We start from the raw sequence: 68,753 nt of genomic DNA, 5'->3' as shown, positions 1-68,753 counted from the left end.
TCTTGCCAGAGACCATAAGACATTCCAGTGGCTCCCACAGTTAAGAACAAATGGAATGGGGCTTCAGGATGTATGGGGCCCAGAGCCTGATAGGTGTGTATCTCCCCTATAAGTTGCCTGAGGGCTTCCTCATGGGCAGGAGCCCATTCCCAGGCAGCACTTTTCTTTAACAAATTGTACAACGGTCTGGCTACAATGGCAAAGCCAGGTACATGTTTTCTCCAAAACCCCAGGGTTCCCAAAATCTGTCTCAACTGATCTTTACTTTCAGGGGAGGGTGCCTGATTTAGCTCTTGCACAGTGTCATTAGGCACAGACCTCCTACCTCCCATCCATACAGTACCTAAGAATTTTATCTCTTGGGAGGGACCTTGGCATTTCTCAGCTGGTAACTCTAAATTAAGGGCTTCTAGTGCTCCTTTGATTTGATTCATAGCCTCCTGTACCTCTTCTGAGGTTTTCCCACCTATTAAGATGTCATCAATGTATTGCACAGTTTGTACATTGGGTGGCAGTATAAGGTCATCTAGGACCTTTGCCAGTGCCCCATGGCAAATAGTGGGTGAGTGCTTAAACCCTTGTGGCATTCGGGTAAAAGTGTATTGTACACCTCTCCAAGTAAAAGCAAATCTTTCCTGGTCAGCTGGTTGCAAAGGGACCATGAAGAACATGTCCTTTACATCTAATACTGCTAGCCAGGGTTTATCCCAGGTTTGTATGGTGTTTACAATATCTGTTATGCTAGGGACTGCTGCAGTTAATGGTCCAGTGTTACTGTTTAGCTTCCTATAGTCTATAGTGAGTCTCCATTTGCCATTTGGTTTCTTGATGGGCCACACAGGAGAATTAAAGTGAGAGTGGGTACGAATTAAAATTCCTCGCTGTTCCAAATCTTTGATCAGGTCAGTAACAGGGCTTATGGCCTCAGCTGGGACATTATACTGCTTTATGTTTGTTACCGTTGAGGGCGGGAGAGCAGGCGCACTGCTAAGTAAGTTTACAGAATAGTGGGGAGGGCTTTCCTCTTCCAGGTGGGTGGCATGAGGAACAGAACTGACTCCAAAAGCCCATCTTTCCCCATTAATCCTTCCCTCCTTTCCTCTTAAAACGTCCATGCCCAGTATGTTGGCGTTGCCCAAAATCACCTCCTATTTTCGGGGCTGATGGTGGGGTTGCAATGGGATGTCCAGTTTTATCTTAACTAATGGGTAAGTTATGGTACTGCCATTTACTCCTGTAACAAGTACCTGCTTTCGGCCAGTAGGTGGCGGGCCCTGAAAACTTTCTCGCTTAATCATGGACATTTGAGCCCCTGTGTCCATTAAGAAAGGAACAATGTGTTTGTCATTTACAGTTACATGTATCCGGGGGTCTTTTGCTGTTGTTTTCTCCTCTTTGGATTTAAGCTGGTTTATTAGGAGAGGAGATTGACCCCCGCAAGCTAGTTTCCCTGCTCTGGTAACTCTTGCAGTTGCTGCCGCAATGGTGTGTACAGGGTGTCTGCAGGTGGGGGAGGAGGTGAGAGCTGCGGAGGTGCACTGGGAGTAGCATTAGTTTTCTCCCAGTCAGCTCTTTTAAAGGTGGTTAATAACTTTAGCCGCTCTGTGGGCAGTCCATTTATCACATCTCTGGGATAACCTAACGCCAGACATTGTCTCCACAACTTGGCTCTAAGCTCCTTTTCCTCCTGGGTTGGCTCTCGCTTGTTTTTATGTCCCTTAGATGGTGCCCCCTTGTTTCCCTGAAGGGAACGCATCTTAGCTTTGCCTGTCAGTGCTCTGAGGTCTCCGAATTCTCTAAAGTATGACACCAGACGGTTTAGCAGTGCCCGAAAGGTTCTGTTATCTGCTGCAGCTTCTGATCTAAGGGACAGTGCCATAGCCCTATGGTTACTCGGAGCTCCCTTAAGCAGGTGTCTGAGATCATCTACATCTACCTGACCCTCCCATGGACTTTCATAGGCTAAATCTTGAGGGTTTTGGCCAAGCATGCTAATGACAGCCACAGTTAATAGAGCTGTTTTTACCTCATCTATGTTGGTCCAGTGCATTACTGTGGGTTCATCTCGGTCTGCTGGGTAAATTCCTCTTGCCCATCGACAAGCCAGAGACCAAAGTGTTTTAGGGGTGTTCCCCTCTGAATGTTCCAGGAATATTCCTGCACCTAAGTTAAGGCGCTCAGTTTCTTGGGCTGTCAGGCGTATATATCCACCCCCAGTGTCCCAGAGGCGGACCAGCCACTCTATTATACCTTCCTCAGGCTTTTTAGCAAAATCTCCCTGGATTGTTTTTAACTCCATGGGAGTATATTGGGGGTGGTAATTTTGGTAAAGTGTGTTGGAGCTTTACTCCCTTTTCCCTTGTGGAAGTATAACATTGTATAAGTATAACGTTGTATAAGGGGACATGCTGGATACATTGTATATGAGAGGGACATGCCAGAACATGTTACAAAGTATCTGAGGGAGCACACGTAGGGACAGTTAGCTTTTGAATGGAGAAGCAATTAAGATGGAGCCAGCGTGTCTAAGAAGCAGGCATCAGAATGGAAGGTGTGAAGGGCAATTAGTTAAGTTAACTGGAAGCTGTTAAAGGAGATTGTTAAGGGTGGCAGGTAACTGAAGATACGTGACTGGTCTCAGGGATCTCGAAGGGTGGTGACTAAAATCTTTTTCTTCTTTTGTCTGTAACTTCTCTGTAACTTGTCTGTAACTTGTTCTCCAAAAAACTGTATAAATGAAGAGACACAAGCCCCACTCGGGGGGCTCACTTCTGAATGTATTAGCAGAGCGGCTTTGCTAATAAAACAGAGGGGTCTGATAAATTGTGAGTCTGAGTCAAACTTTGACAATTTGGAGGTCCCACCGAGATGGCAAGCGGCTTCGCTGAGGCTGTGTGATCCCTGACTGCCTTGCAGGACGATCGTGGCAGCCGGCGCCTGGACGCTTAGTCCAAGCGATCCTCCACAAGACAGAGAGGTACACAGCAGCAGCGCAGTCTACGCCATCGAACTTGTTGGTTCCCACTCTGGTCGGGTAGGGGTCTTTGGATCCAGCTTCTGGAATCAGACGTCTCAGGTAATTATTATTTTTGTGCTTTAACCGGTTTGAGGACTGTCTTGTCTTTGTGTCTATCCGTCTTCCCTGTGGTGTGTGTGTGAATCTGGGAGCCATCTCTGTCCGGAGACTGGCTGACCAAGGGGTCCCCATCCCCACAGTCTGAATAAGTGGAATCTGCACAGCTGCAGCCGCACCACGCCTTGGGTATAACCCCTGGTGTGAAAGCAAGGGCAGGTGAGGCAGTAGCCTGTGGGCTCCTTTCTGTGTGTTGCACCGGGTACCGCTCTGCCGAGCCCGAATTTCCTTCTTGTGTGAGTGCTCTGTGAAGTCCTCCTGGATGGGTAATCAGAAGTCTAAGGTAGAACAGTTCCCTAAGGGAACTCCGGCTTATTTTATGTATTTTAGGAGGGGTCCGGACTCTTGTAGGTTTCTTTAAAAAATGGTCCAAATTAGCTCTAGAGAACCCCAAATTACAGTGGCCACTGTTAGGTTCTTGGGACAAGGATCGAGTGGACGCTTTAAAAAGCAAACTCGTCCTCCCAAAAACCAAATTGGAGAGAGGAGAAGTAGACTGCTTCATGCAGTGGTGGGAAGAGGCAAATCGTAGATGGACTGAGTCAAAACTCACCTCTCTTAAAAATTCTAGCAAAAAACTAAAAGTTCAATTGGATGCAGTCTCTCCCACCACTAGTCCGAGCGCTCCCCTTTGCCCGGTCCTGTGCAATGATCCGGATCAAACCCGACCCCCACCATACTCCTGCGCAAATAAGAAATCAGAAAAAGAAAAATCTTCAGTGACTACAGATAATGAAAGTGAAGAAGATACCCTCATTGGCCTCGCAGCTCTGCAAAATATTATGAAGAAGAAATCCAAAGCAGACTGCAAAGATTCTCTTGACATCTCTTCTTGGAAAAGAGAACCTGATGGGAGGCTAATGAGAGACTCTGATCAAACTGTTGTGGCACCCTTACGAGTCCTTAAGATGGGAGAAAGTGAGTCCATATGGGATTATAAGCCCTGGACTCGTACGGAACTTTTATCTATAGTTAAAGGTTTTCCCAAACCACAGGAAAACTCTGTCAAATTTGCTGAGGAGTTTCTGTTAATCTGTGAAACCTATGAACCCTCTGAGACAGATCTCCTCCAACTGTGTAAATTGTTAGCTCCTGCCAGTTATTATGAAGAATGGTTGGCTGCCGCAGACTGGCCAGCTGAGGCACGCCACTCAACCATAAAAAGTACTGGCCCAGATTCGGCATACAGAGACCGGTGTATGGCTCTTTGGAAGCGCCTGCATCAAGCCATTCCCAAAGTGTGGTCTCCTAAAACAAACTGGACAGCAATACGTTGCTGTAAGCAAGGGCAAGGAGAAAGCCCAGGCGACTATAGGTCCCGGCTAACTGATATTTTCCTACAACATTCAGGAATACAAGAGCCCGATGTAAATGGGCAGGGGGCCTTGGCACATGCATTTGTTGATGGTCTTCTCCCTGCCACAGGCAGCATGTTAAAACGAATAAGTGTGGGATGGGAGACTGAAACCATGGACAAATTGCTGGCAGTAGCAGAGCATTGCCACCGCACTTTAAAAGGAAAGGAGGAACAGTCCTCCCAAAAGTTAATGACTCTGCAGATACAGCATTATTCAGGACTAAGCAGACCACACCGGGGGCAGGGACGGGGTTGCGGAAGGGGGCGGGGGACTGGATTAACTGGGGTTTGTAACTACTGTAAACAGCCTGGACACTGGAAAAAAAGAGTGTCCAAGACGACCTAATAATTGTATGGGAAATCAAGTGAACCCCCCGCTGGTTCCTCCAGCTGATCCCCAACCCTATTTTTCACCCCAACAATGATGGGATGCTGGGGAACCTCAGAAAGTTTTAGCGCCCTTATTACCTCTGTCCCCTACTGGAGAATGTGTCCTGACTGTAAATGATTCTCTCTCCCTTTCCTTGTTGATACTGGAGCTTCTCTTTCTACAGTCCGCACCACTGACTTGCCTGTGGTTCCCCGATCTGGAAAATCTGTGTCTGCTGTTGGCATTACAGGGATCCCTACCTCTTTTCCCCTCTCAAAACCTTTGTCTGTTCAGGTCGGTCCCCTCTCTGAGGAACACGCATTCCTCCTCTCTGATTCCACCCCTGCAAACCTTCTGGGACGGGACTTGCTATGCAAACTTGGCTGTTCTATTTACTGCTCCCCAGATGGTGTCTATCTCCAAATCCCTCAGTCTTACTTATGTGATTCTGTAGCCTCCCTGCTGTCTGAAACTTCCCTCTCCACTCCGGTCCCTTGCTGTCCCTTAACTCCGTCCCTAGAGCACCTAATCTCTCAGGTTCCTTCCTCCCTATGGCCATCTCACCCATCTGAAGTGGGCCGATTAAATACTGACCCAGTTCGGATTACTGTAGACAATTCCAAACCTCTGCCTCGCCTGTCTCAGTATCCTTTGAATCCTGAGGCAGAGGCTGGGATTGCTCCAGTTATATCTGCATTAAAAGAACAAGGAATTATTGTCCCTTGTTCCAGCCCCTGTAACACCCCTATCCTCCCAGTTCAAAAGGCTGATGGCAAATCATGGCGATTTGTTCAAGACCTTCGAGCTATTAACCGTATTGTCACACCTTCTTTTCCAGTGGTTCCTAAGCCCGCTACAATACTAGTGTCTATTCCTCCAAATGCTACCCACTTTACTGTTGTAGATTTGTGCTCCACTTTCTTCTCTGTCCCAGTTCACTCTGAATCCCAGTATCTCTTTGCCTTCTCCTACAAGGGTCAGCAATATACATGGACTACCCTTCCCCAGGGGTATACAGAGAGTCCATCCTATTTTTCTCAAGCCCTAGCCAGGGATCTCGCTGATCTGGTTTTCCCATCAGGATCCACACTGATCCAATATGTGGACGACTTACTCCTGTGCTCCCCCTCTCTGTCTGCCTCAGAAACTGATTCACTAACACTTCTCACAGCTTTAGCGAACAAGGGTCATAAGGCTTCTCGCACAAAATTGCAGCTCTGCCAAACCTCTGTCACATACCTAGGCTTCCTTCTCTGCCAGGGCTCCCGTACTCTCTCTCCAGCCCGGGTACAAGCCATCCTTAGCTTTCCCCAGCCTTGCTCTCCACGCCAGGTCAGAAAGTTCTTAGGCATGACAGGGTTCTGTAGGCAACGGATTCCCCAATATGCTTCTCTGGCTAAACCGCTCCAAGAACTCACTCGATCCTCTGTACCTAACCCCATGCCATGGCCACTCGAAGCAAATGCTGCTTTCATCTCCCTCAAGCAGAATTTAGCCTCTGCCCCTGCCTTAGGGCTACCTAACTATGACAAACCTTTTACCCTTTTCTGTCACGAACAATCTGCTTGTGCCCTTGGGGTTCTTACTCAGGAGCACGGTGACAGAAATCGCCCGGTGGCTTATTTCTCTGCAACCTTGGACCCTGTAGCCCAGGGTTTACCCCCTTGCCTACGCGCTGTAGCTGCTGCAGCGCGCCTGGTCGAGATGTCTGAGTCCCTTGTCCTCCGCTCTCCTCTCACTCTCATGGTTCCCCATTCTGTGGAAACTCTCCTTCTGCAACGCAACACTGCTCACCTCTCCTCTGCTCGCCTCACTAGGTATGAACTTTTGCTGCTTTCAGCCTCACATATCACTATTAAGCACTGCTCCCGGTTAAACCCTGCTACCCTCCTTCCTTTACCTAGTGATGGTGAACCCCATGACTGCCTTGCAACTGTCTCTGCTATCACTGTCCCGCGCCCCGACCTTTCAGATGTACCTCTCCCTAACTCTGACTTGGTATTATTCACTGATGGGTCCTGTTATAGAAATGACCAAGGCCACCTTCTTGCAGGGTACGCTGTGGTCTCTCTCTCTGAGACCATAGAAGCTGCGCCCTTACCCTCTGTGACCTCTGCCCAGGTGGCTGAACTGATTGCCCTAACCCGTGCCTGCTTTCTAGCCGAGGGACTCTCTGCCACTATTTTTACTGATTCTCGGTATGCCTTTGGGGTTGTGCATGACTTTGGCACCCTCTGGCAGGCTCGAGGTTTTCTTACCTCTACTGGTACCCCTATCAAGAATGGCCCCTACATTGCCGCCCTCTTGTATGCAGTTTTACTACCGTCTGCCTTGGCAATTGTTAAGTGTACTGGCCACTCAGCGGCAGACACCGAGGTGGCAAAAGGTAATGCACTTGCTGATGCTGCTGCAAAACATGCCGCCACTATAAAACCTTCACCAGAAGCGTTTCTTGGTCCCCTCTCTGTCTCTGTAATGCCACCGTCCCTGTCTCATCTCGCTCAGCTCCAGGATTCTGCCCCAGAAACAGAGAAAGACTCCTGGAGTGCTTTGGGTTGCTCTTTGCATTCTGATTCCCTTTGGCGATCGCCCACCGGTACCTTTGTAGCCCCCCTCTCACTCTACCCGTCTCTAGCCGCCCTGCTACATGGTGTTTGGCATGTCGGCAAGGAGGGGATGGTCTCTGCTATGAGTAAGGTGGGGTGGTGGGCTCCCCATTTCAGCTCCTTTGCAACCCGCCACTGTGCCGCTTGTGTTACTTGTCAAAGCCACAATGTAGGCAAATCTGTAAAAGTAACACAAGGGTTCCGGGGTTTGCCTCAAGCACCTTTCCTACACTGGCAACTTGATTTTGTACAAATGCCAAAGTGTCAGAAATATGAATTCATTTTAGTTATAATATGTCTATTTTCGGGTTGGATTGAAGCCTTTCCCTGTCGCAAAGCTGATTCATTGTCTGTTGCAAAATGTCTGTTAAACCACATTATCCCTACCAAGGGAATTCCTGCCACTTTGTCTAGTGACCAGGGAACACATTTTACTGGAAAAATTGTTCAACATCTAAACCAGGTGTTACATGTCACCCACCTGTTGCACTGCCCTTACCATCCACAGAGTGCAGGGGCAGTTGAAAGGTGAAATGGTGTGCTTAAAAATAAGCTGGCAAAAATCTGTAGTTCCACAGGGTTAAACTGGCCAGCTGCTTTACCACTGGCCCTTATGGAAATTCGGTCATCCCCATCCCAGAGACACAAATTGAGTCCATTTGAAATCATCATGGGACGCCCTATGCGAACAATGGCTACTATTACCCCAGTCCCAGACCTAAACCTAACTCACAGCATGCTCCTCCAGTACTGCAAAGGGTTAATGCAAGCTGTGAGCTCCTTCCATTTGCAGGTGCGAGCAGCCTGGCCGACGGAACCCACCTCTGCTGCCTGTCACACTCTTGAGCCTGGTGATTGGGTCTACCTGCGGCACCACCTTCGGAAGCACACCTTGAAACCCCGGTGGAAGGGTCCATACCAGGTACTGCTCACCACCCAGACAGCAGTGAAATTATCCGGCATCGCTGCATGGATCCACGCCTCACAGTGTAAGCCAGCGCCACCTCCAGGGGACCAAGCACCTCTGCAAGACCACACAGAACCAGCTTCAACCCCAGAAGACAAAGAGGAACAGCCTGCAATACCTTACAATCTGCGCTCTCGTAAGGGTTGCCAGAAGCAGAGGGTAAGCAGACAGCAGGACCCAACAAACAAGAAGCAGTAGTGAGCCTAGCGCCTGCTGCCTGGTGGACGTAAAACCGTGACTGCGGTTCCCTCGAAAGGGGTTGTCGGAACCAGAAAGGGTCCTGCTTCAAACATGTGTCCTTTGAGAAGCTTAATCCTCAGCTACTGTGTCCTGAGGGTCTGGGGAATCCAGAGTGACAGTGACAATTCTTTCATCCAACAACAGGTGCAAATAGCCCAGATCCTGAATATTTCTAATTGCTGGGTCTGCAGCCACATCCCAGCTCACTCACAAGCTAGTATCCCCACCATGGCAATCCCTTTGAATTCCTCAGAGCTTGCTGGAGAACCCTATCCACTTAAAAGGACATGGAAGGAAAATGACACTTGGGGGCTGGGAAAAACATATGTTCCTAAACTTATAAGTGTGGTGAAAGGAAAGGGCCACTAGTGCTGGGTGTGTAATGGGACAGGGCTGAATCTAGGGAGGAGCAGCTGTCTCCAATACATCGTGTCCCATGGTGTATGGGACTATTCAAACAAGGCTGGAGAATGGCGAACCGGGTATGGAAAGATAAACTTCCTCTCAACCTGGGAAACTGGTTGTTTCAAGGAATCCTGACTATCCTATTTGGAATTCTAATAATCTTTGTGTGTTTTCAATTGATTTCTTGTTGTATCCAAAACTGCACAAGACACACCATCCATCAGGTTACCCCTAACCAGAGTGCTAATCTAATGTTGTTAAATGTCACCAGTGAAAGTAATGAAAAAGAACGATTGATGTATGGAATCCAGTAAGTCGTTGGTCATGGGCGTAGCCTTGACCAAAAGGGGGATTGTGGAAGTATAACATTGTGGAAGTATAACATTGTATAAGGGACACGCTGGATACATTGTATATGAGAGGGCATGCCAGAACATGTTACAAAGTATCTGAGGGAGCACACGTAGGGACAGTTAGCTTTTGAATGGAGAAGCAATTAAGATGGAGCCAGCGTGTCTAAGAAGCAGGCATCAGAATGGAAGGTGTGAAGGGCAATTAGTTAAGTTAACTGGAAGCTGTTAAAGGAGATTGTTAAGGGTGGCAGGTAATTGAAGATACGTGACTGGTCTCGGGGATCTCCAAGGTTGGTGACTAAAATCTTTTTCTTTTTTTGTCTGTAACTTCTCTGTAACTTGTTCTCCAAAAAACTGTATAAATTAAGAGACACAAGCCCCACTCGGGGGGCTCACTTCTAAATGTATTAGCAGAGCGGCTTTGCTAATAAAACAGAGTGGTCTGATAAATTGTGAGTCTGAGTCAAACTTTGACACCCTTTTTACCTCCCTTCTTTGTTTTTGAAGAGGTGGATGAATCATTGTCATCCCCTTCTTCATCCAGCTCTGCCCCACTCAAATTTCCCTCATGTTCTTCTGATTTGTGATGTGTGATAGCTGGTCTTAATTTTACAGAGGGACCTTCCTCCTCAGAGGAGGGGGACTCATCTGCTGAGTCCCAAATGTCTCCGTCCCATTCCTCAGGGTCTAGCCAGAGAGCAGTCTCAACTTTAGCCTGGTTGATTCTGCGTGTTTTAGTCTCCAGCTTTTCCCTTCGTTCTATCCCTTCTTTCTCAATTAAGGGAAGTAATCTCTTCTGAAGATGCTCCATATCCCTATTCAGTGTTCTTACTCGGGTATCTAAATTCTGGCATTCCTTGCGCAGTGTGTCCCTTTCCTGTTGTAGCCTATTAAATTCTATTGCCAGACTATGATAATCCTTACAGGCAGCTTGCCAAATGTTAGTAAGCAGCCATATACAAGCACCTTTTCCTTTCCCTTTCTTCATCTTGCAGGCAGTTCTCCAGTTACAGAAATGCTGCCAGATCTCTGCTGGTTTTCCCCAATATTTCTCCAGCAGTTCTTTGCTCCACAGAGGATTTCCCCATCCCTCTTGGGTCAAACTTTTCTCTAGCTCAGGGAATTCTGTGGTGTTTATCATGACTGGTTTCATTGTGTTACTGTAGTGCAGCCTATATCACAATCCTGCTTCGACTACGCCAAATCTGTTAGCCGATGGCCAAGGATGTTTGGTGAGGTGCCAGCTATGCCCGTTTTATACCATCCGTGACTTTAACTGCTAGGACGCACTGTCCCTTCGCGGCGGGCAGCCCGGGCTAGGCTGACGGATGCCCCAATGTCCTAAACACCCGTGATTTTAACTGCTAGAGCTCAGAGCCCCTTCGCAGTGGGCAGTCAACACTGACTGACAGGTGCCCCAATGGCAGCACTAAGAGCCTTTCCACACCCGTGACTTTAACTGCTAGAGCTCAGAGCCCCTTCGCAGTGGGCAGTCAGGATTGACTGACAGGCGCCCCAAGAGTTTGCCCCGTGGAGGCGGCACAACTCAACGCTAGGCTCTTAGTACTCTCACCTAATGGCCAGGCTTTATAGCCAAAATGGCTGAGGTTCTTTAATTGTGTTGGCTGCTTTACAGTAAACCAGAGAAACAAGTCAGGCTTATGCACAAATGGTTACCAAAATTTACTAAACTAGATTCTAATCATGTGGTTACAAAATTGCTAGTGCCCACTTATTTAAATGTATAGATGTTACACACACAAACAAGTTACAAAACTGAAGCCACGATCCCAAAGAAAGAAAACAAAGTATAGAGCTCTATTTCAAAATACATGTACACTAAAGATAGGAGATCAGGTGTGGGTGCTTCTTACCCTCCTTGCATCTCTCGATTCCAGCGGTGCCAAGCCAGGATCGGTCACTCAATTCCGCGGAAAGACGAATAAGGGACAAGGCTTAGGGACCCCTTTAGCTGCAGAAGCCTTGGGAGGCTGTCACTTATCTGACCAGCAGATAGATAGTGAAAAGCACTCAAAAATCATGGTGCTGTAGGTCCCATACTTATACCTCTGTACTCCTTTATTCTCTTTCTCCTTTCTTATGCCAAATTCGGGCTGGTCTGTCTGGGCGACGCCAGCTCTCACAAGAGTAGTTTACACTTGCAAGGGAGAGAAACAATAAGTTTCGACTACTGGACATTCTTTTATTAGGGTAAATATTTTCCCACCTAGGATGTGGGTGTGTGTGCATCACGTTATTTAGTAGGGGCTAAGAGCCATGTCTGTCACAGCTTCTCTGTCTGCTGTGAGCCTAATCGTTGTATATGTTCCCAGAGGCACCTTGTAGCAGCACACCTGTGCTTTCTCACAGCTTCAAAGGCTGTGCTGGAATTTATGTTAAGTGCCCTGTTGTTTTGGCTCCCTTGTGTTCCCAGCAATGCTGGTCTGAGAGGGGGCTGGCTGGCTGGCTACATAGGGCCGACATGAAGTTGGACCCCGATCTGTGAGGACCTCCTTGGGGAACCCCACTCTGCTGAAAATGGACAGCAGTGCATATGCCACGGTGTCAGCGTCGATAGAAGTCAAGGCCACTGCTTCTGGGTATCGCGTGGCAAAATCTACCACCACCAAAATATATTTCTTCCCCGAACGCGTTGCCTTGCTGAAGGGGCCCACTATGTCTATAGCCACTTTCTGGAAAGGCTCCTCTATGATGGGCAGTGGCCTCAGGGCAGCTTTCCCCTTGTCCCGGCTCTTCCCCACCCTCTGGCAGGGATCGCAGGACAGGCAATACAGACGGACAGCTGCAAAGATCCCTGGCCAGAAAAAGTTCTGTAACAACCTTCTCTTGGTGCGGTGGATCCCCTGGTGTCCTGCGAGTGGGACATCATGGGCTAGGTACAGCAACCTGCGCCGGTACTTTTGGGGGACCACCAGTTGCCTCTGGACCTTCCATGGCTCCGCTTTGCATCTGGGAGCCCATTCCCGGTACAGGAATCCCTTTTCCCACAGGAATCTCTCCCTGCAGCCCTCCCCCAGCTGTGGAGCTGGGATGAGACTGGCCAGTTCCCTCAGCTTCTGCAAGGAGGGGTCTCTCTGCTGCTCTGCCTGGAATTCTTCCGCTCGGGCAGGAGCGGATGCTACTTCCCCATCCCTGCCTGGCTCCAGCACCCCTGGCCTGTGAGATCTGGTTTTTGGGGGCCCCCTTTCTCTCAGGGTTGGCCCCTGTGGCTCCTGTGACTTTGGCTGGGCCTGTACCCCTGAATCTGGGAAGCGCACCCCTCGTTTTCTTTGGCTACGGGTCAGGACCAGGGCACGAGGGCGTTCACCTTGCCAGTTCTCCAGGTCAGCCCCCATCAGTACATCCGCTGGCAAATGGCTGTGCACGCCCACCTCCTTGGGGCCTTCATTCTTCCCCCATTTCAGGTGCACCCTCGCCATGGGCACCTTGAAAGGGGTCCCGTCAATTCCATTTTCAGCAGAGTGGGGTTCCCCAAGGAGGTCCTCACAGATCAGGGGTCCAACTTCATGTCGGCCCTACTGCAAAGCTTGTGGGACAAGTGTGGGGTCCGGCACACCTGGGCCACAGCCTACCACCCGCAGACCAATGGGCTGGTGGAGAGGTTCAATGGGACTCTGAAGCAGATGCTGAGAACCTTCATGAATCAATACCCCCATGACTGGGACAAGTACTTACCCCACCTGCTGTTTGCATACAGGGAGGTACCCAAGGAATCCACGGGGTTCTCCCCGTTTGAGCTGCTGTACGGAAGGAGGGTACGGGGACCCTTGGACTTGCTCAGAGAAGAGTGGAAGGGGACGGCCTCTCCTGAAGGGGAGTCAGTGGTACAGTATGTACTGACCTTCCGGGAAAAACTCACCGAGCTCATGGGCCTGGCCAGGGAGAACCTCTCCATGGCTCAAAGGAAGCAAAAGGTCTGGTATGACCGTAACGCCAGGGCCCGAGCCTATGCCACCGGGGACCAAGTGATGGTCCTTGTACCTGTGCGGCGGAACAAGCTGCAAGCGGCCTGGGATGGGCCCTTCAAGGTTGTCAAACAGCTAAATGACGTGAATTATGTGGTGGAACTGTCGAACGGGGCCCACAGCCACCGGGTCTATCGTGTGAACATGATAAAACCTTACTGGGACAGACAAAACTTGGTGCTGGCCGTGTGCAGACACTGGGAGGGGCAGGGGGATGATCCCTTGGTGGATTTGCTCAAAGGGACTGGAGCCGGTTCCTTGCTGGAGTCTATTCCCCTCTCGGACCAGCTGACCCCTGCCCAGCAGACGGAGATCAAGGAGGTGCTGCATTCGCATCAACAGCTGTTCTCGAACAGACCCGGATGCACTGACCTGGCTGTCCACCGAATAGAGACAGGAACCCACGCCCCTATCAAGTGTGTGCCGTTCAGAGCCACAGGGAGGACGGCTCAGAACATAGAGGGGGAGGTTGAAGACATGCTGGCTCTGGGGGTGATCCAACCCTCGTCCAGCCCCTGGGCCTCTCCCGTGGTGTTAGTCCCTAAAAAAGATGGGTCTGTTCGGTTTTGTGTGGACTATCGCAAGCTTAACGCCATCACTGTATCGAACGCCTACCCCATGCCCAGGCCTGATGACGTTTTAGACAAGCTGGGGGGAGCCCGTTACCTCACCACCATAGACCTCACCAAGGGGTACTGGCAAGTGCCATTAAACAAAAATGCCCAGCTCAAGTCGGCTTTCATCACCCCTGTGGGGCTCTACGAGTTCCTGGTCCTGCCCTTTGGCCTCAAGGGGGCACCTGCTACCTTCCAGCGTCTGGTGGACCAGCTACTGAAAGGGATGGAGAGCTTTGCCCTGGCTTACATGGACGACATTTGCATCTTCAGCCAGACATGGGAGGACCATGTGTCCCAACTCAAGCAGGTGCTGGACTGACTCCAGAAGGCCGGTCTGACTATCAAGGCAGGGAAGTGCAAGGTGGGAATGGCTGAGGTGACCTACCTGGGCCACAAGGTGGGCAGCGGCTGCTTAAAGCCAGAGCCAGCGAAAGTGGAGGTTGTCAGAGATTGGCCAACACCCCAGACTAAGAAACAGGTCCAGGCCTTCCTTGGGATGGCGGGGTACTACCGGAGGTTTGTGCCCCACTTTAGCTCTATCGCAGCCCCCCTCACGGAGCTGTGTAAAAAGCGAAAGCCTGACAAGGTGGTCTGGACAGAGCAGTGCCAAGAGGCCCTCTGCGCGCTGAAGGAGGCTCTGGTCAGGGCCCCAGTGCTGGCAAATCCAGACTTCAGCAAGCCCTTCCTGGTGTTCACCGATGCCTCAGACGTGGGGCTGGGGGCGGTGCTAATGCAAGTGAATGACAAAGGGGAGAAACACCCCATCATGTACCTGAGTAAGAAGCTGCTGCCCCGGGAGCAGAACTACGCAGCCATAGAGAAGGAATGTCTGGCCATGGTGTGGGCGCTGGGGAAGCTGCAGCCGTACCTGTTTGGACGGCGTTTCACCGTGTACACCGATCACTCACCCCTGACCTGGCTGCATCACATGAAAGGGGCCAATGCCAAGCTCCTGCGGTGGAGTCTGCTCCTGCAGGACTACGACATGGAGGTGGTCCATGTGAAGGGGAACACCACCACCATAGCCGATGCCCTGTCACGCAGGGAGGGCCCCGAACTTCCCCAGGTCACTGGCTAAGTGACCCCGCTCAGTTCGGTCTGGAAGGGGGGAGAGATGTGATGGAGTGGGGGGAGTGCATGTGTGAGTCAGGCTGGATGTGAGAGGCAAGCAGCAGCTCCCAGTGGCTAAGGATGACCCTGGGGCTACAACTGGCAGGTAACACCTCTGCCTGAACAAAGAGAAGGGAGGAGCTGAGAGGGGGTTTTGAATCGGGGGGCGGCAGTGAGAGGCTAGGAAAAGGGAGAGCTGGAAGGCAGCCAGCCTGAGGAGGGGGAAGCTACACCCCAGAGGGGCACCCCTCAGGGTCTTCTTCCCAGGACAGGTTGGAATGACTGTCTCTGGCTGCTGTACTGTCGCTTCTGTGAGAAACTGGGCTTCTGTTGCCTAATAAACCTTGTGTGTGTACCTGCTGAGTGAGAGTCACTCCTGCCAGCAGACGGGGTGCAGTGCAGGGGGACCCCTGAACCCCATCACAACAAGGAACTGCCTATAGGCCTCTGCTCCCTGGAGGAACCCATGAGCCTGCCTGTCCTTAGGTCACAACCTCTCCCGGGGTTAAGCCCTGGGCTCCCCCCTTCTGGATCTGCACATCTATGAGCCCTCAGCACACCTGTCTCGCTACCCCCCCATCTGACTGCTTCCTACGCCCTGCGCCATGGGGGGAGGTGATCCCACTCCTCACACCAGCTGTCACGGAGTTGTGGGCTCTGGAACAGCTCTGACTGTGGCCAGCCGGGACGCTCAGTGTGGTCCCCAGAGCAAGACGCTGCTGCAGCTTCAGCCTCCCAAGGTCTGATCCGGCGGCAGACAGCTGTGCGTGGCCACCCAGGCAGGGTGCCTGAGGGCACCAGGAGCCCTGTCCCCCACACCACAGCCAGCCAGGACTCTCCGCTGGTGTGAGAAAGGGCAGATTTATTGGGCAACAGGGACACAGCGCAGAACAGAGTTTAGTAGTGCTACAAAAGGAGCGTTCAGTGAAGCCCATTGGGGGGGGACATCCAGCCCCCACAGCCAGCAGAGAATGACCCACTTCCAGCCTGTTACCCCTCCCCAGCCTTTGTCTTGCTGGAACCAAGAATCACTTAGTGGGGCTCAGCTGACACACCGGCTGGCTAGGGTGGAGCAGCCCCTGCGAGCCCCCCAGGCTAGCCGCTAGTTACACGTGGCTAGTGGGCCGCTGAGTGGGGGTAGCTGGGTTGAGAAATAAACACATTTTCAAACTAATGCAGCTTGTTCTCTGCAGACCTGGCTGACACTAATGCAGCTCACAGGGAAACTGAGGCACACACAGTATCCATGCAGAACTGACTCACACAAGGGAAAAGCCCCCCTTGTCACTTTTCCCATACTCCTGCCCCATGGGGGGTGGGTCTGCCCCATGCAGGGGCTTTGAATCTGATCAGGAACAGAGACCAGGGAAAGAGCCCCCCCGCCCCCCATCAAGGCAGGGATACAGGGGAGTGTTTGTTTAAGGCCACAGGTGATTCCAGGCAAAAAGGGAATGGGGCTGGACTGGCTCAGGGGCAGGGAAAGGGCCTTTCCCACCAGGGCCCACCAGCTCCAGTGCAGGGGGATGGCAGGTCAAATGACAGATGGGGCCCGTCCCCTGCTAGTGGTGTGGGAACCAGTCTGACCCTGGGGCAGGGAAGGGGGTTGGGCATTTCTGCTCCAGAGGGCAGGGAAAGGGTGCACATTTCCACCCTGGGGAGCCAGGGCATTTCCCTCTGGGGGGCAGGGAGCGGGACCGGCATGCTCAGACCTGGCAGGACAGGTACTACAACCAGCTCTCTATCAAACAGCATTTTATTTTCAACACTGAACACTGCGGGGGGGGGGTCCCTGGAGCCCCCCACCCCTTCATTTGGTTCACAGCAGCGGGCGGGGGCAGATGGGCTGGAGTAGCCCTCCCCCAGTGCACAGGCGGAAAGCAGGGGCAGAGCTCCCCTCCCCGGAGTATAGGGTGGCAGCTCTGCTTCTCTGCCCCAGCACGGGAGTCAGCAGGGGGTCTGGAGCTGCACCCCCAGCTCGGAGCTGGCGCCTGGGGGTCCTTTGGAGCACAGGAGTCTGTCGAGAGCAGTGCTGCAATGTGGGAGCCGGAGCCCTGAAGGTGAGGGGCTGGGGCAGGGGGGCGGGAGCCACCCCTTCTCCTCAGGCCAGACAGCAGCAAACGCCTCCCCAGCACAAACCACTCCAAACCCGGCTCTCAGGATCGGGCCCCTCCCATCCTCCCCCAGAGAAAGGCGCCCTAGGGCCCTGGCCTGGCTAGGCCCGTGGCGGCCCCGCGCCCCCGGTGGGTGGCGTCCGCTCCAGCTGGCGGTGCTTGCGGGGCGAGGGCGGCGCGGCGGGCGGGGCAGGCTCCGGGGGCAGCAGGATCTCGCGGATGACGCAGGTGCAGAGCGCGGTCGCCTGCCGGGTCTCGCGGCACAGCTGGGAGAGGCTCAGAAAGCCGTGCGGCAAGTCTGGCACGATGCGGAGCGTCACTGGCCGGCCCAGCTCCCGCAGCCGCCGGGCAAACATCACCGAGTCGTCCAGCATGGGGTCCAGGGCGCAGGCCTGCCATGGGGCAGGGTGGGGCCGTGGTCAGCGGGGGGAGCCAGCAGCCCTCCCCGCGGGCACCGCCCCGCCCAGGTCCCCCCCTCCCTGGGGCCGCCAGCTGTACAGACCGGCCGCCCCCAGCTCTCACCACAATGTGGACCGGCGGCAGCCCGCGCAGCATGCTGTCCGGAGCCAGCAGCGGCGACATGAAGGGGTTCTTCACCACGGGTGAGGTCTCCAGCGCGAGGCTGGCCGGGGGCTGGTCTGAGCGCAGCGGCTCGAAGCCGTCCGGATACTGCAGCTCTTCGGCCCCCGCCGGATCCGCCTCCGGCGGCCGCCCACTCAGGAAGAAGCGGGGAGGGCTGCCCTGGGGGGCGGGGGCCATGGGGGCCGACACCCCAAAGGAGAGGTCCTGGCACGTCTGGCTCTTTCGAGAGCTCCTGGATTTCACCGCTGAGTTATTATCCAGTGCTGCCTCCGAGACGCTCTTCCGCACAGCCTCTGCGAGCCAGGGAGAGGGGAGAGCCTGGGGGCCTCCAACCACCCACACTTCCCCCAAGCACCCTCCCTGCCCCCTGCCGGCACCCCCCGACTCACCCTCCCCTGCCAGCACCCCCTAACTCGCCCTCCCCTGCCCCCTGCCAGGACCCCCCGACTCACCCTCCCCTGCCCCCTGCTGGGACACCCCAACTCGCCGTCCCCTGCCCCCTGCCAGGACGTCCCCAACTCGCCCTCCCCTGCCCCCTGCTGGGACCCCCCAACTCGCCCTCCCCTGCCGCCTGCCAGAACCCCTCTAACTCGCCCTCACCTGCCCCCTGCCGGGACGTCCACAACTCGCCCTCACCTGCCCCTTGCCGGGACCTTACTTGCCTTCAAGCTGGTGCAGCGGCTGTGCCATGCAGGGTTCTCTTCTGTGTGTGGCTAAGTCACCCCATCTCAGCCCGCCCTGCCCCACACCTGCCCACTCTGCCCCAGTCCTTGCTCTAATCTGCTGTGCCCTGGCCCTGCCCTGCACCTTGACCCAATCTTCTGTGCCCCACACCCACCTGCCGCACCGTCCAACATCCGCCCTGCCCACACTTCCACGCCGTGCCGTGCCAACCTTCACCAGGGCCCCAGGCCACCCTGCCCCACACCCGCAAGCCGTGCTGTGCCATGCCAGGCTGCACCTGTGCCCATTCTGCCACGCCCCACACTGATGTGCCGTGCCGTGCAGTGCCACGCTGCCCATGGCTGCCCTGGGCGCGAGCTTAAGGAAGCTCCCCAGCCCCTGGCTGGCCCATGCAGTTAGAGGCTGGTGGGGCAGTCCTACCAGTGGGCAGGTTAGTGAGGAGGGCAGCCCCAGCTCCCAGGAGACGTGCCAGGGGCAGCAGCAGCTGGATGGCAGAGGGGCTGGGCTGGCGCCAGGCACGCCCTGTGGAAACAAGGGGCAGGTAAGAGGCGGTGGGGGCACAGTGGGGGGCGGCGCTGCCTGGCTCTTACCTGTGCCGGCCCCATTGCTGCGCCCAGGGCTGTCCAGCAGCGCCCCGAGCCAGGCCGAGGCGCTGTGCCGCAACTCCCGAAACAGCAGCGCTGTGTCCCGCCGCATCATGTTCACCGGGCTCAGCTTCTCCAGCCCCGGGGGCTCTCCCTCCGCCCCCTCCGTGCCTGGGCAGGGACAGAGAGCACCGGGATCCCCTCTGAACCGCCCCCCGCCCCGGCCACTCACCCTCCACCAACCTCCGTGCTCATTGCCCCATCAGCTCCCTCCTGCTGCCGGCCCATCTCCCATCCTTGGTGCACCCCTGTACTGCGCGTTGCGCCATCTTCCATTCTGCCCCCCAGGAGTCCACCCCATCCCTGGCGCCCCTCCCACACCCCGGCAGCCCGCCCTGCCCCTACCGGAATAGGCGCTCAGGCACTTGCAGAGGACACTGAGGGGTAGCAGGGGGTCCAGCAGGGTGAGCAGGCGGGAGGGTGAGGCTGCGGCCTGCACCAGGGTGACAGGATAAGCCGCCATGATGCCATGGGGAAGCTGGACCCCGAAGGCGGCCGCCCGCATGGACACGGTGAGGCAGAGGTTCCCGCCGGCGCTGTCCCCGGCCAGGCAGACCCTCTGCGCGGTGGAGCCTGCAAGAGGAAGGGTGAGCAGGGGCTGGGGGCTCTGCTGGGAACATCGGACAACACACCGGGGCCCACAGCCCTACTCACACCCAACACGTTGTGTCCTGCACCCACCCCAGCTGGCACACAGGGCGGGGGCTCCCACGGGCCTGGGCCCCAGCAGGGGGTGGGGCGCTCCTATTCTGTGCACCCAGCAGGAGTGCCCCCGTCCCATCCCCCCAGCAGAGGGGTCCAGGGGTGCCCCGTCCCATCCCCCCAGCAGAGGGCTCCAGGGGTGCCCCTGCCCCACTGGTGGGGCCCCATCTCACCCAGCAGGTGGCAGTGGCGCAGGGCCCAGCAGTAGGCGTAGAAGCACTCCTCCAGGGCACGGGGGAAGGGGGCCTCGGGTGCCAGGGCGTAGTCGACAGAAAGCACGGGGGCGCCCAGCTCCTGCGCCCAGCCCCGCAGGTAGGGCTCATGGGACTTGGATGTCTGCGCCACGAAGCCGCCCCCATGGAAGTGCACCAGCAGCAGCGGTGAGGGAGGCGCGGGTGGGGCCCTGCGCCATAGCTCCAGCCCCACGGGGCCCTCAGCCTGGGCCAGCATGTTCAGGGCCTCGCTGTCCTGGGAAGAAACGGAGTACCTGCTACCCCTTGCCATCCCCCCACGCGTGCCCTGCCTGGGAACACTCTCAACAGCTCCCCCCTGCCGTCCCCCCACGCATGCCCTGCCTGGGAACGCTCTCAACAGCTCCCCCCTGCCGTCCCCCCACGGGTGCCCTGCCTGGGAACGCTCTCAACAGCTCCCCCCTGCCGTCCCCCCACGCGTGCCCTGCCTGGGAACACTCTCAACAGCTCCCCCCTGCCGTCCCCCCACGCGTGCCCTGCCTGGGAACGCTCTCAACAGCTCCCCCCTGCCGTCCCCCCACGCGTGCCCTGCCTGGGAACGCTCTCAACAGCTCCCCCCTGCCGTCCCCCCACGGGTGCCCTGCCTGGGAACGCTCTCAACAGCTCCCCCCTGCCGTCCCCCCACATACCTCCTGGCCCCATTCCGCACCCCACCATGTCTGGGACCCCCCCACCTCATCTCCCACCCAGCTCTGCCCCTTCCCCACGCCCCAGCCCCACACCCGCCTGCCCCATCCCTCACCTGCCCCTCCCGCAGCTCGTGGGAGATAAGCCGCATATGGATGGGGGCAGGGCCGGTGTGCGCCACGGGCGGGGTGATGGTGATGCTCAGCGAGGGGTCGGCAGCCAGCGGCAGCTCGAAGGGCTCGGGTGGCACCCTCAGTGCCCGGCTGACCCGCACTTGTGTGGACGTCATGCTGGCCACGGACTGTGGGGGAGAGGGGGTGTGAGGGGCTGTGCCACCCTCCCCCCCCAGCCCCAGCATGCCGGGCACAGCTGCCACCACCCACCCCACCCCCGCCACTCACCGCTCCCTGCCCCCGCCCGGCCCCCATCCCCACAGCACCCTGCCCCCGACACCACCCCCGCCACTCACCGCTCCCTGCCCACGCCCGGCCCCCATCCCCACAGCACCCTGCCCCCGACGCCACCCCCGCCACTCACCGCTCCCTGCCCCCGCCTGGCCCCCATCCCCACAGCACCCTGCCCCCGACACCACCCCCGCCACTCACCGCCAGCAGCTCTGTCTCCGTCAGGTTCCAGAAGCTCTTCCAGAAATGCACGTCCAGGTTCTGTGTTATCCTCTCGAACTCGGCTCCCCGCAGCTCGGGGTCGATGGCGAACTTCCCCGAGGTGAAGAGCGAGCTGGCCGCCATCCCTGGGGCGGGGCGGGACCGCACTGGTGGGGTGCTGCCCTCCTGCCCTGGGGGCTCCCACAGCCCCCCGCCCTACTGTGCTCCCTCGTGCTGCCCTTGGCTCTATGGGGCTCCCACAGCCCCTGCCTTACAGCCCGGCCCCCCCAGTTTCTTCCCTCCCGCTGCACCTCGGCCCTGTGGGGTCCCCAGCGCCTCCTCCATTCCCTACACAATGAGGCACCACAGGCTCCAGAGGCTGGGCAGGTGCAGAGCCAGGAGCTCGGGGTCGTAGGGCCAGGAGGAGCTGGGGGTCAGCCAGTCCATGGGCAGGTGAGTGTGCTGGAGGCTGCAGTGCATCATGGGAACAGCATCCAGGCACCCCTCCCCCACCCAGAAACTGCAGGGCATTGGGGGAGCAGCGTGAACACACACACCCCCCCCAGGGCTGCAGGGCACTGTGCGAGCAGCGTGCGTGCACACACACACACACACACACACACACACCGGGGGTGCAGGGCACTGTGGGAGCAGCGTGCGTGCACACACACACACACACACACACACACACACACACACACAGAGGGCTCCAGGGCACTGTGGGAGCAGCGTACGCGCGCGCACACGCACACACCCACCCACCAGGGGTGCAGGGCACTGCAGGAGCAGCATGAAAACACGCACACACACACACACACACACAGGGTTGCAGGGCACTGCGGGAGCAGCGTGCACTCAGGCACACGCACGCGCACACACACACACACACACACAGAGACAGAGAGGGCTGCAGGGCACTGCGGGAGCAGCGTGCACTCAGGCACACGCACGCGCACACACACACACACACACACACACACAGAGACAGAGAGGGCTGCAGGGCACTGCGGGAGCAGCGTGCACTCAGGCACACACACACACACACACACACACACACACACAGAGGGCTGCAGGGCACTGCGGGAGCAGCGTGCACTCAGGCACACGCACGCATGCACACACACACACACACACACACACAGGGTTGCAGGGCACTGCGGGAGCAGTGTGCACTCAGGCGCGCGCACACACGGTTGCAGGGCACTGCGGGAGCAGCGTGCACTCAGGCACACGCACGCACACACACAGAGCTGCAGGGCACTGCGGGAGCAGCGTGCACTCAGGCACACGCACACCGGGGGTGCAGACAGCAGCAGCGGGCGCCCCACACTCACTGAGGCTGGAGTCGTGGGGGCTGTAGTTCTCGCCGAAGGAGACCAGGCCGATGGCGATGGTCTGCAGGAAGGGCCGGATGGAGGGGGTGAACTGCAGGGCGAAAGGCCAGGGTCATGGCTCTGTCCCCCGCCCAGGAGCCTGCCGGGGGCACCACGCTGGCCACCCCCAGGGGCGTAGTGGGGGGGGGGCGGCGATGGGCCTGGCAGGGCCCTGAGCAACAGGGGGCCACGGATGGGGCCCTCAACCAGGCCAGCAGGGCACAGCCTAGGAGCGGAGGTGCAGAGCGAGGGGCGACAGGGAGCGGGGCCGGCTGCTGCCCTCGGCCCACCCCGCAGCCCTACCTGGAAGCCCAGGCAGCGTCCGTAGAAGCAGCCCTTGTGCAGCGTGCAGTACTCCTGCAGCACCTGCTCCGTCAGGCCGCGCTCCTCGTGGTGGAAGAGGCAGCCGGGCCGGTTGTGGGTGAGCAGGCGCTGGGCCACGTAGAGCAGGGCGCGCAGCTGGCGCAGGGCCGCGCAGTAGGCCTCCAGCTCGGCCACGTTGTGGCCCGTGCGGAAGAAGACGCTGCGGCGGTTGGCGGCCACGTACTGGCTCTTGTGCAGCACGTGGGCCAGGCAGCAGCAGGCCGTGTGCGCCAGGCTGCGGTACCCGTTGGCCGGCGTGCTCTCGTCCAGGTCGAAGACGTGGTACACGCTGGAGAAGTGCCGCAGCACCGGCTCCAGGCAGCGGGCGTGCTCCCGGATGGCCGTGAAGGCCGCCACGAACCGGCGCCCCGTCTCCGAGGTGCTCTGCTGGAAGAAGGCCACATTGTCCTCGGCCAGCGCGTGCAGGGCCTGGAACAGGGGCGGGGAGTCCATGGCGGGGGGCCTGTGGGGAGCGACGGCACAGGGGAGGGTTAGCTGGCCGGGATGGGGGGAGGCTGCTGGAGGGGCCCCCATCAGGACAGATGGGGTTAGCTGCGGGGGGCACCCCCGGTCACCTCTCCCACTGCCCCAGCTGCAGAGCCCCCGCCCGGTCCCAGTGTTCCCCGTACGCCGGGCACTGGGCCTCCCTCACCTTGGGCAGTGCAGACACCCGCCTCGCAGCCCAGAGAAACGTCTGCACGGGGCTGGAAAACAGGAGAGGCAACGTTGCCCAGTACCCCCCTGCACAGCCCCCTCAGGCAGGCAGGCAGGCAGGGCCCGACGTCCCCCCATGGAGCTCGGCGGTGACCCCCCCAACATCCCCCCGCGGCAGCCGGCTTTGACCCTCCCCAACATGCCCCTGCGTCGTCCAGCTGTGACCCCGCCCAATGTCCCCCCCCCCCACCACGGCACTCGGCTGTGACCCCGCCCGACGTTCCCCCCGTGGCACCCAGCTCTGACCCCCATCCCGACATCCCACCCGCGCCCGGCTGTGACCCCGCCTGACGTACCCCCCGCGCCCCACACGCCGTCCCCCCTGCGGCACCCAGCTCTGACCCCCACCCCGATATCCCACCCGCGCCCGGCTGTGACCCCGCCCAACATCCCCCCCGTGCCCGGCTGCGACCTCCCACGATGTCCCCCCCACAGCACCCGGCTCTGACCCCCACCCCGACACTCCACCCTGTGATGGAGTGGGGGATACCTGTGTGTGTGTGTGAGTGGCTCACAGAGGGTGTGGGGCTCCTGCTGAGGGTAACCCTGACAACCAGGTAACACCTTTGTACTGCAGACAAAGGAGGAGGTGGAGCCTGAGGGGTTTGAATTGGAACTGGGAGTTGGAAGCAGTTAGTCTGGGCTGAGGGAGAAAGAGAAAAAGGAGGGGGCCAGGCCCGGGCTCTGGGGGCCCCTCGGGGCCTCCTCTCCCCAACATGGATGGGACTGGCTGTCTCTGCCTGCTGCACTGACTCCTCTGTACGATGCTGTGTCCTGTCGGCTAATAAACCCGCTGTTCTCCTGCTGAGTGAAAGACTCTCCTGCCTGCGGACAGGGTGCAGAGCTTGGGGGACCCCAGAACCCCATCACACACCCACACCACCCGGCTCTGACCCCCACCCCGACATCTCCCCCATGGTGCCCGGCTGTGACCCTGCCCGACATCCCCCCGTGGCACCCAGCTGTGACCCCCCCCCCAACGTTCCTTCCCACGCCTGGCTGTGACCCTGCCCAACACTCCCCCCAACAGCACCCGGCTCTGACCCCCGCCCGACATCCCCCCACGGTGCCCGCCCGTGACCCACGCCCGACATCCCCCCCATGGTGCCCGGCTATGACCGCACCCGGCTACGACCCTACCTGACGTCCCCCCAGCGGTGCCCGGCTGTGACCCGCACCCCAACATCCCAGCCGCTCCACCCAGCTCTGACCCCGACCCCGACATCCCACCCGCGCCCAGCTGTGACCCCGCCTGACGTACCCCCCACGCCCCACACGCCGTCCCCCCTGCGGCACCCAGCTCTGACCCCCACCCCGACATCCCACCCGCGCCCGGCTGTGACCCCGCCCAACATCCCCCCCGTGCCCGGCTGCGACCTCCCACGATGTCCCCCCCACAGCACCCAGCTCTGACCCCCACCCCGACACTCCACCCACACCCCTGGCTCTGACCCCCACCCCGACATCTCCCCCACGGTGCCCGGCTGTGACCTGCCCGACATCCCCCCGTGGCACCCAGCTGTGACCCCCGCCTCCCAACGTTCCTTCCCACGCCTGGCTGTGACCCTGCCCAACACTCCCCCCAACAGCACCCGGCTCTGACCCCCGCCCGACATCCCCCCACGGTGCCCGCCCGTGACCCCCGCCCGACATCCCTCCCATGGTGCCCGGCTATGACCGCACCCGGCTACGAACCTACCTGACGTCCCCCCAGCGGTGCCCGGCTCTGACCCCGCCCGACATCCCCCGGCAGTGCCCCAGCTGGGATCACAGCATCCTGCCCCCCCAGGATCCCACCACAGCCAGCCTCTGTGCTCCCCACAACACCCACCTGCCCTGCCCTGCCCCGGCTGTGCTGGTTGGGGCTTTCCACAGCCCTTTATAGCCCAGCTGGGAGCCAGCTCCACCCTGGGGAGGGCCAGAGCCCGCGGGAAGGAGGGGGCGAGCGGCACTGACCACAAGTAGGGGACAGGACTCCCGGATCCTCTCCCTGGCTGTGGAAGCGGAGTGGGGGTCAGTGGTTAGAGCAGGGGCACTCGCCATCCAGGCAGGCTCACAGCCAGGCCCCCATCTCACCCCCACTGCTGGGAGCCTCCCTGAGTGCCGGGCCCCAGAACCCCCCCAGGAGGGGCTGGAGCTCTGCCAACCATGGCATCGCCCAGGCGGGTCCCTGGGGCCTGGCTCTGCAGCCAGGGAACAGGATCAGCCCCTCCCGCCCGGCCAGGGGGTGTGCTGCCCTTGGGGAGGGGTTCCCCTCGCTGGCTGTGCAGATGCCAGCGCTGATGGGGTTAAGGCATGCGGGGGCTGGGTGGGTGCCAGGCCTGCCCTGCTCAGGCTGGGAAACCTCTTGGGACAGGCTCCAGAATGTACAAAAACAGCTGGGCTGGACTAGGGCAGGGGGCACTAGGGCAGGCAGGGCTGGGGAACCCGGGGGGAGGGGGCCGGGGCAGGCAGGGCCAGGGAGCTGTGGGGAGCCTGGGGGGCTGGGTCCAGAGGCACTGGAGAGGACGGGTGCAGGGGCTGCACAGGGCACAGGGAGGACGGAGGCACAGGGGGTCACTATCTAGTGTCCAGCCCCCATGAGGGGGGGTTCCTGGGCAGTTCCAAGGGGAGACACAAGCTCCCCACAAACACACACACGCTACCCCACAGAGCTGAGATACTCATGGGCCTGGGGAAGAAGCTGGACAGCCCCCCATTCCCCCAGACACCCGTCGCCCCTTCCCTCAGGGGCTGCCCCCCGCCCCACCCCGCTGGCTCCGTCGCCCATTCCCTCAGGGGCTGCCTCCCCCCCCCGCCCCGCCGCCGGCTCCATCGCCCATTCCCTCAGGGGCTGCCTCCCCCCCCCGCCGGCTCCGTCGCCCATTCCCTCAGGGGCTGCCTCCCCCCCCCCCGCCGGCTCCATCGCCCATTCCCTCAGGGGCTGCCTCCCCCCCCCGCCCCGCCCCGCCGCCGGCTCCATCGCCCATTCCCCCAGGCGCCCTCCCCCGCCGCCTGTGTGCTGCCGCCAGTGGCTGCTGGCGGGGTGGGGGAAGAGCGGCTGCCAGCCTTGTGATTCCCAGGGTTGAGGGCTGTGCTGCGCCAGGAGCTGCCAGCGCCAGGGCAGCTGGGTGCACACAGGGCTCATTGTGCCATGCACCCAGGAACAGCCCCACCCCACAGCCCTGCTCTGCGGGGGGAGGGGAACGGGGGTGTCCTGGCTGCCCCCCAAAGGATCCCAGCTGGGGGTGGGGCCGGCCGAGAAATGACACAGTGACAGGTGCCTGTGCGACCACAGAGCAAAGATCACTGGGGTTCTCCCCCGGCCCGGCCCCGCCCAGCGCAGCAACCAGAGACCCCTCCCCATCCACCATCCACGAGGGGAACCCACCCCCTGGCATCACTCAGTGTGCTGTGCCCCCCCACCGGCTCCCTCCGGCATCACCCCGCTCCCCCCCACCCTGCTCCCCCCGGCGTCACCCGGCATGCTGTGCCCCCCCGGCTCCGCCCTGACGCCGCCCGGCGCGCCGTGCCCCACGTAGACGAGAAGCTGGCAGAGGCGGGTGCACCGCCCATGCAGTACCACAAGGAAGACTTTTGGCCCAGCTAAAGAGTGTCAAAGATTTGACAAGGCCCTGTTGTTCCAGCTGCCCAGACGCTCCGCCAGGCCCCTTCAGACGCAGGCGGTTTGGCTGGGGGAGCACGCGGCAGACAGCAGCCCCGGCCGCTGGCAGTGCTCAGGAGGGCAGTGAGACTCCTGGTGCCCAGAGCACTCCCGAAACCAACCTCAGTGACCTCCGATCACGGGCCCAGCGCAAAGCATTGCTCAGACGACGTCTCTGTTAACCACGTGGCTGGTGCCTGCAGACCCGTCTGCCCACAGCGCTCGGACCGACCTTCTCGCAGCAGTGCGGAGCGTTCCCAGCACTGAGCAGAGACGCGGGCTGCTCCTGGGTGATTTCATCTGTTGCTATTGCTGATCAGTGTTGGAACAAGCAAATGAGTCAACTGACTCTCTGGCAGCACGACGAGATACCAAACGAGGACATGGCCCTTCAAGAGCAGGACAGGAATAACGGCAACAGAGTCTCCTGCTGCTAGTTGAGCCCACGGACAGATGCCACGGGGCTGGGCCGAGCTGGCCAGAGGCACACCGCAAGCAAAGACGAGCTCAAGGCAGGAGGTTGTTTGGCTGAACGAGTCTTATGCAAAGGCTGTTGCCCAATGCATCTTACAGCAGCCAGGATGGCACAAGACAACTTGCACAGAGGGAACGTTGCAAGAAGTCACAAGGTCACACCTCATTTACCGGCCGGCCAACGAGAAGGGACTTGGCCCCTTCTTTGCTAGGAGCCTGGGTTGCTTTGGCTGGCCCAGGTCAGCCTAGCTATGGAGTGGGATGGACTGTGCCATGTGGCAGGGAATGGAGGGAATACCCAGAAGCTGCAGAAAAAGATTTGAAAACCTGGTGCCACTGCACACAGAGTAACAAATGAGGCTCTCGTGGCCTCCGGGGGAGGTGCTGACAATCTCCTGCAACATTTAACACTGTGCCTCAGCGCTCAGCAGGCTTTTGGAACTCAGGTCAGGAAGCCGGGAATGTTCTGCAGGAGAAAACCCCCCACTCTACTGCTCTTCGAGAAACATACCGTAGTGCTGGGGCATCTGGCTTCACAGGATGAGCTGGGGGAGGTCTGAGGCATGTTAAGAGGTAGAGGCATCACCCAGAAGAGCTGTGCAAGCCCAGGAGGTGAACGTCTGACATCCTGATGACAGCCCAGCCGGTAAAGCCAACCCATAAGGAACTGCAGCCAATCACCCGGGGAAAGGTCAATGCTGGAAGAGCTGTGTGGGAACACAACAGCCAGTTCAGCTGGGGCTCTGCTAGACGACAATGCTGTCACCCTGAACGGTGGCGCTACAACTTGCACGTGGACACTGTATAATCACACAGTCCCGTTGGCTGTACCTGGGGCTGTGGGGGGCAGCATCACCCCTGCAAGCAGCACACGGCATGTTCTGCAGGACGCTGGGAGAAAGCGACTAGCGCTCATCTGTGAGGAGGGCGAGAATGAGTTCTCCAGCGACTGACGGGAGGTGGAACGTCCACGCAGGCGGCAGGTCCCACGTCACAGACAAAAGGGACTGCTCCTTCCTAACGAACCAGGAAGGTTTCCAATCTGCACTGCAGACACCAGCAAACAGGAGCAAGAGGAAGAAGCTGGAGTGACATTGGATGGGGAGATCTCATACGGAAAGAAATCCAGTGCAACCGGGCACACTGCAAAGGTTTGAGCCACCCGTCAGAAAGACGGCAGCTGAGCAGATAGAGACCAAACCTTCCAGAGCGTATCACTGACACCAAGGGGGGCCCATCTGTTAAGATCTTGAAAAGAACATACTGACAAAGAGTTTGCCTAGTACCTGAATACGCCTCCCTGGTCCAGTCTCCTTCCTCTCCCAGGGATCCTGCCAATATAGGCCATAATGCACACAACAGCTGGGGCTATAAGATCCTCTACAAGAGCAGTCAATGACTGAGCATCTGACGTTCAGACTCTGGAGAGTCCCAGAAAAGACCAGCTCCTTTAGTAAGGAAATTGGCTCCTTTCCACCTGAATGTCTTCACTGTGCATGGACTGGAAACCCAAGAGCAGGCTGAAACGGTCATCCCATTTCAAAGGTGTGAGAAGCTGCCAAGGAAACAGCAGCATTCAGTGATGGCAGGAGAGGACCAGGCCCGAAGCAGCCTGTGTGCTCAGTAAATTTCCCCATGACCTGACTTACGTCAGCGAGTGTTCCTCTCATTTGGAACCCTGCTCAAAGGGCACTTGGACTTGGCCACACCAAGGAAATCGCAGTCAAAGCCACCCCAGAGCACGTCACTAGTGATATGAACTGGTAAGCATGAGGCTTACTGGTACACTCACCAGTTAACTGGTTAACTGGCCCTTGCTGGTGAACTCCAGTGGCAGCCAGCTGTGCCAGGCCAGAGCAACTCCAGCTGTAGAGCGGTTGTTGCGCCAGGCAGTAGGGCCCACAGCCAGGATGGGGCTGGGCAATAGGTCTGGAGTTAAAATGGTTAACTGGTTATAGCCATTTGAACATCCCTACCAGCCACGAGGCGAAGGGAGACATGTCCCCAACAGCTCATCATATGTTTCCTTATGGGGGTTGTGGTGCCTCCTGCAGGGGCTGACAGCGCCTTTGGTCAGGGAAGAACAGCTCTGACTATGTGGCCGATGTGACCTCTCCTTTGACGTTAGCTGATTCAAATAGGGCCACACAGATCCCTGTCGCAACCACTGCTCCATACTTGTAACAGATCTCACACACAAACGTTTTACTGACAAAAGTACAGCGGAGACTGTGATGGGGTTCTGGGGTCCCCCAAGCTCTGCACCCTGTCTGCAGGCAGGAGAGTCTTTCACTTAGCAGGAGAACAGCAGGTTTATTAGCCGACAGGACACAGCATCGTACAGAGGAGTCAGTGCAGCAGGCAGAGACAGCCAGTCCAATCCATGTTGGGGAGAGGAGGCCCTGAGGGGCCCCCAGAGCTGGGGCCTGGCCCCCTCCTTCGTCTCTCTCTCTCTCCCAGCCCAGACTAACTGCTTCCAACTCCCAGTTCCAATTCAAACCCCTCAGGCTCCACCTCCTCCTTTGTCTGCAGTACAAAGGTGTTACCTGGTTGTCAGGGTTACCCTCAGCAGGAGCCTCACACCCTCTGTGAGCCACACACACCCACCCACCCACACACACACAGAGGTATCCCCCACTCCATCACAGAGACAAAGCCTTAGGGTCCCCCCAAGACAGACAGATGGGAAAGCTGGAAAGAGAGGAGGAAAGCAGCTGTGAAACATGTCACCCTCTGAGGCAGCCAGCTGAACTAACTCATTCTCAAGAAACCGGGCCCTGCACTGGGGAAGCTGAGCAGGAAAACAAACCCCGAGCCCAGCTCCCGCCAACACCTAAGGACTCTTGTGTGTTCTTCATTTACCCAGCGATGGCTGGTTACACTGAGCTCCACCTTCCCCACAGCGCGTCCCCGAGCCGTGCCCTCCGCAGGGCTGGGATGCAGGACGCGTGGGAATGACACGGTCAGACGGGCTCACGGGGGCGAAAGTCAGGCAGGAGTGGAGCAGAGAAGGGGACTGAGCCTGAGTCACGTGGGTGCCAGGCCGGGACCCCGGTCACCAGCCACCCCGTCACTCAACGACAGGAGCCCCCTGAGAAACTCCAGGCGCTTGGCGAGACGTTGGGGCAGAACCGAGGACGCCGGAGGCACCGGGGCAGGAGCTGTGGGTGGCTCCGGGCGGGACGGGGAGTCACAGCCTGGCCCCGCGGCGCACGCCGGGGAAGCGGAGCGGTCGGTCAGTCCCCGCGCACCTGGGACCGTCTCGGGCACCTCCTGGGCCCAGTCAGCGCCAGGCGGCGCCAGCGCAGGGCCGCTCCGAACGCCGGCCCCAGTGACCGGCCGCGCCGGCGAGCGCCGCAGGAATCCCACCGGGAAGGGCGCGGGGACGGCACCGGGCTGGGTCCCGCTCCCAACGCTCCCGCCGGCCCCGCCAGCCGAGCCCAGCACCGGGCAGGATCGGGCCCCCCCGTCCCGCGCTCCCACCTGTGCTCCGGCCCCTCCGCCCGGCGCCCGGCTCCGGCTTCCGGCTCCTACCGGCCCGGATCGGGCACGTGACACGAGGCAGCCAATAAGCGGCGGCGACTCGCGTGTTGCCGGGGTAACCGGCTCGAACCCTCCCCTCGCCCTGCCTGGGAGCCGCGACCTCTGACCCCTCCCTCGCGCGGTGACCTCTGACCCCAGGGCGTGACCCTGACACTTCCCGGGGCCGTGACCTGGGATTCTAGGTCATAACCTCTGACCTCGTCGGGGTCACCCCGGCCCGGCACATCACTAGGCTCCAGAGTTAACCGTGGGGGAGGGGCCCGCCCAGTGTCATTCACCCGCCGGGGCGGACCCCGTGTTGTTACCGCGCGTGGGCAGAGGGGGCCGCGCGCTGGCGCCCGGGGCGGTGCCCGGCAGACGCGTCAGTGGTGGGTCTGAGGCCGGCCGGGGGCACGGCGGGCGCGGGAGCTGCGCACCCACACGAGGCGGGCGCGGCCCCCCCAGCTGGGGGTGGCTGATGGGGTGACGGGTGGAGGCCCCCGGCTGGCTCCCCTCAGACCCCACAGGCCTCGGCGAGGGGCAGCTCCAGGGGCAGCCGCTTTGCCAGGCTCTGCTGCTGGCGTTGGCTCAGGAGCCGGCGGCACCGCTGCTGTCTGCCCCGACCCGGGTGTGACGCCCCCGGAGAGAAGGGGTGGTGGGGTTCGGGGTCCCCCAGGCTCTGCACCGCCCGCAGGCGGGAGTGACGCTCACTCAGCGGGTAGAGCAGCGGGTTTATTAGCCAAGAGGGACACAGCGTCGTACAGAGGAGTCAGCGCAGCCGGCAGAGACAGCCAGTCCCATCCACGCTGGGGAGAGGAGGCCCCGAGAGACCCGCCAGAGCCGGGGTCTTGCCCCCTCCTTGGTCTCTCTCTCTCCCAGCCCAGACTAACTGCTTCCAACTCCCAGTTCCCATTCAAACCCATCAGGCTCCACCTGCCCCTTTGTCTGCAGCCCAGAGGTGTCACCTGGTCTCCTGGTTACCCTCAGCAGGAGCCCCCCACCCTCTGTGAGCCCCCCCACGTATCCCCCACTCCATCACAGAAGGAATGTGGGGTTCCCAGGGCTGTCCCCTGCCCCCCACCAGCCAGATCCACCCCAGAGCCCCAATCTCTGCCCTGCCTCAGCCTTAAACCCCATTCAGTGCAGTTACCAGCCCCCAATCCATCCCACACCCCATTGTCTGCACTAGCCCCCGAACCCAGTCACCCCTCCCCTCAATTCCTGCTCCCAGTCCTGGTCTCACCCCCAGTTCCACAGCTCCGTCCTCGTCCCCCCACCCCAACCCCACCCCCTTCCCTGGGGCCTGTAGCAAGTTCCTATCCCCTCCCCCATTCCCTGACAGTTCAGTGCCCCTCCTCCCGCATTGGCATATCCCAGTTCCCTGCCCTGCCCATGTGGGGTGCAGCCATTGCTGGGCACAGCCCCTGGTGCCTGGCCCCAGCCCCGAGGTGGCGCCGCAGTCCCACCTGGCTTGAGCGGACACAAGTTGTCAGGTGTGATGGCCAGAGGGCAGGGGAGGGGCACATGGTGTGTTGGGGCTCAGGCGTCCCCAGGCTGTGCCCCCACCCGCAGGCAGGAGTGATTCTCGCTCGCCAGGTGGAACAGGGAGTTTATGAGCCGCCAGGGACACAGTGCAGCGCAGGGAGGTCAGTGCAGCCGGCAGAGCCCATCAGCCCCATCCATCCCGGGGAGGGGAGCTCCCCAGCCAGGGCCTTGGTTCGCCCCTTTGTTGCTCTCCCGCAACCCAGGTACCTGCCTGCCAACTCCCCGTTCCACATCCAAGGGGCAAACTCCACCTGCACCTTTGTCTCGTTTCCCGGGGAACAAAGGTGCCTGTCGCCTGGGCGCTCCTGGTAAAGCTGTGCTCTACTGCTGCCTATGCGAGGGAGGGAAGCTACAGGGAACTCCAGGGCACCAGGAAATGCCTGTCAGCTAACCAGGGGAAGAGAACCCCCCACATCACTCCATCACATCCCCCCCAGACCGAGCTGAGCGGGGTCACTCAGCCAGTGACCTGGGGAAGTTCCCCCCTCCAGGTAAAGCACTGGCTGTGACGTCGGCGCTTCCCATTGCCTGGGCCTGCTGCGGGGGTGTCCTGCTGGAGCCACTCCACCTTGTCCAGCTGCTGGACAACATTGGGGGCCAGTGTGGCCCCACCCTCTGTGGTTGAACCAGCCCTTCCCCTTCCCTTGGGCTCTGCCCAGGGCCTCCCTGGCAGGGCCCCTGAGCTCCGCGAGCCTTTCTCAGAAAGCCAGGACATCCTCCACCCCCGACTCTCCATCCAGGCAGCCTCCCCCACATAAGTCTCTCAACAAGTCCAGGGGTCCCCTCCCCCCGTCTGCACCACGGTTCAGTTGGGGGGACCCTGCTGGGCCCTTGGGGCACCTCCCTGGGTGCAAACAGCAGGTGGGACAAGTGCTCCTCCCAGTCCTGCAGGGACCAGTACGTAAAAGCCTCCAGCATCTGCCTCAGTGTCCCACGGAACCTTCCCACCAGCCCATTGGACCGGGAGTGACACCCCCAGGCCCAGGAGAGCCGGATCCCAGGCTGCTCCCGCCAGCACCGGAGCAGGGTGGACATGTATCTCTCCTGACTGGCTCCCCCAGGGGCTGAGCCGCACCCCGGCCAGCCCGGCCCTCAGTGTCTGTGAGGAGGGGTCTGCCTGCACCTCGGCCTGAATTCGGCAGTGGGGACAGGACAGGGACCTGTTCCCCACCACTGTCTGAGCCTGGAGTCCCAGCCCTGCTGAGCCCTGTGCCTGTCGGGTGGGGGCCCTGCGCCCCCTGCCGGGTGCCCTCCCCTGGGTCCGGGCCGCTAACTCCGCACTGGCTCTGGCTACGGGAAGTGACCAGAGCACTGGGGGGTCCTTCTGGCCACTCCTCTGGGTCGCCCCCCATCTGCTCCTCTGCAGGCAAGTTCTGGAGCACCCCCACTTCCTTGGGGCCTCCTTAGCCCCATTTCAGATGCACCCGGGCTGCAGGTACCTTGAATGGGGACCTGTCTGTGCCCCTCCCTCAGGGTCAGCTGGGGGTTGGGCACCAGGCGGTCTGGGCCCACGCGCTCAAGCTGGGCCAGCGTCACCCCCTCCCCCATGTCCCAGAAGCCCATCACCTCCCTGCCCCCACTGCAGGGGCACGAGGCAGTCGCTGTGCAGGGGCAGCCCTGCCCCCACCCGGCACACGGAGACGCCCGCCTCTGGGGCGTCCGGTCTCCCGGAGGTGCTGGCCTGGGGATCCCCCACCCCCCAGCCAAGCTGAGGACGTATTGCCAGCCCCTCCCCCCGGGCAGCTGGCTCCTCTGGCTGCTGGGACCCCACCCAGCTGACCCCACGAGGCCTCTGGCTGCTGGGCCTGTCTGGGACCTTGGGGCACTGGCCTGTCTGTGCCCCTCCTGCCCACGGCGATAACAGCCCAGGTCTCCTTGTGTCCCTCGGGCCGGCTGCTCCACCCAGGCCCTGGCCGGCTCTCAGGGGGTGTGTGGCTGGGCCTGTTTGCTGGGCTCACCCCGTAGGTGCTCCCCTCCATTGCACAGCTGGGAAGGTGTCTCTCCAGGATTCCCTTTCACACCTGGCCCGGCTGTCCGTGAACTCATCCGCCAGCTTCCGCGCACCACATGGGCCCTCTGGCTTCCGGTCCTCGAGCCCCAGCCTCAGGGCAGGTGGTCACGCTCCACAGAACCGCTCCAGGACCATCAGCTTAGCCAGGTCCTCTGCGGTCTGGGCCCCGTCCCGAGCACCCCCTTGCAGTAGTATCACGTCAGGCGGGAGGCCAGTTCTGCACAGGTCTCCTCTGGCCTCTTCTGAGTCCAGACAGCTTGTTCCCCAGGAGCTGTATTGGGAGAACACAGGGCCTGTCTGGGTGCGACGGGGAACTCACCAGAGGGTCCTGGAGGAACCCAGTATGAACCCCACACCCTGGGCGCTGCCAGACCCTCCTTGTGCCCTTCCCCCACTGGCCTCTTGGTGGCGCCATGGGACTGTGAGCTCCAGGTGCCCCAAAGCAGCAGCAGGTTCAGGGGTTTCCCAGGCCGGGGAGGGGGCAGCTGTGCTCCCTAGTGGGGAGCGGCAGGTGGGTATGAACCTGTCTCCCCCTCCCCCTCCCTGTTCCTCTGACCCCAGAGCGGGGGGCACAGAGAGAATTCCGCCCCCCCAGAACTGCCTGGTCCCACTAGAGTGGGGGGTCCGGCCAGGGGGGCACTGCAGGAGGTTGGGGGGGCAGTGGGTGCCCCAGGGGTGCACTTGTGCTGAGCGGTTTGGAGAGCTGGGGGCACCTGAAGTCCTGGGGGGCACCTGGGTGTGTGGCTGGATCTTGTTTGGAGCAGGTGGGGGTGCGCTCCGAGGCAGGGGCAGTGCAGGGGACCTGGAATGGGGGAACCCCACACCCCTCCAGGTCCCTGGGAATGGGAGCTGGGGCCCAGCTGGGGGAGGGGGAGATTCCCCCCACTGCACCCCCCCACTGCCCTGTGCCCACTGTGACTCATCTCGGCAGCGCCCAGCCCCCGCCGGATGTGGCCCATTGCCAAGGTGCTGCCTAGCCGGGGGCAGGGGGTTGTCTCTAGGTGAGCGAGCCCCCCCCAGTGCTGACACACCCCCGCTGAGTGTGACACTGCTGGTGGGCCCCGGGTGCCTTTGCGCTGTGCCAGGCTCAGCAGTTCCCCCCACGGCTCCCAGCACAGAGCCTGCAGGTGCAGCCCTGCTGACAGCGGGGCTGGCAGGGGCCCGCCAGGGGGCTGGCTAGAAGTTGGCCCAGCCCCGCGGGGGTGGAGGGAGGAGGGAAGTGGAGCTGTCTAGTTCCCACCCCACAGACCAGAGTCTCAGTCTCCGGAGCCCAAGCAGCTGGCACAGCCCTGGCACAGACCCCAGGCGTCCGGCCAGACCCCTGCACTCCGCTCTCTCCAAGGCCCCTGCGGGCAGTGACCCCTGGGGGGAAGGGCCATGGGGCTCCTGCCCAGGAGACGTGACCACCCTGTACTTGGCGGCCCAGGACAGGGGCTGCTGCTGGCAGGTGAGAGCAGGGGGCGGGGGAGTGAGTGGGGGCCGTCCTGGTGGGGGTCAGTCCCAGGTGGGCACCCCGGGGCCCCTCAAGGAGTGCGCCCCCCTGGCTGAGCCCAGCTGCCGGCCATGGGTGCGGGGTGGGAGTGGGAGAAACTGAGCTGGAATTGGTCTTTGGTGTGCGGCCAGTCCAGGGACCCCCACAGTACCCAGCCCCCATCCATATCTGCCTGTCCGTCCCTGTGCGAGCCCTCTGTCTGCCTGTCCATCCCCATGCGAGGCCTCTGTCTGCCTGTCTGTCCCGTGTGAGCCCTCTGTCTGCCTGTCCGTCCCGTGCGAGCCCTCTGTCTGCCTGTCTGTCCCGTGCGAGCCCTTCGTCTGCCTGTCCGTCCCGTGTGAGCCCTCTGCCTGCCTGTCTGTCCCGTGTGAGCCCTCTGTCTGCCTGTCCGTCCCGTGCGAGGTCTCTGTCTGCCTGTCTGTCCCTTGTGAGCCCTCGGTCTGCCTGTTTGTCCCCATATGAAACCTCCATCTGCCCCCCCCACCTGCTATACCCATCTCCACACACACGTCTTCTACCTGTCTGTTCCCACACACCCCAGCCCAGCGCTCTCGCTCTCTCTCGCTCTCTCTCGATCCTGATAATTCACCATGTTGTGTCGTTGTGGGCTGCATACGTAGCCCACAAAGTGTTACCTGGGCTGCAGCATGAGAACCCCAGTGCCCCAGGCCCACCCCATCCCACACTCCTTGGCTCAGTGCCCTCCGCACAGAGACCCCTGCACAGAGTGGGGTCGGGCGCAGAACCACAAGCTGTTGTGGGCAGAAGCCAGAAGCTGGTGGCACAACGCATGTGTGAGTTTCTAAGGTCCCACAGTTCTGCCTGTGGCTTGCGAAGCTGCCGGCTACCACGACTTCCCCTCGCAGACCGAACACAAGCTGTTCAGGGCTCGCTTTAGATCTGTGTTTTACTGGAATATTTACCCGACATTGCTTGAGCCCTGCAGGACTGTGAGGGCAGGGTCAGGCAGTGGCTTGGGGTGTGGCGGGCCTGGGGCAGGGAGGTGGGGATGTGGGAGGCTGCAGGAGTCAGAGGTGGGGGCTTGGGAGGGGGCAGGAGTTAGGGCAGAGGACTGAGTGTGTGGGGGGGCCCAAGGCAGGGGGTTAGGAATCAGGACAGGTGGGGGGCTGTGGGCAAGCTGGGGGGTGCAGGACTCAGGGTAGGGGGTGGGGGGCTCAGGATAGGGGTAGTGAGTTCCTGCTCCCGGGGCCAGCTGGAGCTGGGCTGCCCATCACTGGAACTTTACCCAGGAGCAGTGGCCAGGACCATCCAGAGACCTGCCCCCGGTCGGCCACTCTGCTCCCCGTGCAGCCACCCACTGCGGTCACTCCACAGCACAGCCGTCCCTGGTAGCAGGCCCTTCCTTTCTATTGTACGACATGCAATGGCAGCCCAGGCACAGCCCATTGTCCAGGGCAACCAAACCCCGAGCTCCCTTCAAGTTATGAGGAGAGGCAGCTGCGTAGCGAAGCTGGTGGTGCTGGCACTCACTGTCTGGGTGGGGTTCTTAAACAAAGGGATTCACAATCGGACAGAAGGACAGAGATACAAAGTTTCTAAAATATGTCTAATTAGAAATGTTTGCACTGTGAAATAAAGAAATGGTATTTTTCAATTTCCTTAATGCAAGTTCGGCAGTGCAATCTCTTTATCGCAAAAGCTGAGCTCACAGACGCAGAATTATGGACAAAAATTATTTGCATTAAAAATGAAACAAAGTAAAACTTTCGGGTCCAAGTCCACCCAGTCCTACTAGTTGTTCAGCCAGTTGCACAGACGAGTTGGTTTGCATCACAGGAGATAAAGCTGCCCACGCCTCGGTCACAATGTCACCGGAGCGAGAGAGCGGGTGTTCCTGTGGCACCGTTCTAGCCCACATTGCAAGTTCTTTATGTGCCAGATGTGTCCCTCCAAGCACCATTCCAGTGGCCACGTGTCCATGCTGCTAACAGGTTCTGCCTGATCAGGTTCTAAAGCAGAGTGAACGGACGCCCGGTCACCATCCCCATCTGAGCCACACGTCACCAGCAGGAGGTTGATTTTCCATTTTGGTGCGTCGGGTTCTGTAGTCCCCACATCCGTGTAGCTGTTTTTGCCGTCCGGACGCACTTTCCACACCTCGTCCCTCGATTCCGGAGCACACTTCAGACTGGCAAAGTGCCGGGGCTACCGCTCGAAATCTCACATGGGCACCGCTGTATTCTGCCAAATCTGCAATGAAAGTGAACAACTTGTGCTGGGTCATCACCCAAGGCAGCTTTCGCATGGACTGTACGGCAGAATGTGGGGGTACAGAACAGGAGACGTACAATTCTGCCCCATGAAGTTCAGTCCCAACTTAATTAATGTGTTTTTAATGAGCATCATCAGTGTGGAAGCACGTCCTCTGGAGCGACGGCCAAGGCATGGAGGGACCTATGAACCTTTACCGTAACAGAGACAGTAAAGGCAGCTACCAAAGTGCCATGCAAACACCAGTTTTCACTTTCCGGTGACACTGTAAATAAGTAGCAGGAGGCATTAAATCCCAGACCCGCACACATGCGTCTGTCTGAGCAGGTGGCTGAACAGGGAGTAGGACGGGTGGGGTTGTGGGCTCTGGAGTGTTACGTGGCTTTCTCTTTGAGCAAAGCTATGTAGAAAAAAACCCAAACCTACAGGTAAAAGACCCCGTTAAAGTGCTCCTGTGAGGTGAAAGGAAAAATGCCATTTCTTTTGTTCATCCTTTTACAGTGCAAATATTTGTACTCAGAGTGATTGAAAGTGAGCTCTGTGCCCTTTGCATTCTGTGCTGCAACCAGTATGTTAATATATTTGAAAATGTAGAAAAACCTCCAAAATATTTAAGATATTTCAGTTGGTTTTAACAGTGGTTAATCACAATTCATTTCTAAATGATGATTAATTTTTGAGTTAATATAAGACAGAACTGTGATTAATTGGCAGTCCGAGTATCTATCTATCTATCCCCACCCCCCAGGCCCAGCTCGCAGTGGCTCCAGTGGGTGGCTATTGTGCCTGTGGGACAACTCCATTTTACACCCACCAGCTGTGGCCCTGGGTGTTTTCTCACCTGACTTCCCTGCCCATAGCTGTGCCCTCGGCAGCCAGCCCCACCCGCCCCCTCTCTTTCCTGTCCCAGTGGGATGGGAACACCAGCCCCCCACCCCCACCCCATAACCCCACCCTGCACTGGGGGGATCGGCGCTTTGGAAGGGTTCCACATGTACCTCCCTTAGCAGCTCTGGGGACTCCCCCTCTCTCCATGGAGCCATCGGCTGCATCTGCTCCCCATCCCCGTCCTCTGCCCTGCGAATGGGAAGTGACAGCTGGAGCCTGGGGCAGGTGCCTCCCAGCCGGGCCCGAGCTCTGGCAGGCTGGGCCTGGACTGGCCCTGGGTCTGCCTCATGCCCTGCGCGCTCCAGCTCGGTGTGACCAAGTGGCTGGTCTGCCCCAGCCGGGCACTCGCTGGTCGTGTCCCCACCAGGCCTTGCCTGAGCCCCAAGTGCCCTGGGCTCTCTCTGCCCAGCTGAGAATTTCCTCCCTCCGCAGCCTCCGTCCTGGTCTCCTGCTTCCAGCCGGCCCCGGCCCAGACCTCGGGGACCATCGTCCTCACCCCGCCCAGCCCCGCGGTGGGAGGGACCGTCAGCCTGGCCCTTCAGGACCCGCCACAGGACTTTGTGAGCTGCAGCTGGTACCGATCCGCGAGCACCGACCAGAGCACACGGATCCTCGAGTACTTCCCACAAACCCCCGTTCAGAACAACGGCTCGGCCCACACGGGGCGGGAGACCGCGGGCCCGGGCTGCTCCCTGCACATCGCGGGGTTAAGGCTCAGCGACACCGGGAACTACACGGTGTCTATCCAGAGCCCGACTGGCAGTGTCACCTCCACAGCGGTTCTGCGGGTCTTTGGTAAGTGCCTCCCTCAGGAGCTGCCCACCCCACCCCCACCCACACCCCTCCCCCATCCCTGCCCCAGCGATGGGCTCTGGGCGTCTCCCTTGGGAACAGCCCGGCTTGTCGTGGGGGACCTGCCCCAGTCGCAGACGCCGCGTGAGGTACCCCGTCACTCCCTGCCCCCCCGTCTGCCCTGGCAGATGACGCCCTCTCCAGAGATGGGGGGTTCTGGTTCCCCCCATCCCACCACGGCCCCTCCTGGCCCTGGCAGCCCCAGCTGTCACAGAGGGATGGGGTCGAACTGCACCGGTTATGGGGCTTCCAGCACCTCCCCCCGAACCTGCTGGTCCCACCAATGCCTATTCCAAGGCCCTGGGTGACATGAATTCGCTGGGCCTCAGCTCAGGCCCTGGTCCCTGTGGGCAATCCAGCCCCACAGCAGCAGCTGGAGCAATGGGGCTGAGGGCTGGGCCAGAGACCATGCGCTGGTGAGGGGGGCCGTGTGTGAGTTGTGGGCCCACAGGAATCAGGCTGCCTGCAGTATCCCCTTGCCCCCTGGTGTCCCTGGCACCTCCACCCCACCCTGGTATCTCAGTGCCCTCACCCTCCTGCCCTCCCCAGCCTCTCTGGGGCCCCTCAGTCCCCCACTCCGGGTATCTCTGCCCCGGTGTCCCCAGCTGGCCAGCCGGAGGGCGCACTGAGCTGCCAGGGGAGAGGTGTCTCCAGGGCAGAGCTGGGTCGTGCTGCCTGGGGGCACTCGTATTGGTGGAGAGTGGGGAAGTGCCACCCTAACAGCCACCTGTTCACGGAGCCCTGGGGTGTGCGCCTGGTGCTCGGGGGGGGGAAGAGCTGGTGCTGGGGGCAGTAGGGAGGCACCTTCAGGCAGGGGAGAGGGGTCCCTGCTGGACCTGTGGGGGGGAGGGGGCATGGGGTAGAGGCGAGTCTGGGGGACAGAAGGCAATTGGGGGGCAGATTCACCCTTCGCCCTCTGGCTCCATTGGGAGCTGGGCCTCTGCAGGACACCCCCCAGCCCCACTGGTGCGGCCTCACCTGGGACAGGACTGGGGCCACCGGGGCTTGAGATCCTGGTGCTGTTGTCGGCTGCAAAGTCCCTCCCTGCCCAGCGACTCTGCCCCCCCCTTAACCCCCCGACGTAGCAGCACCCCCCCGCTGCCCCCCAGCCCCTGCAGTGTCTATGGGCCACTCGCCCCTCCAGCACACTCTGCTCCCTGTGTCCACAGTGCAGTGCAGTCAGTGCAAAGCTACTCGCACACCCTAGTGCACCCGTGTCCTGTGGCCCACACCGATGTGATTCCCCGCCTCAGTTCCCCTCCCCCTTTGGGATGGGGACGCTCCTGGGCCTGATCCTTGCCAAGTGCCCAGTCCAGCACTGCTGCCAAGTCTCCAGGGGGAGTGTGCAGGAGACTGGGTGGTTCAGGGGGTGGTGGGACGGGGATGTGGGGGCAGGAGCCAGGCCCCCAGTTCCCCATAGACCCAGCACCCGTTGCTGCTGGGAAGCCAGGAGCTGTGCTCACTTTGTGCCTCGGTTTCCCGGGTCACATGGAGCCTGTTTGTATTGTCTCACCTCCCCCCACAGCAACGGGGGGCAGGGGCAGCCCTGTCGCTGCGGGTGATGGAGCTCTGTGGGTGTCTGCCAGGCCCCCCCATCTCTGCTACTCCCCAGGGGCTGTTCCCCGGGAGGCGGCTGCAGGAGGAAGGTGCCTCTGTGCACAGCAGGGAGGGGCGAAGGAGGGGACAGCCCTGGTGCGTCCATGTGGGGATGGTGAGATGGTGCGAGGGCGGCTGGGCTGCTGCTGGCTGGGTCAGCGCTGCCCCCCACAGCCCACTGTCCTGCTGCCCCGTCTGCCCGCAGCGGTGCTGGTGCTCCCCGAGGTGGGGTGCAGCCCCCGCCAGATGCACTTCAGTGAAACCTCATCTGCATGACCTCCCCTGGCACCGGCACCATGAGCCGGGCAGCCCCAGCTGGGTGAGCGCCCGGCACGGGGCCCTCGTACCTGCACTTACACCAGGGCCTGGTGGTGTGAAGCCTCCCACTGGGTCAACACCAGCGATTTCGCCTCTATCCACCTCCTTGGTGAGGCCCCAGCTGTGCCATGGCCTCCTGGCTCCCCCGCTCCGTCGAGCCCCTCACTGGGGCACCTGGTCTCCAGTCTCCTCCGGCCTGGTCTGCTTTCTCCCCGGTAACCCCAGCCACGCCTGCACCGCCAGCACTCTGCCCACTGGGCTGTGGGAGCCTGGTCACTGGGGTTCAATCCCCAGGCCTGCCTCCCATGTCCCGGGTGCCCGTGGGCCCATCCCTGCCCCCTCGGGGCCTCGGTTCCCAACTGTAACGTGGAGAGCGATAGCACCAGGGCAGAACGGCCTTTGCCATTTAAGCCGTGAGCGCTGCAGGGCAGGGCCCATCGCACGGTGTCCGGGCAGCGCCTGGCAGGACGGGGCCCAGACGTCACTCAGGGTCTGTGCAGGGCCCTGCTTGTTACCAGAATCCACCCAACAAATTAACCAGCTAAAGGCAGGGACCAAATTCCTCCCTAGTGTCGGGAGCGTCACTGCAGCTCCAGCGTCCTGGGTAGTTCTCCAGGCACCGGCCGCACAGCCCCAACCGAAGAGCACCTGGCTGGAGGCTGATGGCCCCTCCCTGTCCCCAGTGCAGAGGCTCTGCCGCATGGCCGGGGGGTACCGTGGGACGGATGAGCTGGGAGAGTGTCCTGCAGCAGGGGGTGGAATCCCTGGCCCTGCAGGAAATGCCGGCTGTTTGCACCCCGTTACCCCGGTACAGCTGGTTTGCTGGTGGCAGCGGGGAAAGGGCGGCTGGTGAGGTTGTCTGTCCCCAGCTGCTGTTGTGCTCTGGGGTGGGGCTGGCTGGATTCCTGGCTAGCCCTGCGCTGGGACAGGCTGTGATGGGAAGCCCCAGTGTGAGACACCCTATGGGGAGAGGGTGTCACTGCCACACCACAGCATCGCCAAGCCCCCAGTGCCAGCAGCCCCCACCCCGTAGCCAGCAGCTCCAAGTGCCTGGCCCTGAGCCCTGGTGGGTCTGTTGGGCCAACGATGGCTGAGAACCACCTAGAGCAGCTCCTGCGGCGGCCTTTGGGTGTGCTTCCCGCTGGCCCCGTGTGCGTCACCTGCGAACCCACCTGCCAATCCCCTCCCTCTGCACGTCCCGACCTTCGGCCAGTGCCAGCTGACGTGCTGAGAGTAGCGGGAAGGTGCAGGGAGAGGCCGTCAATGGCTGGTGAATAATTAACACACTCCTGGCATTTCTGGCTGCGCTTCAGGGAGCCGTCATGGGGCCGGCTGACGTCCTGGCCTGGATCTGAGAGGGAGCACTGAGCCCTGCCTTGGCAGCAGGTCCCCTGGGCTATGTCTGCCTTCAATGTCCGGCTGTCCCTTCCCGTCCGCTAGCCGGGGAGCGCTCCCACGCCAGTGTCCCCTCCCACGCGGGGGCTGATGTTCTCAGTGCCCCCCGCAGGCAGCCCCCCGAGCTCTGCCACTCACTCGCGCTGGGGCACTTTCTCCCTCCCCCAGATGTTCTCTGGGGCTCGCCTCGACCCAGAGTGTCACCGCACACCGGTACCACAACCCCACCCTGCAGAGTGGGTGAGCCGCTGGGCACCAGGCCCCTGCCCCCCTCTGCATCGCCGTCAGTCTGTCCAGCCAGCGCCAGCTCCCCTGGGTCTGTCCTGGCGGGGTCCCAGTCAGGGCGGGATCCAGTCCCATCACCACTCCCTCACCCCATGGCTCAGTGCCCTTCCCATGTGCTGGGAGCTCCCGTCTCTGCAGCCTGGGCTGGGCACACCCCGCTGGCTCCGTTCTCCAGGGCCACTCTCCAGTCTGGATCCAGGCCTGGCCTGTACCAACCCCGTCTGTGCTGCCCTCTCTGCCACGGGGCCTGGGGCTCAAGCTCCTGATGTGTTCCCATGTCTCTGGCCCTGGCTGTCTCGAAGCTGTTAGGGGGCGCAGGCAGTGTGGCCTAGTGGTCACAGCAGGGCTGAGGGCTGCCCCCTGGGGACAGGCATAGCTAGGCCGGAGCTGGATATGGCTCAAGATCTGGATGGTGGTTGGTTTCAAGCACAGTGCCCCAAGGCTCGGTTCTGGGGCTGGGGTTGTTCAACAGCTTCATTAATGACCTGGATGAGGGACTGGATAGAACCGTCAGCAAGTTTACAGATGACACTAAGCTGGGGGAGAGGTAGATATGTTGGAGGGTAGAGAGAGAATCCAGAGGGACCTGGATAAATTGGAGGACTGGGCCAAAAGAAATCTGTTGTGGTTCAACAAGGAGAAGTGCAGAGTCCTGCACCTGGGGCGGAAGAATCCCAAACACTGTTACAGGCTGGGGACCGACTGGCTCAGCAGCAGTACGATGGAAAGGGACCTGGGGTTATGGTGGATGAAAGAATGGATATGAATAAACAGGATGCGACCACAGAGCATCAGGGGCTCCGTCACCATCTGTCCAGCCAGTGCCCTGCTCACTCCGGGTCTGTCCTGTCTCCAGCTGGGCTCTCCGTCTGCATGGGACATCCCCGTCACCTGCCACTCTGCGCACCAGCTGCGCTGGTCAGAACTGCTCCTGTGTCCTGGCTCTGACCGTCTCTGGCGCAGGACTGGGGTCTCCAGGTCTCTTCTGCATTCTGGGCTCTGTTCCCCAGGGGTCGCTCCCGTGTCTCTAAGTCGGATCAGGCACCTCTCGACTGCCACCGCCTGCACCGCTCCTGCTCCCAGCACTGGGCTCTCTCTGCCATTACACTGTGTAGCTGCAGCCCTTGGTGCTCTGATCCAGTCCAGCCTCCTGACTGTCTCCTGTCGCTCACTGCAATAAACCAGCAGCCAGTAGCGCTCGCAGACCTTGGAACCAGGCCCTGACCCGTCATGATTTTGGTGTATAAATACCAATGTTCGTTCCAGCCCCTGGTTGGACCCGTGTCTTCGTGGCTGGTACACAGGATCCTGCTGGATTGCAGTTTCCATCTTCTCTCCCCACTCGCATGGACCAGAAATCTGCCCTGTGTTAAATGAAGGTAAAGACTCTTCTGGAAATCACAGGACTCCAGGAGCTGAGGATTTAAGAGAGGGCACCTGGCTTGGCAGGAGTTGGCTGATGCCTTCATCTAAGACCCCATCGTTCCTGCTCTGTGATGGTCTGTGGTGGAAATGGCCTAAGGGCCCTTCCAAAGTGTCCTGTGGGACGGCGGCACCAGGACCCGGCTCAGATTCCACAGGAGGGTGGCCCTGATCCCAGGGGGATGGAGGGGCAGGAACACATGGTAACACCCTCTCTGTTCCCTGCACAGAAGTACTGCCCAGGTGACACCTGGCCATGCCCTGGTGCCCAAGAACGGGGCCCTCACCTTACATGTTGCAGCTCCTCCCACGGGAGCACAGAGCTCTGCCTCGGGGACGGGGTGTATTTCACAGCCAGTCAGTGGCTGGTGTTGTAACCTGACGACCAGACTCTGACGGTGCTGAACATCACCCAGGGCGGTGCTGGCGCCCACCAGTGTGAGGTCACGAATCCATCAGCACCAAACGCAGCCAGCCCAGCAATGTCGTGGTGGCCTGTGCGTAATGGGAGCCCCCTCCTTTGCGGTTCTGCCCTGGCCCTGCAGCGGTTGCCCTAGGCTGGGGCATGGTACCTGTGTATCCTTTGTCCCCCTGGTGCCATCTCGGCCCCTAATTCCCTCCCTCTCCAGGTAGATGGGCCAGATGCTGCCCAGAGACAGCGGACGGGACCCATCGGCCTGTCCCTCGGGTCCCCTCTGCCCCGGCATGTCGCCAATTCCGTCCCAGCTCCCTCCTGGCACAGGTTACTTAATGGCATTGGCACTAATGAGCCCAGCAGCGCCTGGACCGTCACTGCCACCACCTTGGATGAGCTGGGCACATACGAATGCCTGGCGCCCAACCCGAACGCCAGCCTCCCGGCTGATGCCAAGGTGGAGGTGCCAGGAGGCATCTGGGCGCCGTGCCTCAGGCCTGCCCCCGTCTCGGGCACCCTCACCTGGGGCTCTGTCACTGTCTGGCCAGCACTGTGGCCACACCAGATCTGCCCTGTCAGCTTTGGGCTCCCAGTCTGCCTGGGACGTCCTGTCAGCTGTCACTGTGTGCGCCTTCCCCATGGTCAGCACCGTTCCTGCCTCCTGGGCTCTTACTGGCTACGTCTACATGTGAAGCCAACATCGAAATAGCTTATTTTGATGAATAACGTCTACACGTCCTCCAGGGCTGGCACCGTCAATATTCAACTTCGACATTGCGCGGCACCACATCAAAATAGGCGCTGCGAGGGAATGTCTACATGCCAAAGTAGCACACATCGAAATAAGGGTGCCAGGCACAGCTGCAGACAGGGTCACAGGGCGGACTCAACAGCCAGCCGCTCCCTTAAAGGGCCCCTCCCAGACACAGTTGCACTAAACAACACAAGATCCACAGAGCCGACAACTGGTTGCAGACCCTGTGCCTGCAGCATAGATCCCCAGCTGCGGCAGCAGCAGCCAGAAGCCCTGGGCTAAGGGCTGCTGCCCACGGTGACCATAGAGCCCCGCAGGGGCTGGAGAGAGAGCATCTCTCAACCCCCCAGCTGATGGCCGCCATGGAGGACCCGGCAATTTCGACGTTGCGGGACGCGGATCGTCTACACGGTCCCTACTTCGACGTTGAACGTCGAAGTAGGGCGCTATTCCGATCCCCTCATGAGGTTAGCGACTTCGACGTCTCGTCGCCTAACGTCAACGTTAACTTCGAAATAGCGCCCGACGCGTGTAGACGCGACGGGCGCTATTTCGAAGTTAGTGCCGCTACTTCGAAGTAGCGTGCACGTGTAGACACAGCTACTGTGTCCCTCACCTGCAGTGGGGGCAGCAGGCTTGAGCTGGACTCAGTCCTGAGGCTCTGTTCTCCCAGAGACACTCCTGTCTGGCTCTCTGGTGTGGGCCAGACACTTTCTGTCTGCCATTACGGGGGCACCGATCCTGCTCCCTGCACCGGGAACTCTCTCCTGTTTCACTGTCTGTCCAGCCACGTTCCCCTGTGCCTGGTCCTGTCCAGCCTCTAGACCGTCTCCTGGGACTCACTGGACTCACCCAGCTGCCAGAGCAGCCCACAGCTCTCAGAACCAGGCCAGCGCCACCCTGAGATCGCTGTCGAAACCACGATTCATTCCAGCTTCTAACGGGGTCTGTGTTTTGCTGTCTGGACCCAGCCTCTTGTTGGGTTGTGATTTCCCCCGTTCATCTCCTGTCAGGGGTTTTCTTTTCCCCACATTTCCCTTTTTCCCATTTCCTCTTTCACCCCTAGCCAAGAGCTCTGTGCTCCCCTATTCCTGCCACACCCAGATCCCCATTTTCCAGTCCCAGGGGCTCTGTGCTCCCCTATTCCTGCCACGTGTGGTTGGTGAAGTGAGCGGAGTGCTGGGCATTCGGCTGGAAATGGCTTCCCAAGTGTTTGCACCCAGGGCCTGGTGCCTCTGGCTGTTCTCAGGGGCTGCTCAGGGCTTTGGGGCTCCCCCGGGGGTGAGCTGCAAGGCAGTACTCCCACCTTAGTGCTGCAGGAGCCGTGGGGCTCTGGGAGGTGGGACTCCAGCCACAGGCACGCCCCGTGTGTGCCCTGCCAGCTCCGCTTCCTGGCCAGAGGTGCATGTTCCTGATGGGTACCAGGGACTTTGTCCTGCTGTTGGACTCCTGGCCGGGGGGAGGGGAGCTCCACCTGCCCAGCTCCTTCCTTTTGCTTTCTTGTTTGTGGTGATATTTGGTGCCAATTTCCTTGTGCGAATATCGCCCCATCGGCTCCTGGCTCCACCAGCTTCAGCCTGGACCCTGCTGTGCCCCCAGCTCCCTCAGGGACTCCACGACGTGCCAGACCCCTCGGCCCTCTTGTCATGCTGGCATCCACCAGGGACCCGGCCCCTCTGGCTGAGCAGTGGGGCCAGGCTGGGATCTCCGCTGGGAGCGCCGATCTCAGGGCAGTGGGGCAGCAAACAGGGCGGGCTTGGCACCGTGCTCCCTGACGAGAGCTGCCCCACCGGGTAGAATCGTAGACTCATGGAACAATAGAGCTGGAAGAGACCAAAAGAAACCATCAAGTCCAGGCCCCTGCTCTAGGCAGGACCAAACCCATCAGATCAGCCCTGCCAGGGCTTTGTTGAGCCGAGACTCAAACACCTCCAGGGATGGAGACTCCACTACGCCCCTGGGGAGACCATTCCAATGCTTCACCAGCCTCCTAGTGAAGGAGTTTTTCCTAATGTTCAACCTGGACCTTTCCCACTACAACTTGAGACCACTGTTCCATGTTCTGCCATCCATGACCACTGTGAACAGCCTCTCTCCAGCCTCTCTGCAGCCTCCCTTCAGTAAGTTGAAGGCTGTTATCAAGTCCCCCCTCAGTCTTCTCTTCTGCAGACTAAACAGTCCCAATTCCCTCAACCTTTCTTCATAGGTCATATGCTCCAGCCCCCGAATTATTTTGGTCGCCCTCCGCTGGCACCTCTCCAGTGTGTCCACATCCTTCCTATAAATGGAGGCCCACAACTGGACACATACTCCAGGTGCGGCCTCACCATATCTGAGTGAAATGAGTAACTTACCTAGTTCCTTAGCATGATCCTTGTTTTCCCCTGACTAGATGTGGGAGCAGGGAGGACAGCTTGTAACGTCCCGAACACTTACTCTTTCACCTCTAAGTACCACACTCACTTACCATAAAACTACTAGAGCACCAGCATTTACTACTAGTGCATGGTGTGTCCAGGGATACAGGAGTTCTGAACAGCATCATCGTGCAATGACAAACATACTTAGCACTGAGTGATGTGGAAGTCAGAGTAGGTAGCCTGGTTGTTCATGCTCAGGCATCCAAAAAGCTTTTCTGTGTAAGACAGTAGCAAGTGGCCATCCTTCTTGGCTGCACCAGGGCTAGCAGGGAGCCACTGGCTGCCCCAGCTGACAAGCTGAGCGGCGGGAGGGATGTTTTCAACCCTGAGTCCCCCCCGGGGTTGCCCCCGGCCCCCAAAGGCGTGTCCCTTCCCTGGGCAGCGGATGCTTCTCACCCCACCCCGACGGCAGCGCTGCAGAGTGAGCGTCACTGAGGGGCGACCGAGGGCAGAGCTGTGCTCTCCGCTGCTTGGCTCTGCAGCTCTCAGGGTGGCCCGAAAGGGCACATCTGGCCGGTGGGTCTGGGGGGCAGGATCCTTCCCTGACACCCCCCTTTACAGACCTTCCCCGCTCTGGGCTCAGGACCCTTTGCGAAGTGGGGGTGAGGGAGCAGCCAGCAGCCCAGGCTGGGAGTCGCCCGTTCCTCAGCAGTCCCAGCTCTGCAGACAGGTCTGATGTCTTGCTCCCCCATTCACCCCTCGTGTTACGTGACTCCCCCGTCTCCCCACCACCCCAGGGCCTCCATCTGCCTCTCCCCATGAGCTCTGTGTAGGTGTCCAGCAGAGCTGGGCTCCTGGGGGGATGATGCCTCCCGGCGCCCATCAGGCAGCGTCTGCCCAGCACTCTGGTGGCTCAGTCTCAGCTGTGGCCAAGGGAGCCCTGAGCCCTGCATGAGGCAGGAAGGTCAATGCCAGTGTCCTTGGAGGGGCCCCACCTGCCCCACAGCTCCAGACCTCAGGGCCAGCCCCAAGGCAGCCCAGAAATGCAGGTTCCTGGCTGGGGCCGGCTCTGCACTGCAGGGACCCAATGGCTTGGCTGGTTGTGATCCCAGCACCTCTCCCCGGCTGTGTGTGTCAGACTCACTTCCTGCGAAGTGGAAGCTGAAATTCTGCACAACCTCACAGGACGTGGCGGAGGGGTGCTTACTGGTGGCAGCAGGCACCCCTCCCCCACGCGCCTCCCCTTCCCTCCCTTCCCTCCTCCCCTCCCCTGCCCGGTTTTCGTCTCTGATGGAAATGGCCAAAAGAAGCTTCCAGTCTCCCCTGGGATGGCAGCACCAGGACCGTCCCACAGTCCCCCTGGGCAGGTCCCTGGGGGATGCGGAGGCTGGCACACGGTAACGCTCTCTCTGCTCCCGGCATGGAAATGCTGCCCACAGAGGTGCCTGGTGCCTGAGAACAGGACCTTCAGCCTTGTGTGTTACAGCTCCCCCACCCGCCACCCCTGCTCTGGGACAGCAGGGCCTTGTGTCCGGTGAGCAGCTGGGCAGCTGGACCATCCCACCGTCAGATGTCCTAATCGCAGAAGATTACGGTTGGAAGAGACCTCAGGCAATCAGCAAGTTCAACCCCCTGTGCAAAATCATCCCAGCCAGGGCTTAAAATCTTGCAGGTCAGGTGATCCCACTGCTTGCATGGGTGACCCATTGCAGGGTGTGATGGAGTGGGGGGGGGTGCATGTGTGAGTCAGGCTGGATGTCCGAGGCAAGCAGCAGCTCCCAGTGGCTAAGGATGACCCTGGGGCTACAACTGGCAGATAACACCTCTGCCTAAACAAAGAGCAGGGAGGAGCTGAGCTGGGGTTTTGAATCGGGGGCGGCAGTTAGAGGCGAGGAAAAGAGAGAGCTGGAAGGCAGCCAGCCTGAGGAGGGGGAAAGCTACACCCCAGAGGGGCACCCCTCGGGGTCTTCCCCCCAGGACAGGTTGGAAGGACTGTCTCTGGCGGCTATGCTGTTGCTTCTGTGAGAAACTGGACATCTGTTGCCTAATAAACCTGCTGTTGTGCCCGCTGAGTGAGAGTCTCTCCTGCCAGCGGGCGGGGTGCAGTGCAGGGGGACCCCTGAACCCCATCACACAGGGCTTCACCGCCTCTGAGTGAAGGGGCTTTTCTTAATGTCCAGCCTAGACCTCCCCCAGAGCAACTTGAGACCAATGTTCCTTGTTCTGCCCTCTGCCACCACTGGGCACAGCCTGGCCCCGTCCTCTCTGGAACCCCCGTCAGGTAGTGGAAGGCTGCTATTAAAACCACTCCCCACACACACTCTTCTCCTCTGTGGACTAAATGAGCTCAGTCCCCTCAGCCTCTCCTCAGAAGTCTCGTACTCCAGCCCACTTATCTTTTGTGTTGTCTTCCGCTGGCCCCCCTGATGCATCCATGTCCTTTCCGCAGTTCGGGGCCCACAACTGGGTGCAGTACACCAGGTGTGGCCTCACCGGTGCTGCGTAGAGGGAATAATAAGTTCTCTAGATCTGCTGGAAATGCTCCTCCTAATGCACCCCAATACACCGATAGAAATCTAAACTTTGCGTGCCGATTGGCTGAGCGGTAGTCAGAGGGAGGGGCTCTCAGGAAGGCCAGCCCTGTTTAAACCCTGCTGGCAAGTGACCAGGGAGCTTGCAAACAGGGTGGTCGCTAACAGGAGGGAGTTTAGAGGGGGAGCTTAGAGGGAGCTAGTAACTTCTACAGGGGAAAGGGGCGGCAAGGTGGTTACGGTGGCAGCGTTCCCAACTGCTGGCTGGAGCTGAGGGACCCGCCTCCCCCAGGGTGCAGCGTGGGCAGCGGACTGCAAGTGGGCTTGGGGGAGTGTGGGGGGCAGGGGGCAAGACCCAGGGGTGTCAGTGGTGGGCGTGTGGTTTAGGGGCGTGTGGTACGGCTGTGTGGATGGTGGCACCCATGGAGGCTAGTGGTGGCACGCCCGGCTCAGATTGCCTGGGCCTCCAGTCCCAGTCCTGCGATCCCTGAATGCGCGTCCCACAGCAGCTCTGTGGGGCTCCGGGGGCAGCCGCAGCCAGAAAAAGAGTTGGTAGCTTTGGCAGGGACCCAGGGTGCGGCTGGGACGTGAGATCGGCACCTTCCTGGAGGACATGGGGCTGCAGCAGCGCATGGCCGGGTGCAGAGAGGCTGGGGGAGGGGGGACCTGGGGGCGATGAGAGCTGATAGGGGCAGTGTGATGAGGTGGGGGGGACATGGGAGTGGATGGGGGACAAAGGGTGATGGTAGCTGATGGGAGGCAGAGGGGAGGGGAGGAGGTTGTCAGGTCACAGGGAGCTTTGGGGACACGTGGTGCCAGGGAGGTGCAAGAGGTAGTGGAACTGTACCCTCGTTCTCCGCACCCCACTGCCTTGTGGGTTATCCTGGGAAGGAGCAAGACTAAGGGAGAAAACCCTGACAGAAAATCTGGAGGGGAGTCCTAAGGCGGTTCTGTGCCAACTTCTGGCATTGACCCGGCAACTCCTGCAGCTGAGCTGGTACCAGACGTAGAGGTTATCCTCTCCTTTGGACTATATCAGTAAAGCCGAGAGGGGGGCACTGGCATCTGGGCAACCCAGGGTCCCAAAAAGTTGCCCAGGCTCATGCCTGGAGAGGTACTCCAGCATCGCTAATGGCGTTGAACCAACATGGGAGGTAACAGATACTGGTTATAAGCTCTTGCTCGATTGGCGTAGAGAATGAGCGCAAGGGGTTGCCTTCGACGGTGGGAGAGATCATTACATCTCACTGGACAGTCACCGCCCGCCTCAAGCTGGGCAGCCCCCAGCCAATAGGGTACTGTACCACCACAGTTCACCTGCCTCACTGGGTGTGTGAGGCTTAAGGTTCCCAAACCTGACAACTGACTGAAATTTGAGCACCAGGCAAACCAATAAGAAAATCAACAAGAAAAGGAAACCATCAAAGTTTTAAGCTTGCTTGCTGGAATGTGCGGACCATGCTGACCGGTTTGACTGAAGATCTTCAGGACATCAGCGACACCCGAAAGACCACTGTCATCAATGAGGAACTGAAGAGACTCCAAGTTGACATTGCTGCTCTGCAAGAGACGCGACTCACAGATTCAGGATCTCTAAAGGAAAAGGACTACACCTTTTTCTGGCAGGGTAAAGCCCAAGAAGAGCCCAGGGAGCATGGTGTTGGCTTTGCCATCAGAAACACCCTTCTACAAATGGTGGAATTAGTCATGGGTGGATCAGAAAGACTCCTTCAGGTCATACTTCAAACTTGTGCCGGTCCTGTCCACCTGATCAGCGCTTACGCTCCAACCCTGTACGCCGCACCGGAAGCAAAAGACAAGTTCTATGATGTGTTTAGTGCTGCCACAGCGCAAATACCTGCTCGCGAACAACTGTACATTCTGGGTGACTTCAATGCGAGAGTTGGAGCCGATCGTGACTCGTGGCCTTCCTGCTTAGGCTGCTTCGGTGTGGGAAAAATGAATGAAAACGGACAGCATCTTCTTGAACTTTGCACGTACCACAATCTGTGCATCACAAACACATTTTTCCAAACAAAGCCACAGCACAGAGTGTCCTGGAGACACCCACGCTCAAAACACTGGCATCAACTAGACGTGGTCATTGCTAGACGTGATAACCTCAAAAACGTCCTTCTGACACGCAGCTACCATAGTGCTGACTGCGATACAGATCACTCGTTAGTTTGCTCCAAACTCAAGATGATTCCCAAAAAGCTGCACCACTCTAAACCCACTGGAAGGCCCCGCATTGATGCCAGAAAGACGGCAAACTCGGAGAGCCGAAAAGTTCAGAGAGACCCTTGAGGAGAATCTGCGCAGCAGCCCTGGGGGTGCCGATGTGACATCCAGATGGCGGCATCTGAGGGATACAATGTACAACACGGCCTTGTCAGTGTTTGGAAGAAGAGCCAGAAACACGAACGACTGGTTCGAAGCTAACTCCGATGAGATGATTCCAGCCATCGAAAAGAAGCGCGCTGCGCTCCTGGAGTACAAACGTTCGCCAAGCCAGAGTTTCCTGCAAGCGCTCAGAGCAGCCAGAAGAACAGTACAGCAGACGGCCAGGCGCTGTGCCAACAACTACTGTCTCAAGCTATGTGGCAGCATCCAGACCTGTGCCGACTTTGGTAATCTCAGAGGAATGTACGAGGGTATGAAGAAGGCATTAGGAATCACCCAGCACCAGATGGCACCTCTGAAATCCAAATCTGGTGAAGTCATCTCTGACAAGCCAAACAGATGGAGCGCTGGGTTGAGCACTACTCCGAGCTGTACTCACGCGAGAACGTTGTGGTCGACTCAGCCCTCAACACCATCAAGCTCCTACCAGTAATGGACGAACTGAATCAGGAACTAACTGTGGATGAACTGAAGAAAGCCATTGACAACATTGTAGTAGGAAAGGCCCCGGGCCAGGATGGTACCACCAGAGGTAATCAAGTGTGCCACAGACACTCTCCTGGAACCCCTACATGAGCTACTGTGCCTGTGCTGGAGAGAGGGAGAGGTTCTACAGGATATGCACAACGCTAACATCGTAACCTTGTATAAGAACAAAGGAGACAGAAGCGACTGCAACAATTACCGTGGAATCTCCCTCCTAAGCATCACTGGTAAACTGTTTGCTCGCGTCATCCTCGGCAGACTCCAGAAGATTGCTGAGAGGGTGTATCCTGAATCACAGTGCAGATTCCGTGCAGAGAGATCTACCACTGACATGGTCTTCTCTTTGAGGCAACTGCAGGAGAAATGTAGGGAGCAGAGGAAGCCACTCTATATTGCCTTCATCGACCTAACCAAGGCCTTCGACTTGGTCAGCAGGGATGGACTGTTCAAACTGCTCCACAACATAGGATGTCCATCATGGTTACTCAAGCTGATCCGGTCTTTCCACAAAGACATGAGAGGAACCATCCAATATGACGGCGCATTATCAGATGTTTTCAGCATCGGGAGCAGCATCAAACAAGGATGCGTCCTTGCTCCGACATTGTTCGGGATCTTCTTCGCACTCCTCCTGGAGCATGCCTTTGGATCTTCAACAGAGGGCATCTTTTTGCACACAAGATCTGATGGGAGACTGTTTAATCTTGCAAGGCTGAAAGCTAAAATCCAAGGTGTGGGAAGTCCTCATCAGAGATTGGCTGTTCGCAGATGACGCTGCTGTTGTGTCACACACAGAAGACCAGCTTCAGAAACTGCTGGATTGGTTCTCCAAAGCATGCAAGGACTTCGGGCTTTCCATCAGCCTAAAGAAGACAAATGGACTTGTTCAGGACATTGCTGACCCTCCATCAATCAGCACTGACAACTATTCGTTAGCAGTCATCCACGAGTTCGTTTACCTCGGGTCCACCATCACTGACACCCTGTCATTGGAGTCTGAGCTAAATAGGAGTATCAGAAAAGCAGCCACAACTCTGTCCAGACTCAGCGAGAGAGTGTGGAATAACATCAAGTTGTACACACACACCAAAATGCAAGTCTACAGAGCCTGCATCCTCAGCACCCTCCTTTATGGCAGTGAGACTTGGACCCTGTACGCCCGCCAGGAAAAGAGGCTGAACATCTTCCACTTGCACTGTCTCAGGTGCATCCTTGGAATATCATGGAAGGACAGAGTGACCAACACCGCCGTCCTTGAGCAAGCTGGAATCCCAACCATGCACACCCTCCTCAGGCAGTGGCAGCTCTGCTGGCTTGGCCACGTCCACAGGATGAATGATGGAAGGATCCCAAAAGACATCCTGTATGGTGAGCTAGCCTCTGGCAAAAGACCTCCCGGACGCCCCCAGTTGCGCTACAAAGATGTTTGCAAGAGGGAGCTCAGGGAGGTAGACATTGAGCTGGACAGCTGGGAGGAGCTGGCAGACGATCGCAGCAGATGGAGGCAGGAACTACACAAGGGCCTTCGGAAGGGCGAGATGAAGATCAGACAGCTAGCAAAGGAGAAGCGAGCCCACAGAAAGCACAGTAAGGACCTGCCAGACACCCACTACACATGCAACAGATGCAGCAAGGACTGTCACTCTCATGTGGGCCTTCACAGTCACAGTCGACACTGCAAATGATGATCCCAAATGGAATCTTCGAAGGGCGCGATCCATAGACTACGTAGACTGAAGGATGCTACTACTACTACTACTACTACTACTACTACTACTACGCCTTTAGCATTCTTGGCTACCAGGGCACACTGTTGACTCATATCCAGCCTCTCACCCATTGTAATCCCCAGGTCCTTTTCTGCTGTATTGCTACTTTAGCCAGTCGGTCCCTGGCCTGTAACAATACTTGAGATTCTTCCGTCCCAAGTGCAGGACTCTGCACTTGTCCTTGTTGAACCTCATCTGATTTCTTTTGGCCCAATCCTCCAATTTGCCTTGGTCACTCTGGACGCCATCCCTGCCCTCCAGCGTATCTACGCGGCCCCCTAGCTTAGCGTCACTGTGAACTTGCAGAGGATTCAATCCAGCCCCTCATCCAAACCACGAATGAAGAGGTTGTATGAAACCGGCCCTGGCACTGACGCCTGGAAGACTCCACTTGACACCAGCTGTCAGCGCCGTCCAGCCGCTGCTCACTGGCTCTTGAGCTTGACGATCTCGCCAGCTTTCTATCCGCCTCACAGCAACCTCATCAGCACAGAGCACCGCGAGTCTGGTGCCGTGACGGTGGCCTGTGAGTCACTGCAGCCCCCTTGCCCAGCCATGCAGCCCCGGCCCCCAGCACCACCCAGCCATGGAGATGCAGCTCTTTTGGGGTTAACGGGATTCCCTCCCACCAAGCTTGTCCCAGCCCTCAGCTCCCCTCTGACCTGTTGTCCGACCCAGCCCCGAGCTGTCGCTGGCTGTTCAGTGGCTCCGGCACTAGCCGAATGGAGCAGCTTGACTCGGAACCCCACAGCCTCGGTCAGTGGGCACATTGGCGTGCCAGGCTCACCAGCCCATCGCCAGCCTAACGGCTGACACAGAGGTTGAGGTGCTGGGAGAGAAGCCAGATACCGTGCCCGGCCCCTGTCTGCTACCAGCGCACAGGGAGCCTGGGGCTCTGTCACTGTGCAGCTGCTGCCCCAGCCACTCTGGATGTGTCCTGCCTGAAGTGGCAGAGGATGTCCCTGTCACCTGTCACTGACTGTGCACCCTGTTGGCCCCGGCCTGTGCCCTGGGCTCACCCTGTCTCTGGATTCTTTGGGATTGTTCTGCATCCAGCCCTTGGGCTCCGTTCAGGGCCCAGACAACCCCTGGTCTCTGTCCTGCAGAGGCTGCTTCCAGGCAGGCTGCAGCTGGGCTGGACACTGCCTGTCCCTTCCAAGCAGTGCCCCCAGCCCTGCGAGCAGCGAGTTGTATCTGCTCTCTGTTCATCTCCCCCTCCCACCCAGCCAGGGCATCTGCCCCCCATGTCCCACTGCAGCTCAGACTCCTGCCCACGGTCCCCAGCCGCATACTGAGTCAGGGTCCCCCTGAGACCCAGGCACTGCCGGCCCCGGCGCAGCCTCCTGCAGGGCATGGAGCAGATGGCGGGGGCAGCGCGATCTCAGAGCTGCTGGGCCTTTCTCCCTCTGTTGATTTTGTTCTAGGACGTGCCAGCTCCTTCTTGGTGCTTCTGCCCCCACCCAGCCCCCTATGCCCCCACAAGAAGAGAGAGCTTGGCGGGGGATTGGGTGGGGGGGAGGTGCCCTGAGGAAAGAGATCAAAGAGGAGAAAGCCCCCCAGGGAAGGGGTGCAGACCGGAGGGGGGCAATTCCTTGGCCCTGCAACTGGAGTCTGGACACCCCCTGCCTGGTCAGACACTCAGAGGCCATGGGGAGACTCAGGAGCCTGGAGCAGTGAGGCTGGCTAGCAAGGAGATCAGTGGTGGGCTGGGTTCTCCCCGCACCCCACCGGATCCCTGGAGCTAGCAAGAGGCTCTGGCAGGCAGCCCAGGATGGCCCAGTGTGGTGGGCCAGGGATGGGCAGCTCCATCCAGGTCGGAGGAGATGGGAAGGACCAAGCCCAGGGCCAGGCCCACAGGGTGTCTGGCAGCACCAAGCACACTGAGGGGCCATGACCATCAGGCTGGTCCTGAACCGTCCTAGGTCCCTGCTGTTGGACTGGAGCCTGGGAGTCGGAGCAGCTCTGTCCCCTCTGCACCCCAGCCAAGAGCTCCTGACAATCACGGGACTCCGGGAGCCAGAGCCTCAGGGAGGCACCAGGAACTGTGAGGGGGAGGCCAAGGAGAGGCCAAGAAGGCACCTGCTTGTCTCCGCAGCTGAGGGCAAAGGGCAAAGGACTCTTGCTGCCGCACGCAAGGAGAGCCGTGGGACACCGTGTGTGGCCATAACTCTCCTCACAGCCCCACGTCAGCAACGCCAGGACCCTCCCCCAGCCCAGGCGCCATTGACAGAAGGTAACGCTCTCTGTTCCCTGCACAGAAACGCTGCCCCAGCCCACGGTGACGCCCAACCAAACCCTGGCGCTGGAGAAGGAGAACTTCACCCTCACGTGTAACCCCTCCCCTGGCGCCGACACCCTGCTCTGGCTCCACAACAGCACGAGCCTCACGCCCGCCGACCAGCTGGTGCTGTCCCCGGACAACCGGACCCTGACGGTGCTGAATGTCACCCGGGGCGACGCTGGCACCTACCAGTGCGAAGTCAAGAACCCCGTCAGCACCAACAAGAGTGAGCCCAGCACCGTCACGGTGGCCTGTGAGTAACGGCAGCCCCTGGCCCCGCCGGTGTCGCTGAGCGATGGAAATGCAGGCGCCGGGCGGGGGGCAGGGAGGGGGGCTGTTTATCTGGGGATCCCTCACTGGCGCCGTCCTCCCCCGGTCTCCTTTTCCGTGTAGATGGGCCAGACGCGGCCAGCATAGAGCCACCAGGATCTGTCACCCTGCCCCTGGGGTCCCCTCTCACCCTGAGGTGCGTCACCGACTGCGTCCCAGCCCCGAGCTATCGCTGGGCTCTCAACGGCACCGACACTGGCGAGTCCGGGAGCAGCTTGACCCGGAATCCCACGAGCTGGGCTCAGCAGGGCACGTACGAGTGCCGGGCTCACAACTCCGTCACCAACCTCACTGCCCAGGCGACGGTCGACGTGTGGCTGACAGGGCCGGGTGAGTCCCCAGTGATTGAACCTTGTGTTGCCTTCCTGTGGGGTGGCAAAACGCCCCACTGGGGACAAGGTGCAGGGGGAGCCAGGGCATAAGTGTGGCTGGGGCCAGGGTGGGGGATTGGGGGTGGCCAGGGTGTGAGCGGGTCTGCGTCTGTACATGGTCCCTCCCCTTCTGCTCCTCTGTAGGGCCAGGCGCCAGGGACCCTGGAGCGGGGCTGGGCCTGGGGTCCGTCACTCCGATGGCTGGAGCAGGCTCTGCTGTGGCTGGGGCACAGGGGATCCGTCCATGCATTGAACAGCTCCAGAGCTGTCCTTAATCACAGACTCCTTGACTCTACCCGACCTCGGAGACTTCTTTGGCTTCAGCTGGGGCCGGAGCCAGGGCTGTGCACCCCCTCTGCGGCTTCCCGGGGCGGACAGACAGATGGACACACGTTATGCTCTTGGCTGTGGCTGGAGTCAGCCCAGTTCTACCCCCACATCTCCCAACGCAGCGGGGGGTCTGGGCCTGTCGGTCCCCTCCCTCCCTCCCCCCCACCAGGGACTGCCGCTCTCATCCCCCTCCCGGCAGCCCATCTCCCCCAAGCTGAGTAACGTGGCAAGTGGGTGATGTGGCCCTGGCCCTGTGCATGGTGTTCCCTGCCCACTGCCCGCCCCTGACTTCAGCAGAAACAGCCCCGACGAAACCGTCGCCTCCCAGTTCCCACCCCACCAGCAAGTGAGAGAGCCCACTGCTCCGCCCACCCAGTGCTGGGGGACTGGGGGCACTCGCTCCTCCCCAGCCCTCCTGAGGGGGCTGGGCCCCACTTCCTGACCTTTGAGAACCCCCAGTTCAGCCTCTGGATGCAGGGTCCTCTCTGGGGCCCATGCCGGCCAAGCTTTGGGGCCCTGACTGAGCCGGTGGGGTTGCAGCCTCCCGTTGGGAGCCGAGAGGGAAAGCGCTGGGAAGTGTAGGGCTGGCGGCGGCCATGGCTGGGCTCCTTCACACACGCCCCTTTTTCTCTCTTCTTTCTAGCTCCTACAGATGCCTCACCGTCATCCTCGGGCCTGTCAGCCGGCGCCATCGCTGGCATCGTCATCGGGTCCCTGGCTGGGGTATCGCTGCTCGGGGGCCTGATCTACTTCCTGCTCTGCAGAAATGGAGGGTAACGGCTCAGGGGACCGGGTCCCTGGGGCTGGGGGCTGCCCCGGTGCTGGTGAGGAGGGGTTTGGGAACTACCAGGGGTGCTCCTCAGGGTCTCTGCTTGTCTCTGTCTCTGTGGTGAAGGGTCCTTCCACATCTCTCCCCCCAGGATGGGTCCCACCCCATGTGCCTCTTGGAAATGGTGTGGGGTCCCTTGGAAGCAAAGCCTGCCCAGGTTGAGACCCAGCACCTTGATCCCCCTGGAGCTCCTTCTCCCAGCAGGGACCTGTGGTCTCATGGGGAGCAGCCGCACAGGGGAGGCCTGGTGGGGGGAGAAGAAAATAAGAGAGAGGGAGGAAGGCAGGAAAGGATGGAGACAGGCGTGGAGAGGATGGATGGAAGGACGGAAGGATGGATGGACAGATGGATGAAGGGAGGGAGGGAGGGAAGGAGACAAGCGTGGGGAGGAGGGATGCGTGGGAGGATGGATGGGTAGATGGACAAAGGGAGTGAGGGAGGGAGACAGGCATGCAGAGGAGGGATGGAAGGATGGATGGATGAAGGGAGGGAGGGAGGGAGGGAGGGAAGGAGACAGGCATGGGGAGGAGGGATGGAAGGATGGAAAGATGGATGGATGAAGGGAGCGAGGGAGGGAGGAAGGGAGGGAGGGAAGGAGACAAGCGTGGGAGGATGGATGGATGGGTGGGTGGGTGGATGGATGAAGGGAGGGAGGGAGGGAGAGAAGGAGACAGGCGTGGGGAGGAGGGATGGAAGGATGGAAGGATGGATGGGTGGGTGGATGGACGAAGGGAGGGAAGGAGGGAGGGAAGGAGACAGGCGTGGGGAGGAGGGATGGAAGGAAGGAAGGATGGAAGGATGGATGAAGGGAGTGAGGGAGGGAGGAAGGGAGGGAGGGAAGGAGACAGGCGTGGGGAGGCTGGCGGTGGATAGGTGCGGAGGTGGGTGGATGGGCGTTGGATGGTGGCAGAGCTGGGTTCCGTAGCAGGGATGGATGGTGCTTGGGGGGGATGGACAGAGGATATAAGGGTGCCACAGACTCACAGGGGGGGCCCACTCTTGGCCGCTCATTGCCCAGGGGGCCCCTTCAGTGTGACAGCCCTTCTCGGGGCCCACTCTCGGGCTGAGCCCTTCTGCCATCCAGGCCCACAACTCTCTGAGCCTCCCTCCCTCCTGTCTCTGCCGGGGGCCTCTGGGGAGTCCCATCGCTCTGCCCCCCCCGCCTGGCCTGGCTCTGCTCCCGGCGGGCATAGTGCAGCCCTGCCCTCGAGACTGCAGCGACGGGCAGCCAGCGCAGCACAGGCGGGTCACTGAGCACCAAACATGGCACAGGAACCCAGGGCCTGTGGGCCTGGCCTCCCTAGCACTGCATGGCTGAGTTGGCCCTGCAGCCAGCTGGGCTCTGCCTGATCCCTCCGGCCAGCCGAGCCACCCCCAACCCTCCCCAGCAGCTCCTCCTCGGCCTGGGTCTTCTGTCCAGATAAACAGGTGCCCAGGCCCCTCTCTCCTCAGCCCCTATCCCCACTGGCTAGGGCCAAGCAGGGCTGGGCTCTCCATCACCAGGGACCCCCAATCTCCAGGCCATTGTCAGGGGGTCCTAGCTGCCAGCTGAGCTCACACCTGGTCCCCGCCACAATAAACCCTCTCTCACCACCTGGTTAAACAGGCAGCACATGGGGAAACTGAGGCACACACAAGCTCTTGATATAAAACACTACAAAAATTGCCATGCCAGGACAAGGGGATTGGTGGATGATGGGTGGGTGGGTTGTGGGGTGGGTGGGAGCCTGTGTGGGTGTCTGCAGGATTATGGCGGGTGGATGTTGTGTGTCGGGGAGTGCATGGGGATGAATGGACACATGAGTAGGTGCAGGTGTGAGGGTGGGGGGATGGGTGCATGATCAGGGTGTGGGAGGGAGGCTTGATGGAGGTGTGTGGGGGTGAGGGTTGAGGGCAGGGAGGTAGAGGGGTGTGTGTAGGTCAGGCAGTGGAGTTGGTGGATGGATGGATGGTAGATGGATGACTGGGGGTGGGACTTGGTGGGTGTGAGGAGGATGGTTAAGTGGAGCGGAGATAGATGGGTAGATGTGTGGGGGGTGATCGAATGGGTGTGGGGGTCAGATCGAGGAAGGAGCGTGGGACTGAGCGGCTGTGGGGTGGGTGCCTCAGTCGGGGAGCTAGGTGGCTGCGTGTAGGACAGGTGATGGAACTGGTGCTGAATGGGACTGAGTGGGTGTGGGGCAGATGGGTAAGTGGGGAGACATTTGTGTGTATTGCTGGTGATGTAATCAGGGAATGGAACTCGGGGGGGGATCGGTGAACAGGTGGGTGTTAGACAGATGAATGCCGTGGGATTGGTTGAGCGGACGTTAATGGAGGGATGGGTAGGGGAGGGCGTTAGGAAGGGATGATGCATGTGAGAGGAATGGATGAGGACCTATGAGGAGAGGCTGAGGGATTTGGGCTTGTTTAGTTTACAGAAGAGAAGACTGAGGGGTGATTTAAGAGCAGCCTGCAACTTCCTGCAGGGGAGCTCTATAGAGGGTGGTGAGAAACTGTTCTCAGTCGTGACAGGCAGCAGAACAAGGAGCAATGGGCTGAAGTTACAGAGGGAGAGGTGTAGGTTAGATGTCAGGAAAAACTACTTCCCCAGGCAGGTGGTGAAGCACTGGAATGTGTTGCCTAGAGAGGTGGTGGCTTCTCCATCCCTAGAAGTTTTTAAGTCCCAGCTTGACAAAGCCCTGGTTGGGATGGTTTAGTTGGGGTTGATCCTGCTTGAAGCAGGGGGCTGGACTAGATGACCTCCTGAGGTCCCTTCCAGCACTGGGATTCTATGACAGATAGCTAGATAGAGGGCAGGGAGGAGGGGTGGGTGGGGGTGAGTGATCCATGGGGAGGCAGGAAGCAAGGGAAGGAGGTTGGCAGTGTCGGGGAAGCCAGGTGGCTGCTGCCCCTGACCTGGCACAGCCCATCCCCTCCCCACGCCCCACTAACGTCATGCAGAGTCTGCTGTTTCCCCAGGGGGCCCAAGCAGTGTGTGCCCGATGGACGCCCGGCTGCGCCCCCACACAGTAAGTAGCCCCACTGCTCGTTGCCGGGTGCCATGTGCTGCATGGGCCAGGCCTGTGACCAGTGTGGGCGCAGCCCGCAAGCTGCATGCCAGCTCTGCTGCTAGTGCCTTTGCTGCTGTCCTGCACCAGAGCATGATGGAGGGCCAAGCCCAGGGCATGATGGGAAACTCCCCAGCTAGACAGGAAGTGACATCAGAGCTGCACCGGTCCCAGCGTCCAAGAGCCCAGCCAGGATTCTGCTTCCCTTGGCTGAGTCCCGGCTCCCCCAGTGGCTGTTCTGGGCTGGGGGTGTCACAGGCTCTGGGTGCCCCCCTGCACACCTCCTGATGGGAGCTCTGGGGGCAACTGCAGAGATGGAGCAAGGGGTCACTTGGGCCTGGGGTTCCATTCGCACTGCACACCCCAACCCTGCTCCTCAACCCCCTCACCCTCTGCTCCTCCCACCCCTCCCCGACCCACCCCGTGCAGCTGGTGCTGGGAGCCTGGGGCAGCACCACAGGGACATGGGCTGGGGGTCATGTAAGCCTGGGGTTCCCCCTTATTCCCTCCACTCCTGCTACCTGCCCCCCTTCTCCTGCTCCCTCACACCTATTGTCCCCTCCCACCTCTGGAGTCACCACCCCGCTACAAGGAGCTGCCCCTCCCCGACCGGGTCCCCACCGTGACCTTGGGGCCTGGGGGGGCACTGGAACGTGCTACTCACCCAGCTGATGCTGCTCTGTCTGCTGCTCCTGGCACCGCCTGGGCCCTGCTGCCCCCGGGGTGTCACTGCTGGTGGGGGGGGCAGCATCCCAGGACTGTCGTGTTTCTAATCCCTTCTGTCTCCTGTCTCTGTCCTTCAGACCAGGATGTCGGTGACAACAGACCCACCAAGGTAAGGACCCTCTGTGTCCAGCCGCAGGACTCCTGGGTTCTGTCCCACTGCTGAGAGGGGAAGGGGGGCAGAGGGGTCAGAGTGGTGAAAGACAGGGAGCCAGGACTCCTGGGCTCTCTCCTGGCTCTGGGAGGGGAGCGGGGTCTGGATGGTGTGAGGAGGAGGAGGACTGGACAGCCAGTATTCATGGGTTCTCTCCAGGCTCTAGGAGGTGAGCAGGATTTAGACAGCTGGGGAGGGAGTGAGAAGGGGGTGTAATATTATTGGGGTTCTGGGCACGGCTGAGGGAACCAATCCAGGGCGAATTGCTGCAACCTGGGCCACTCAGCTCCTGCTCAAAGCAGCGCACCAGGCCATGCGTCAGACTCTGCAATCCGAAGGGTTATTAGCCGGGACAGAACCGGGCGAGAGTTCCACACCACAGCCATCAGCTGCGGCTACTGATGCTGATTTCCTGAAAGTCTCTGAACGCCCCCTGCACACAGGCTTAGCCCATGGGGCCCGAAGGAACCAATATGGTCCTTGCCAGGACCCTCTTGTGCCCCGTGGAGGGAAAAGTCCTTTCTTCCTCCCCGGCCCTGGCGTATCACCTCTCCATGGCGTCGCCATTGGTGGCTGCGTTTGCCAGCACCTCCCCGTCCATTTCCGTAATCTGCGGAGCCCCCGTCTGGGGATCGGGCCCTTTGCTCAGCCCCCGTCACTGGGGGGGGGATCCCCCCTTGGGGCTCTCAGCCTGAGACCGTTTCTAGCACAGCTCCAGAGCGAATATCCGTAATGCCCCATGCCAACACGGCACTGACGCACAAGTGACAGAGACAGATCCGGGGCATCGCCAGCTTTCACTACACAACTCACTTGGCCCCCCCAGCACAAGATTTGATGCAAACCTAGTACAGGGATCACCGAAATGGTTTCATATTCAGTTTAAAAATCCAGTAATGGCCCAGTCCCCAGGCAGAAGTGAGGCAGGAAGGAGATGCCAGTAACATCATAGTGCAGCTCTGGGCCTGCCCATGTTTGGCTCTAGGTCACCGCTGCCTCTAACACAACATTCGAAGCACCAAAGTTTGATTGGGCCGACTTCAGAAAATTGTGCTTGTTTAACACTGGCTTCATCATGGCAATGACAATGTTGGGGACACCTGTTACACACCCATAGCAATGCTTAGTCACAACGATTCGCTTGTGCAGCGTCGCTTCCACGTGTCTTAGGTGCTTCTGCCAAGAGCGCTGCAAAACGGTGAACTTACAAACACGGGCTGTGGCAGACATTCGGAATTCAGTAATTATCCAGTAAATGTTCCTGCCAAAGTCTCCCTAGAGGATGAGCCTCAGCCTTTGGCCATACAAGCAAAACGTTTGTGTGCCTAGTTTCCCCTTCCATAGCAGACAGAAGGTTTGGAGTAGCTACAGGCCACAACTGGGAAGTTTCAGATTTACAAAGACTTTTAACTTACCTTCTGTGCTCATACGTCACTGTCGACACGGTACAGGCTTCTCTCAAAACACCACGCACCCGGTACAGTGGTACAGCTTTTGGGAACAGCCACCAGCACATTACTTGCAAAAACTCACACCAGTAACAAGAGCAAACTCACTGCAGATGTACTATCAAAACAACCAGGCAGTCCAGCAGCACTTTAAAAACTAACAATATAATGTATTAGGTGATGAGCTTTCATGGGACAGACCCACTTCTTCAGCCCAGAGCCAGACCAGACCAGACTCAATAGTTGAGGCACAGAGGACCATACATAGTCTTTAAAGTGCTACTGGCCTGCTTTGTTGTTTTGACACTCCTGAAGTGGTTCTCAACTTTTTAATTGGATTAACAGCCATGAGGCAGTTGATCCAATGAATTAAGCTGAGAGCCATTTCAGCTGCAGGGCAGAGAACTGCACAGCTGAGGTGCAGGACCCAGCTCAGGTAAGACGGGGATGTGAGGCCGAGGTTAGAAGGGAGGGCAGAGCTGATCAGCCCTCTGGCTTCCATCCTCTGCAGGAGGTGGGGTCCCTGCAGATGGTGCTGCTGTCCGGGGCTCTGCCCCACCCACCTTACAGACACGGGGGTTGGGGTTCCCCTCCCAGACCCAGCTGGCTTCCAGCCACAGGGGGTCTGGGTGTCCCCTCTGGCCCCAGCCAGGGTTCCCAAAGCTGGCTCTGCCAGTCAGGGGTCTGCCCCAGCCGGCTTCCAGTCATGGGGATGGGAGTTCCCCCCATATCAGCCAGGGTTCCCATGGCCGGTGCAGCTAGCTGGGACTCTACGCCCCAGCCGGCTTCCAGCTGCAGGGGTCTCTGTGCCTCCCCTAGCTTCCCCCAGCCTGTGAGTCACTTCTAGCTCCTCCATGTGCCTGTCCAGCCCCTGAATGAGGGTTCAGGCAGGGGGAGCAGTTTGGGGATGGTGTCTTTCCACCACCACAGCTCTGACTAACTGTAGGCAAAGCAGAGTTATTATTCTATTAACCTAGTTCCCCTTTTCTATGAAGTCTCTTGTGAATCTCTAAACGTGAGGGGCACAATCTTATATTCTTGCCTCAGGCACATAATTAGCGAGTTCCAGCACTGCTCCCCCGTCCCCAGGCGTGCGAATTGCCAGGGGTCACCAAGTCTTCCTGAATTGCCAAAATGGGTCCCCGCCTGGAAAAGGTCGGGAACCACTGAGCTAGAGAAACTATTCACAGGCAAGTCCCTGCCCCAGTCAGACAGCGGGTCAGAATCGCGCCTTCCCCCTGCTCAGTCCCAAACACCAGCCTGACTGAACAGACCTTTCGTATCATCTCCAATCGGAAGATCCTTGGGAATGCACAGAGGTGGGGCTGGAGCCAGGACTCCTGGGTCCTCTCCCTGATGCAGTCCTTGACCTGCCTTTCCTGGCTTTCAGGGTGACCAAGACATTCAGTATTCCACACTCGCCTTCGCCGCCAAAGACCAGAAGCTGCCGCCCGGGCCCCAGCCCCAGCCCCAGCCCCAGCTGAACAGCGGCACCATCTACTCGGAAGTCAAAAAGAACTGACTGATTTGCTTGGGACTCTTTGGAATCAAGATCCTCCTCTCTGTCGCTGGGAGCTGCCTTCGTCTCTCACCTGGGATCTGCTGCAGCACGTCCCCCCTCGGCACTCTCTGTGGGGCAGCTATAATCCCACCTACCCCACCCACTGAGAACAGTACCACCCTGGCCACCCAGCAAAATGGGCACAACCCATTCCCAGCTGAGGGCTGTCAGGGTTCCTGGGTTCTTGCCCCAGATCTGGCAGGACAGAGGGGTCTGGTAGCTACAGCGGGGGGGTGGGGCAGGAGCCAGGACCCCTGAGTTCACAGCTGTTTGCACAGGGGTCCAGGGTTGGGGGTGCATCCTGCGTGGTGAGGGTGGGAGGGAAGAATAAGAGTGGACACCCCCGACCCTGGGCCTCCTGTTCAGTGCCAGCTGGGCACAGGGAAGCTGTGGGTTGACAGGCAGCCCTCGTCTGGGGTGCAGCAAAACACTCCACTCAGCCCAGGCTCTCCCCTCCCCAGCAGTCAGAGGGGTGCAGGGCAGTGGGGCGGTCAGAGCTGGTTGTGGGGGGGTGGGAGGTCGCTCTCAACGGGTGGCACCAGCTGGTCCAGGATTGCTCTAAGGACCGACACTGCTTGTATGAAATTAAATGTCAGAATTACACCCACGAATCCCAGGAGTGATTGTGGGCGAGGACGGCCACTGTGGGGGGACACGGCCCTGGGACAGGCGGGTGCTGGGGACACAGACACTGGGGGGGGAACAAGGCCCTGGGACAGGCGGGTGCTGGGGACGCAGACACTGGGGGGAAGACAAGGCCCTGGGACAGGCGGGTGCTGGGGACGCAGACACTGGGGGGGGAACAAGGCCCTGGGACAGGCGGGTGCTGGGGACGCAGACACTGGGGGGGGAACAAGGCCCTGGGACAGGCGGGTGCTGGGGACACAGACACTGGGGGGGAACAAGGCCCTGGGACAGGCGGGTGCTGGGGACACAGACACTGGAGCGGGGAACAAGGCCCTGGGACAGGCGGGTGCTGGGGACGCAGACACTGGGGGGGGAACAAGGCCCTGGGACAGGCGGGTGCTGGGGACGCAGACACTGGGGGGGGAACAAGGCCCTGGGACAGGCGGGTGCTGGGGACACAGACACTGGGGGGGAACAAGGCCCTGGGACAGGCGGGTGCTGGGGACACAGACACTGGAGGGGGGAACAAGGCCCTGGGACAGGCGGGTGCTGGGGACGCAGACACTGGGGGGGGGGACAAGGCCCTGGGACAGGCGGGTGCTGGGGACACAGACACTGGAGGGGGGGACAAGGCCCTGGGACAGGCGGGTGCTGGGGACGCAGACACTGGGGGGGGGGACAAGGGCCTGGGACAGGCGGGTGCTGGGGACGCAGACACTGGGGGGGGGGACAAGGGCCTGGGACAGGCGGGTGCTGGGGACGCAGACACTGGAGGGGGGGACAAGGCCCTGGGACAGGCGGGTGCTGGGGACGCAGACACTGGGGGGGGGGAACAAGGCCCTGGGACAGGCGGGTG

The 68,753-nt window shown here is 59.8% G+C and overlaps 2 protein-coding genes across 13 annotated transcripts; one reads left to right on the top strand and one right to left on the bottom strand.

Moving 5' to 3' along the window:
* Positions 1-15,986: 15,986 nt before the first annotated feature.
* On the bottom strand, positions 15,987-31,450 carry LIPE (lipase E, hormone sensitive type). Of its 7 annotated transcripts, none has more exons than XM_074981024.1 (12): positions 31,401-31,450; positions 23,739-23,790; positions 23,027-23,549; positions 22,685-22,775; positions 21,351-21,496; positions 20,861-21,046; positions 20,041-20,335; positions 19,511-19,738; positions 19,112-19,276; positions 18,942-19,043; positions 17,778-18,130; positions 15,987-17,647 (listed from the first exon to the last, which is right to left on the bottom strand). In XM_074981024.1, the coding sequence occupies exons 3-12, from the start codon at positions 23,537-23,539 to the stop codon at positions 17,357-17,359; spliced, it is 2,370 nt and encodes a 789-aa protein (XP_074837125.1). In that variant the 5' UTR covers positions 23,540-23,549; positions 23,739-23,790; positions 31,401-31,450; the 3' UTR covers positions 15,987-17,356. The 7 variants fall into 7 exon arrangements, with proteins under 7 accessions (XP_074837125.1, XP_074837129.1, XP_074837124.1 ...); XM_074981028.1 differs by lacking the exon at positions 31,401-31,450 and adding an exon at positions 30,780-30,799; XM_074981023.1 differs by lacking the exon at positions 31,401-31,450 and adding an exon at positions 27,566-27,677.
* Positions 31,451-36,116: 4,666 nt separating this feature from the next.
* On the top strand, positions 36,117-67,893 carry LOC142003877 (cell adhesion molecule CEACAM6-like). Of its 6 annotated transcripts, none has more exons than XR_012642890.1 (8): positions 36,117-36,442; positions 40,040-40,402; positions 58,452-58,727; positions 58,868-59,134; positions 60,149-60,329; positions 63,296-63,345; positions 64,188-64,219; positions 67,100-67,151. XR_012642890.1 is itself a non-coding variant. In XM_074981218.1 (8 exons), the coding sequence occupies exons 1-8, from the start codon at positions 36,373-36,375 to the stop codon at positions 67,229-67,231; spliced, it is 1,293 nt and encodes a 430-aa protein (XP_074837319.1). In that variant the 5' UTR covers positions 36,122-36,372; the 3' UTR covers positions 67,232-67,893. The 6 variants fall into 6 exon arrangements, 4 of the variants coding, with proteins under 4 accessions (XP_074837320.1, XP_074837321.1, XP_074837319.1 ...); XM_074981218.1 differs by having other exon boundaries at positions 36,122-36,442; positions 58,452-58,700; positions 60,149-60,278; positions 67,100-67,893; XM_074981216.1 differs by having other exon boundaries at positions 36,124-36,442; positions 60,149-60,278; positions 67,100-67,893.
* Positions 67,894-68,753: the final 860 nt, after the last annotated feature.

Source organism: Carettochelys insculpta, chromosome 30 (assembly GCF_033958435.1).
Source record: "Carettochelys insculpta isolate YL-2023 chromosome 30, ASM3395843v1, whole genome shotgun sequence".
In the NCBI taxonomy this organism is placed as follows: Eukaryota; Metazoa; Chordata; order Testudines; family Carettochelyidae; genus Carettochelys; species Carettochelys insculpta.
The sequence above is the reverse complement of the archived record's forward strand: the minus strand, read 5'-3'. Positions and strand labels throughout refer to the sequence as shown.

Excerpts from the sequence above, each read along its gene's own strand:
- LIPE (XM_074981024.1), bottom strand. The coding sequence starts at position 23,539 with ATGGACTCCCCGCCCCTGTTCCAGGCCCTGCACGCGCTGGCCGAGGAC. Across the intron at positions 21,497-22,684 it reads CCCCCACGACTCCAGCCTCA|GGATGGCGGCCAGCTCGCTC; the intron begins GTGAGTGTGGGG and ends GCCCCGCCCCAG. Across the intron at positions 21,047-21,350 it reads CGGAGACAGAGCTGCTGGCG|TCCGTGGCCAGCATGACGTC; the intron begins GTGAGTGGCGGG and ends TCTCCCCCACAG.
- LOC142003877 (XM_074981216.1), top strand. The coding sequence starts at position 36,373 with ATGGGGCTCCTGCCCAGGAGACGTGACCACCCTGTACTTGGCGGCCCA. Across the intron at positions 59,135-60,148 it reads CGTGTGGCTGACAGGGCCGG|CTCCTACAGATGCCTCACCG; the intron begins GTGAGTCCCCAG and ends TCTTCTTTCTAG. Across the intron at positions 60,279-63,295 it reads CTGCTCTGCAGAAATGGAGG|GGGGCCCAAGCAGTGTGTGC; the intron begins GTAACGGCTCAG and ends CTGTTTCCCCAG.